Source organism: Erpetoichthys calabaricus, chromosome 1, assembly GCF_900747795.2.
Source record: "Erpetoichthys calabaricus chromosome 1, fErpCal1.3, whole genome shotgun sequence".
Lineage (NCBI taxonomy): Eukaryota > Metazoa > Chordata > Cladistia > Polypteriformes > Polypteridae > Erpetoichthys > Erpetoichthys calabaricus.
Window position 1 is genome coordinate 160,137,372 of NC_041394.2, and position 60,948 is coordinate 160,198,319.

A 60,948-nucleotide genomic window follows, 5' to 3' on the forward strand; every position below is an offset into this window, starting at 1 on the left:
GGCATGCTGTTGTTTTAATACTTCAGTATATTCCTTGATCAGTCTGTTTGTTAAATTTAATCTTTGTGCATTCTTTCTTTCAATTCAATTGACCAATCATTATTGATAATTGTAAATATTTCTTGAAATTGTTGCATAATTTATATCGAATATTTATTAATAAAATCTTGTTTTTGGTAGTGATAATACTGAGTGTTCTGTTAAGAGGTGCTGGTCCAATTACCTTGCGTATTAACACTGTTAGAACCGATAGATATGACCAGAGCCTCCACTCGTATCCACATGGTTACAAATGGTGTGCACTTTGCTAGTAATCCCACAAGATAAAAGAGCTTGGAAACTGAGCATCCTGATCAAGGCTTTGCTGTTCACTTACAAACTTACTCCAGAATAATATGGTTCTTACTTATCTTTTATTAGGAGTCACATTTTCAATAACACTTGCATTTTTAACTTAAAATACAGGTTTTACATATGGGAACAAAATTAAAAGAAAAGGATTGTATACGCCTGATAAATAGTCACAACTTTTGAAGCTCAGTATTCTAAAACCATGACTCACAGCTAGGACCTTGTTGTTCTAAGGTCTTGACATTATATATATATATATATATATATATATATATATATATATATATATATAGATATAGATATAGATATACAGTATATATATAGATAGATATATCTTCTCAAAAAATGAAAGGAACCCTTTTTAATGAGAGTACAGCATCAAGTCAGTGACACTTGTGGGCTATTGATCTGGTCAGTTAAGTAGCAGTGGGGCTTGTTCATCAGTTTCAGCTGCTTTGGGGCACTGGGGGGGGGCAACAATGAGATGACCCCCAAAACAGGAATGAATGGTTTAACAGGTGGAGGGAGGCCACTGACATTTTTCCCTCCTCATCTGTTTTGTCACTCATTTTGCATTTGGCTGCGGTCAGTGTTGCTACTGGTGGCATGAGGCCATACCTGGACCCTACAGAGCTGGCACAGGTAGTCCAACTTCTCTGGGATGGCACATCAACACGTGCCATTGCCAGAAGGTTTGCCGTGTCTCCCAGCACAGTCTCAAGGGCATGGAGGAGATTCCAGGAAACAGGCAAGCAGTTACTTCAGGAGAGCTGGACAGGGCCCCTCGTAGAAGGTCCTTAACCCATCAGCAGGACTCACCAGTTTCTGCTCCTTTGGCCAAGGAGGAACAGGATGAGCACTGCCAGAGCATATAAAATGACCACCAGCAGGCAGGCCACTAGTGTGAATGTCTCTGACCAAACAATCACAAACAGACTTGAGGAGGGTGGCCTGAAGGTGGCCCGACGTCCTCTAGTGAGCACCAGGGAGCTCGATTGGCATTTGCCATAGAATAACAGAATTGGCAGGTCTACCACTGGTGGGCACCCTGTGCGTTTCACAGATGAGAGCAGGTTCACCTTGAGCACATGTGACAGATGTGAAAGGGTCTGGAGAAGCCATGGAGAATGTTATTCTGCCTGTGGCGTAGTTCAGCATAACTGGTTTGGTGGTGGGTCAGTGATGGTCTATGGAGGCATATCCATGAAGGGACACACAGACCTCTACAGACTAGACAACAGTGGGCACCTTGACTGCCATTAGGTATCTGGATGAAATCCTTGGACCCATTGGCAGACCCTATGCTGGTGCAGTGGCTCCTGGGTTCCTCCTGGTGCACCACAACGGCCGGCCTCATGTGGTCAGAGAATGAAGGAATTGATCCCATTGACTGCCCCAAGAACACCTCTGGGTGGGACATTATGTTTCAGTCCATCCGATGCCACCAGGTTGCACCTCAGACTGTCCAGGAGCTCAGTGATGCCCTGGTCCAGATCTGGGAGGAGATCCCCCAGGACACCATCCTTCATCTCATTAGCAGCATGCCCAAACCCCCCCCCCCCCCCCCCCCCCCCCCACCCCCCCAATATTGTCAGGCATGCACACAAGCACATGGGGGCCATACAAATTACTGAGTGCTATTTGGAGTTACTGCAATGAAATTTCGGCAAAATGGACTCGCCTGCCTGCCGCATTGTTTTTTCCCTTTGATTTTCAGGATGTCTTTGAATTCAGTCCATAGCAGTAGAGACAGCCAGCAAGATTTTTTTTCCCATTAAGATCTCATGTGCTTTCAAAGTGTTCCTTTAATTTTTTTTATATACTATATATATATATATATATATAATACATACTATTGAAAACTACATTCATGTAAACCAGATTTTCAGTATAAACCAATGAGAAACGACAATATAAAAATGCCTTATCAGAAATATCATTGCCAAAATAAATTTCCAGCTGTTCAGATTGAATTATTTAATGGCTATGACTTGACAGCCTCAGTGCAGTGTGTGCTAAATGACCAGTTAAGTGGAGTCATTTACAGCTGTACAGGTTGTTATGTCAGGGCCATACTGGAGTATACAGACTCTGTGTGCTCTTAATATGCTGTTTGCTTGTGTAGTCATATAGGATTATGTCCAGCTCAAATATCTGTCATCTCTATCTTGTTACCAGTCGTGATGCTGATGCCCATCAGTGCCTGCTGCACAGTTGGACTCCTGACCTCCTCCAGTCTCAGAGACCCTAAAGACAGGCTGATGTGTTCAGCACACCACAAGGACCTGATGGAGTCAAATTGAGGATAAATGAGATATGAACAAACATCTGTCATGTTTTAATCTCTAAATGTAAGTAATATGTATTATAATAAACACATATTTGACGATCTTAAAGAGGTATTTAAAATCCCAAAAGTAATAAAGGTCCAATCAAGTCAAATAATTGAATACCCTTAATTAACAGGTTAACAGTCACAAAAACTGCAAAATTATTAGTCTTTTGAAGGCATAATATTTGCTCTTCACAGATCGTTTAACATAGTAAACTTCATTGTAAAAATAATTGAAAGGTGACTATTAGCACTATGAAAACTGTGTTTCTTACATTTAACATTGATAACATAGAGACAGCCAATGGATTCTTTAAAGTCACAATTTTATTGCCAGCTTTCTTAACGTTTTATATTCCCTGATACCTGAACGTGAGAGTGTCAAGTATGTGATTTGTAATAATCTGTAATCATAATACAGCTAAAAAACAAACTTAAATACGTGATTCACAGGCAAGAAACTCACTGGAGCTGCTGGTATATTGAGAACAGACATGAAGACCGAAGAATATTTCACTGACATCAGCAAACAAAGAACAGATTGTGATCTGCAGGCAAGAAGGGGCTACAATGGAATATTAGGAACTCTGACAGTTTATTCAACGTTTAAAATTGTAATACGTTCATAGCCTTTAAGGTCTTTAAGGTGACCCGTTAAATGTAGGCGGCTATTTCATTTGGACATTCGAGTAAACACCAACAGTCAAACATTTGTTTTAATCTGACTGACTTAATCAAGTAGAGCCCACACTTAAATCCACGTCAATCCATTAAAATTAGGCGGACACAAATTTGTATTGTTATGTTCATTTAAATATTCTTCAGACGTTGTTCAGTAACGATAAATATCTCATATGCAAACTTTTATTATTATTTTTTCAGAACCGCTACTTCATAAATGACTGTGGTAAAAATACACTGCAGTCTTAATAATGCACTCGACAAAGTGCTATAGTGTAAGATATTGACACTAGTAGACTATCGTCGGAGAGGTATTTTATGAATATACACTCCGTCTCTTACAGTCACTTTATCTTGGCCGTCCACCTTTAGAAATTATCTTACACGTCCACCTTTAGAAATTACACCCACCTTTCTTTTTACGTATCCAAAAGGCAATTGGCTAAAGTGGCCGATGAATGACAAATAACACCGATTAGCGATTTGTTGAATAAAACGGTGATTGACAGCGACGTTTAAATTTGCGATTGGCTGATCAGTGACTGACGTGCGCAAATTTAATATATGATTGGCTGAAGTCGAAAATGATATTAACGCCCATTTTACTCCGGTCTGCAGCAATATCTACTTGGATTTGAAGCCTCAGACATGCGTAGTACTACTGAGATTGCGTCATGACGGGCTTCAAACGGGGATTTGAAGTCTCAGACATGCGTAGTACTGAGCTCATGACGTGCCGCTGAAGTCTCAGACATGCGCACTGGGTTAACTGAGGCTTCGAAGCGTCGAGCAGATTCGAAGCCTCGGACATGCGCACTGGGTTAACTGAGGCTTCGAAGCGTCGAGCAGATTCGAAGCCTCGGACATGCGCACTGGGTTAACTGAGGCTTCGAAGCGTCGAGTAGATTCGAAGCCTCAGACATGAAGCCTCAGACATGCGTAGTACTACTGAGATTGCGTCATGACTGGCTTCGAACGGGGATTTGAAGCCTCAGACATGCGTAGTACTACTGAGATTGCGTCATGACGGGCTTCAAACGGGGATTTGAAGCCTCAGACATGCGTAGTACTGAGCTCATGACGGAGCTCTGAAGCCTCAGACAAGCGTAGTACTGAGCTCATGACGGAGCTCTGAAGCCTCAGACATGCGTAGTACAGAGATTGGATCATGATAGGGCTTCGAAGTCTCGAGCAGACATGGTTACTGAATCTTTGTGAAGCCTCAGCACACTCAAAGGCATTGACCTCTATATTTTGAGAGTCTATCTGACACTTAACTCTCTAGTTATATTTTGTAATTCGTATTGACATTACACCATTCAGGTATTTGCTGAGAAGTAATTATTGTTCTTGTGGTTTGCTGTGATTTCCTTTGTCTGATACATAGTGTCAAAGATATATTGTCATATATCAACTTTATATATATAAAAAGATTAGGTAAATCGTACAACCTTTTTATGGAACGCTTAATTTTGTTCAAAACCGTACGTCATATAGTATACATCTATAAATATAATTTTTTTGTCTTCATTATGAGAATACAACAATGATACTCTCGTGTCAATTAAACCAATTTAACGTGCATATGTCAAACAACATATTTCCACATCCGCCGCAGTAAGAACAGTAGTAGTAGTTCAGTTGTGCGAAGCTCGTTAATTATCCTGATTAGGTGGCTCAATGGTATTGCAACTGTCTCTCGGTAAAAACACCAGCGGTTCGCGTCGTCGATCCTCCACTTGTTAAAGGTTTTTTTCAATTCCTCCATTTAACAATATTTTCAGCTTGGACGGATAGCGAGCGAATCGAGCTGTCGAGGGAAGATTGGGCCGCCGTAGACGGGCAGGGGACACACGTCCCTAATTATATTGTGTATGTAAAGAGTTTCACTGTAAAACGTAATAAGCTTCATATTTGTGTGTTTGGAGACCCTGGTGTCGTACTGAATTTGTATTGTAGAAAAACAAACTACTGTGCAGCATGCCTAAATGTGTCTTTTCGTTTCTGATCGCTATACGGCACTACCAATTTAAGACAATTCGCTATAAACAGTTTCAGCCAATCAGCGCCTTCTAAACATGCAGAATGACAGTGTGAACCTTTATTGTAGCGGCGCAGCATCTTCGTTTCAGTCAGTCATTGTCCTGTTAGACTATTTACTGTTAAGTGCTGCTTGAGGTAGCGTTTATAGTACAACAGGTAGCCTACGTAGTTCTTAAATTGGTACTGAAATGCACACACAAGTCTCCTAAATTATTTATTGAAATGCCTACATTTACAGTGTCCGTTTTAGGAAATCGTAGTTTTTACTTGTTCCCGTTATTAGGAATTACAATTTCTCAGTGTCATATATTATTCGTTACTACTCGCGAGTCCCGCATCATTGAGATTCTGATTTATATTCGGTATAAGCAATTTTTTAAAAGGAGCATTAATTGAACTGACTATAGCAGACTTGTCATCTTCTTAAAATGACTTTATTGATTTGATGTTGACAATCATAAGGTCAAAAACCAAGGAGGCGAAGAGTTTGTACGGACTGTGCTGTTTCTTTTTTTTTGTGACATCGCGTCAGTAGAGAGTGCGTCAAATTAACAATGCATTCTGTCCTAAATGGCAGCGCATACGCTTTTTTATATTTCCTAAAGGCCAATGTGTCTCAGTTTGCTCATTAATATATTTTGACAGTGTATTTTAGTGAGAATGATTATAAACATATTACCCATGTTCATTTCCCATATAGATATGTAATGTTTGGTGAGAATAAATAAAAAGTAACAACACATATAATAGTTTTATTGCATTGTTTATGATTAACAAAATTCATAGTTTATCTGAAATGTTCTACTTATACAGTCGATTTATTCCACTTCTGAAGGTGTACATTGTCGGTATTCTCCATTGCAATTGCCCCAGAGTGTAAGGTGTGCCAGTGCAACTGAAGGGTGGCAGACGAGCTCACGTAATGGGTGACGAGGCACATCCTCACCCTGATGCCGAGGCTCTTGTCATGAATATTCCCATCTTGTGCTTTTTCTCGTTCCTGCCAGTTTACTATTATTATTGGACACGTATGTAGAGGGAATGTGTGTCTTATTTTATGTCTATGAAAGGAAGGATGGTAAAGCCTTGAATGACACTGAGTGTTGATACTTTGGGTGACACGACAGGTGAGGAGCAGGGAACGTTAAACGTGACAGTGACTGCGGGGGATTGTGGGACTGGAAGATGGTTTAAGAATACAGAAACGACAAAAGCTTAGTCTTTCAATAAATTTATTTACATCAATGATTTACTCCGTTGTGCTGCAGTTCGGAAGATTACTTATTTACCCCCCGGCGCAGCCTTTGATAAGATGCATTCAGAAGGAAAGGATGTTGCTGACAAAGTCAGGTGCTTTTTTGAAAGTTTGGCTCCAGATGTGCTTATCCAGCTGCTCCTTCTTGTCAGTACTTGAGTGATCTTTATGTTCACCTCTGGATGATTTCGCAAAGTTTCTTTACAACGTTTTTGTCTCATTAATGCAGAACTCCCGAAGCTTTCCTAAAATTGCAGAAGACAGTTGTGATTAGTTATGCAGCACACGCTTTTACTCACATTGCTTTTTGGAAATCAGTAATACAAATCAGCTACAGATCTGGGAATCACTGAATAGTAAAAACGTTTAATGAGAGTGTCTTGCGCATATACTGGTGTAATGACCACGTCGGCTTTAGTGAAGCGTTTCTTAGCCTCTCTGATATGATCGACATGGCGTAGAGTAGATTCTGGATTGTTATAATACGTGCTACCTTACGCAAAATATGCTCATTAATTTGTTACAGATTCTAGGTGGACACGATTCCACACCAAAGAAAAAGGTGCCCCATGTAAATCGTTCATAATGTCTCCAAAATATATTTGTTAACTTTCAGACAAGTACTACTTAACTGTTTTATACAAAATCCTTACTTCAACATATGCGAGCCTAAATTAGGATTTGATCTCGGGTTAGCGAACCTTATCGCAGTAGCAAGAACAACTGCTTTTACGCTTTGAGCCAAAGCGCTTTCACAGACTAGTGAATGACCAACTCGACTGCTGACTGCGCAGATATCAATGACGTCATTACGCAAGCGTGACTCAAAATCACGTGACGGGCGCATTTGAAGCAAAACTCGAAGCGGCGCTTCGATCTCCAGTGCTTCGAAAGCTCGACACAGTGTCGAAACCTGAGTATCGAGCGGCCCATCACTATCAATCATTCCATCTAGTGCTCCTGGTAGAATTGTTTGTACTTATAATTACAATTACCTCACTGAAAACTTGCACTAAGAGTTGTAATATTGCACCGCCTGAGCCACTTTATGAACCATTTGCACTATCTACACTATATGTACATGTATATTGTACTTATGCTTTCATATTGTATATTTTTCATTTTTTATCCTATTATTATTATCATTTTATAGGAAATTTGCATATTAAATTTCATTGTACCATACAATAACAATAAAGGATTGCAATTCAATTCAATGGAAGAGAGCACATATTTGCATGTGATGACGACTCACTTCTAAGTTGATTTAGATTTCCAGGCACTATCTTCTTGGAGCTCTTGATATCATTTTTAAAATGAAATGCATTCAAATAAGTATATTACATTATACAGATAAAATTTTAACTTAATTTAAATAATGTATACTGTTAATAATTAAACATGTGGGCACAGTGGCACAGCAGTAGTGACAAGCTGGCGCCCCATCCAGGGATTGGTCCTACCTCGCGTTCTATGCTAGCTGGGACTGGATGGAATAATTAAATATGTACTATGAAGATATTTCAATGTTCCTTAACAGGTTTGAAGAATCTGTGTTCAAACATACAAATGGTCTGACATTTATTAAAGAGCTTATTGTGTGGCAATTGGATACATGGAGAAAGAAGTTTGATATCTGACCCCTTCTTTTTTATTTCGGGCACTGTGCGACTTTTCTGAACTTCAACTTTCAAGTTTCTCTGCCATTCTGTATCACTTGTGTGACTTTTTCTTTTGTTGTTTATATCACTGCTTAAGCCAACAAATAGTACATTTTTCCTTGCCTCCACTTCGCATTCGCTGAAATTTTTTTTTCATGTGCTTTTGCCATTTTCTTCTGACCAAACACTGAACAGGGAAGGTGATATTTATATTCATTTGCATATTAAAATATGCAAAATTCTGGGAGGATTCAGGGTGTGGCGGCAGGAGCGTGCACGTGCATTACTTTTCACGTTTACCAGGATTTATGGAGCAGAAGTACATGGGAGATGACTTACGCACGGTTTTGTGCATCTGATTTTTTTGTGCGTATGCACATTTTCATTTTTGTCCGTATGCCATGTTTTAGTGTGAATTCTATGCACACCATTCTGCATGAGGCCCCAGGTCTTTTTTTAATTCTTTTTGCTACCTCCTCAATGTCTGCTATCCCTCCAATTTTAGTGTTTTCTGCAAATATGACAAGTTTACTAACTATACCTAAACCATTGTCAGTATTATAAAACACAAAATGTAATGCGCCAAGGACAGACCCCTGAGGGACTCCACTGATGACCTTGCTCCAAGTGGAGCATTCTCCTCTTATCTGTACTTTTTGTCTCCTGCCGGTCAGACAACTAGAGATCCAGTTTTGTAGGTTACCTCTGATGGTTCTAGTTCAAGAATTTATCTTTTGTGTGGGAATGTATCCAAAGCTTTTTGAAAGTGTAGGTAAATTATCTTATTTATTGTTGTTGTTGCTTCTTCAAACAATCCAAAGAATGGATTGAATGGACCTTCCTCTCATAAACTCACGCTTTAAAATATGATTTTCCTTCAGCTATGTTTCTAATTTATTTCTTATTATAGTTTAATATTTTTATGGTGTAAGACTACTGTAATTTGTCTATAATTACTAAGATTCATTTTGTCTCCCTTCTTGATGACTGGAGTCACATTTGCAACTTTCCAGTCCTCATGCAACTTCTATGTTCTGAAGTGATGTCTGAAATAGACCCAAGAAGGAATGGATTTCAAATCCCTTTTGGACTGTACTCTCACTCACTGGATGTTTCAGTGTCATTTCTTATCTTGTGTACCAGCAGCTCATTCACTCCATATTGTATTTTCTCAGTTACCCTTACTCAGTCCTCCGGTTTCTTGAAGATTATTTTAATTTTTGCAAATTGCTTTGGGTAAAAATAATTTAAGGATTTTTATTATTACAACAATAATTAGAAACTAAAAGAAGTAAGGGACAGTGCAGCTTTCAAGGCAGATGTGAACAAAAGTCGACCTCAAGGGGTTTCGCTGAAACACTATTTTCTAAAAGTTTGCATTAGGCGTCTACAGTGGAGTGTTCAGTGTTATCCACTAGATGGCAGCAAAGATCACAAAATAAACTTTTTTTTTTTTTGGACTAATGCTGGCTGTGGAACACTCAACAAATATCGGGTTTGGATATTGGGATTGCAGCCTTCCAACACTACCTGCAGTCGTTCTCACCTGCCAATCAGGTTAAGCAAATGTCATTTTGAAGCCACCTATGGAAACAAAAAATATAAAGCAGACTAAGCACTGAAGTTTGTAGCAAGATGCAGAGAAACATCAGTGTAAAGTATATTGTTAATAGTGCAACTTAGCAATGCATGCGGTTGGTTGGTTTAGGTTCCGACGGTTGTAAATGATCGAGTAAAGAGTGTACAAAGCGTTCATGCGTTTTCAGACATCATATAGTTGTAATGGCAGCAGAAGTACTGTCAATTCTATTGAGTGCAGCCAAATTCTCAGTTGCCTGTCTAACCAACATCCAGCACATTTACACTGCCTGGTGCCATGATAAACAAGAAGGCAATAAAATACAGAACTTCGTTTGATTTAATACACTTACTGATGCTTCCCTTTACCATTCTTTCCATACAACGTTTATGATACAATTTTTATTTTTCACTGCACATAATGTGCTAATGAGTATTTCATTCTGTCATTGAAATATTTAATTAATGCAATAAATTAAAAAAATAATCAGTCATTTGTGACCTTGGACATAATATTAGGACAATTTTAGTGTAAAAAGGGCAACAAAAAGAATCTTTCTATTATAAAAGAAAATCTTGAGATGAGACTTTTTCCAAGAGATTTTTTCAAGTCCTGCCCTCCTCTCAGCCATTTCCGCTTAACAGCCCATGCCCACGGTCCTCTCATCTCTCATTCATGTGAATGCTTTCATTATACACAATTCCTGCACTCTCCGCTCTTATAAATTTTTAAGTTTTCCTCACTTTAAGTTCCCAATAAAAAAAAGACTTATGTCCAAATCTTATTGATTAATTTCATCCCAAAGGGTTATCAACAGAAGAAATGAGTAAACAGGCAATCCTAGCTTGTAGATCAGTCACACGACAATGACATGCATAATTTGAACAGGTCACAAGAAAGGTAATGAAGTACATCTTCTGCAGATAACATTAAACACCAAACTAGATCTTGATATGCCATTCATATTAAAACATTTACAGTTTCCCGTTAGAATAGCTTTTGCGATGACAATTAACAAATCACAGGGACAAACATTCGAAAAAGTCTGTTTATTTATTAGATAGAAAGAAACGATATTCACTCAAGGGCAGTTATACATTGCGTTGTCATGATGTAAGTCCAAACATAGAATCAAAATTCAATGCAATATAGACGAAAAGTTAATTAAAAAAATTGTTTTTACTGAAGTTTTACAGTAAAAGTGTAAGTTTAAAAAGTATTTGCTTGTTAATTTCAAAGCCAAAAAGAATGAAAACATATAACGCAACGAATCCCTCTAACGCAATATGAACCATAATTTTCTTTCAATTTATTAGGTTTTAATATTTTTTACTATGGTTAATTACTCGCTGTAATGTAAAATAGTTACTTCTATTACGCATATATAACAATTCCCATGAAAATAACAATGTTTAAATTGTACATCCGCTTCCCATACACAAGCAGCATATCTGCGAAGTGGCTAGCGCATAGCATCAGCCCGGGGGTTGGCGAGCGAAGTGATCAGGGGGCTGAGCCCCCTAGTATTTATTTTAAAAAAACGGGAGGGGCAGTTCTCCACAGTGAGGTAAAGGTGGTCTTGCCTCTTGGGTGACGACCCACAAAACACAAACAAACAGAAATCAGAAAACAAGGTTACCCACGTGGAAACTAAATAGAGAAATAAAATTGCCAAAGAATAAATAAGTACACAATATAGACAGATAACAATGATAGCAATTAATGAACCAAAAAAGGCATAAAAAAGAAATTGAAACATAAATCAGGGGTCTCAAGTTTAACTGTAGTAAATTAAACCAACAAAGGGCTATGACTCTTAGCCATGACTGAAATTATTGGTTTTGTTAGCAAAAGTCTGAATGTTTTGGAAAGAAGCGAAACTCAACATTCATGGCATTTTCGAAAGAGATAATGCAAGTGTGACACACCAGGGGAGATCCGTGTGAGTGTCTGTGCCCAGCAGCTATTCTTGCTCATGCTTAGTGTGTGTGTGTGTGTGTGTGTAAGTCTCTCCACTCCACCTTTCATACAAGGCATTGAAGACATTTCTGGGATCTCTGATGCTCCACATCTGCTGGCCACTTCTTTACCTGGCGTTCCTAAAATCAGCCCTGCAGGCATGCAGTGGCTGCAGGTTTTTGTGCCAACTCTAATTACTTAGTTAGACATACTGCCACTAATAGAACTTGTAAATGCTTGTTGGTGCTTTCATTCTTCAATCATCGACTTGCCTTTTCATGAGGATGTAATTCAAATGATAAATGGGTTAAATCCATCCATCCATCCATCCATTTTCCAACCCGCTGAATCCAAACAGGGTCACGGGGGTCAGCTGGAGCCAATCCCAGCCAACACAGGGCACAAGGCAGGGAACCAATCCTGGGCAGGGTGCCAACCCACCGCAGTGGGTTAAATCAAATTAATTATTTGCAGCTCAGCATTTTTGTTTTCTTCCATTCCCTTCCAGATATTTGATTAATAAAGATACATCATACTGAACACACAGAGATACATTTAACAGTGAGTTAGATGGTGACCTGTTGGCTCCATTGTCACTTGTCAGCTGGTTAAGAAAGCAAGAAGTGATCAAAATACTGAATACAGCTGTTTAAGACTAAAAGTAGCCTGGAAGAGTTGGGTCATAACAGCAACTTAGCTAAAATGAAGTAACAGCATCCATAATAATTCAGTTAGAATTAAACAACTGTGGCTACTGCAGCCCCCCCAGGACCGAGCCGGAAAATGCCAGGTCTTGACCACTGCCAACTCACATAAGAGCACTACTTGAATTGTGCTCATTTGTTTGTTACACAAGTGCCACAGTGTTGCTGAGCTACGTAAGGCTGCATATAATCATTGCATTTTCCTCCTAGGGTGACTCAGTGGGTAGCACTGCTGCCTCGCAGTTAGGAGACCTGGGTTCACTTCCTGGGTCCTCCCCGTGTCTGCGTGGGTTTCCTCCGGGCGCTCCGGTTTCCTCCCACAGTCCAAAGACATGCAGGTTAGGTGCATTGGTGATTCTAAATTGTCCCTAGTGTGTGCTTGGTGTGTGGGTGCGTGCGTGTGTGCCCTGCGGTGGGCTGGCACCCTGCCCAGGGTTTGTTTCCTGCCTTCCACCCTGTGTTGGCTGGGATTGGCTCCAGCAGACCCCCCCATGCCCCTGTAGTTAGGATATAGCAGATTGGGTAATGGATGGATGGATTTTCCTCCTAGAATGTCACCGTTTGTGATTTCAAACAGCTAAACTAAACACATAATGCCCCATGTGAAGTCTCCCTTACATTATTAATTTTACACTTTAGATCAGATTCACACTACTGCAAAAAAGTTTCAAACTTCCACATTCCACAATGCGATTATTCAATTTAGTGTGACACCCCATGTAGTGGGAATTGGGGTCACCAGCCTACACTCTAGGTGTCTAGTATGCGGGACCGAGTGTGACAAGGATGATGGTGTAAGACAGGGAGACTCGGACACAAAAGGGTTGGGTTTTTGAAAAAGTAAGTGAAATTTTATTTACAGGTGCACAAAGAAAAACAAAAATAATGTCCTGCGGCAAATATACATCTATACACACAGTCCAATGCCTCAAAGGACACAAAACAGTTATAAATCGGAGCCCAAAAATGATGACTATTTACAGTATTTAAAGTGCTGACTGAAAATCCCAAACAAAAAGAAAAATGCACACAAATTAATAAAACCCATATATACACAAAAATAAAGCTGCCTTCCTCCACAGAAATCCCAGTCAGGAAGCTGTTCCTCCAAACGGTGTATAGTACAGCGCTTACTAAGACAAATACTCAAAATACAGAAAAAGAAAAAAATTGTATATACAAAAATAAACAGTGCACCATTAACCACAGCCCAATAAATACCTCCACCAAAGCTAATCCAGAGATATTTACATAAGAAGAAAAAATATTTACAAAAATCAATGCACAAGCTGAATTCAAGACAGTGTTCTACGAAGTACAGGTGCTGGTCATAAAATTAGAATATCATGACAAAATTGATTTATTTCAGTAATTCCAATCAAAAAGTGAAACTTGTATATTAGATTCATTCATTACACACAGACTGATGTATTTCAAATGTTTATTTCTTTTAATGTTGATGATTATAACTGACAACTAATGAAAGTCCCAAATTCAGTATCTCGGAAAATTAGAATATTGTGAAAAGGTTCAATATTGAAGACACCTGGTGCCACACTCTAATCAGCTAATTAACTCAAAACACCTGCAAAAGCCTTTAAATGGTCTCTCAGTCTAGTTCTGTAGGCTACACAAACATGGGGAAGACTGCTGACTTGACAATTGTCCAAAAGACGACCATTGACACCTTGCACAAGGAGGGCAAGACACAAAAGGTCATTGCTAAAGAGGCTGGCTGTTCACAGAGCTCTGTGTCCAAGCACATTAATAGAGAGGCGAAGGGAAGGACAAGATGTGGTAGAAAAAAAGTGTAGAAGCAATAGGGATAACCGCACCCTGGAGAGGATTGTGAAACAAAACCCATTCAAAAATGTGGGGGAGATTCACAAAGAGTGGACTGCAGCTGGAGACAGTGCTTCAAGAACCACCACGCACAGACGTATGCAAGACATGGGTTTCAGCTGTCGCATTCCTTGTGTCAAGCCACTCTTGAACAAGAGACAGCGTCAGAAGCGTCTTGCCTGGGCTAAAGACAAAAAGGACTGGACTGCTGCTTTCTGATGAAAGTAAATTTTGCATTTCCTTTGGAAATCAAGGTCCCAGAGTCTGGAGGAAGAGAGGAGAGGCACAGAATCCACGTTGCGTGAGGTCCAGTGTAAAGTTTCCACAGTCAGTGATGGTTTGGGGTGCCATGTCATCTGCTGGTGTTGGTCCATTGTGTTTTCTGAGGACCAAGGTCAACACAGCCGTCTACCAGGAAGTTTTAGAGCACTTCATGCTTCCTGTTGCTGACGAACTTTATGGAGATGCAGATTTCATTTTCCAACAAGACCTGGCACCTGCGCACAGTGCCAAAGCTACCAGTACCTGGTTTAAGGACCATGGTATCCCTGTTCTTGATTGGCCAGCAAACTCGCCTGACCTTAACACCATAGAAAATCTATGGGGTATTGTGAAGAGGAAGATGCAATACGCCAGACCCAACAATTCAGAAGAGATGAAGGTCACTATCAGAGCAACATGGGCTCTCATAACACCTGAGCAGTGCCACAGACTGATCGACTCCATGCCACGCCGCATTGCTGCAGTAATCCAGGCCAAAGGAGCCCCAACTAAATATTGAGTGCTGTACGTGCTCATACTTTTCATGTTCATACCTTTCAGTTGGCCAACATTTCTAAAAATCCTTTTTTTGCATTGGTCTTAATTGATATTCTAATTTTCAGAGATACTGAATTTGGGACTTTCATTAGTTGTCAGTTATAATCATCAACATTAAAAGAAATAAACATTTGAAATACATCAGTCTGTGTGTAATGAATGAATCTAATATACAAGTTTCACTTTTTGATAGAATTACTGAAATAAATCAACTTTGTCATGATATTCTAATTTTATGACCAGCACCTGTACCTTTCTCTCAGCAATATCTAGCCAGAAGACCCCCGTAGAGGCCGGAAATTCCCTTTTGTATTCGGACCAATTAAGTCATCGAACGTCATCCCTCCACGGGCACGTGATGATGTGAACGCGTGTACGAAGAGTGACGTCTCCCGCCCTGTACAATTTTTATAAAAGTGCGAGCAGCCGGTGCTCGCACGCATTGCTATGCCAGCATTTGAAATGCGTGCTGCGCTTTGCTCAAAACTGAAAGTGAGCCTTTTTTTAACCCCTTCCCTGAGCTACTAAACAATACAGGATCACATTTCTAGGTCACGGCAAGCCGATACTACGACGCTTCACGCTTTTTCTCTCTCTTCTAGTGTTATGAGGTCGCAGGAGGCACGCGCTCGAGTGGAGGACAGACAACGCCATCCGGGCCGGTCAATGGCGGCGCCTTCCCTCCACTCTACAAGAGACCCGCCGCAACACTTCCTAGAAGGTGCTCATATCGTTAGCGAAGACGTCCCTCTGCGCTTTGTAAATGGACAATTAGGCAAGCTTTTATTCTTTATACTTCTTGTCCTTTTTTATCCAAACAAATGCATCCATCATAACTCTGTAGAGGACAGAAAACTATTTTTTTTATTGCTGGTAATGCTAGTGAGGCACATTACCACATTTGGGCCTCTGACATTTTTTTTCCTTTGTAATACCACACATTTCACGGAAGGAAAGGACTGCAGTCTCACTTAATTGACTGCATGCAACTTCACCAAACCTGCCAAAGAAGCATGTAATTTGGAAATAAAAATACACAATTACTCCATTGCCTTCCAGAAGAGATGATGCTCTAGAACAGGGGTAGGCAACGTCGGTCCTGGAGTGCCACAGTATGTGCAGGTTTTTGTTCCAACTCAGTTCCTTAACGAGAACTCAATTATTGCTGATGAAGCACATATTGCTTAAGTGACATTTTAATGCTTCATTTTAATGGTCTCGGTTGTTAAGGTTCTCCAACCTTAATTGCTTATTTCAATCTTAAACTGCTGCATTCAGTGTTTTAATTGCTCCTTATTAGCAATAAGATGTAAAAGACAAAGCAGCCAGCAGTTCTCCAGCTAGCTTTTTTCCAATTACATCTGTGTGTGTTCATCATGTACGGTTTGATTTAATAAAACACTTAATAGAAAAATGTGACAGACTGAAAATGATCTGTTTTAGGCTTCAAATCATTTGGATGATATCCTTGGAAAGGAAAAAAATCTACGATATAAAAGCCTTACATTGCACAGACTAACAAGCCATAAAATTAAATAAGGTCTGAGATTGGCAATGATTGGTTTCTAATTAAGCAATTGGGTTGAATGAAAACCTGTAGCCACTGCGGCTCACCAGGACCGACATTGCCTACCCCTGTTTTACATCTTATTGCTAATAAGGAGCAATTAAAACACTGAATGCAGCAGTTTAAGATTGAAATAAGCAATTAAGGTTGGAGAACCTTAACAAGCGAGACCACTAAAATGAAGCATTAAAATGTCACTTAAGCAATATGTGCTTCATCAGCAATAATTGAGTTTTCGTTAAGGAACTGGGTTGGAACAAAAACCTGCACATACTGTGGCACTCCAGGACCGACGTTGCCTACCCCTGCTCTAGAACAGTGTTTTCCAAACTCGGTCCTGGGGAACCCCTGTGGCTGCAGGTTTTTGTTCCAACCGGATTCCTAATCGGTGACATCTGATAGCACTGATCTCATTTAATTAGCTGTTTTTTTTCTTTTATTCAACATTTAGAAAAGCACAGCAGCATGATTTTTACATTTATTAGACATTTAGAAATATTTCTGCTTTTGCAATAGATTTAAATGCCTCTCTTTTGTTGATTTCATTATACTTCGCCCTGTTTGTGCAGTTTTTCCCCCTTCGTTGTATCTTAATAATGACAATTTGAAATGAGCAGATCAGACACTCAGGCAAACACTGAATAATAAAAGGCTGCTACTACTTTAGATCCACTAATTAGTAAATAATGGATTAATTAAACAATTAGAAGACCTAGAAAAGTAGAATGAAAATCAAGATGAAAATACTGTTAAAAAGAAAAAAAATACGTTATTCCTATATAACTGCTTGGTACACTTTAATATATATATATATATATATATATATATATATATATATATATATATATATATATAATTTTTTTTTTTTAGCAAACTTAGTTTTCTAATTTCTATATTGTTCCCTAAACACAGAACTTGGTAAATATCAGTTCACTTAATTAGCCCAGAAGTTCAATTAAAAACAGAAGCTGGTTGGAACAAAGACCTGCAGACACAGAGGTTCCACAGGACAGAGTTTGGGAAACACTGCTCTAGAATAATGATGGGTTGAAGGATTCATTTTGTGCGGCTGTTTCGTTTAGCATGGTATCACAGCGGTACCGCTGCTGAGCAGTAAGGAAACCAGGGTTCACGTCCACAGTTCTCCCTGTGTCTGTCTGGGTTTCCTCATACCGTCCAAAGCAGGGGTCCTCAATCACGGTCCTGGAGGGCTGCAGTGGCTGCAGGTTTTCCTTCCAACTGGTTTCCTAATTAGAACTCGGGCCTTGCTGATAAGGAAACTTGGTATTGAAACTATATGCCTTGTTAGTGCTTTCATTCATCCAAGAGAAATTGTAATTGCGCTGTAGAGTTTCTTTACCTGAGAGCATTATCCATGTGTTTTGTGGACCAGAACAGAATTAAAATTAACACTCCTTCCAATTCCCCTTTCATTTATTTCTATACTTTTTTTTTTTTTTTTTTTTTTAACACAGACACTTTTAATGGTGCATATGCACAGGTTTTAAAGGCAGCACGTTGGCTGGAGAGCTGCTGGTTTACTGGTTATCTGCATTTTATTATTAACTAATGTCTGATTAACAAAACAGGCAACAATTAAAATTTTAAATACAGCAGCTAAAACTAAAATAGGCAATTAAGGGTTCTGAATTGTAACAGGCAAGAGAACTAAAATTAAGCCCAAAAACGTATTGCTTTAGTAGTAAATAAACAGGCTCTAATTTAAAAATTGGTTGAAGTGGAAACCTGCAGCCACTGCGGCCCTCCAGGACTGTAATTGAGGACCTCTGATCTACAATGTAATTAAATGTCTTTGATGAATGAAAGTGCTAACAAGCCATATAGTTAAACACCAAGTTTCCTTATTAGCAAGGCCTGAGGTCTAATTGGGAAACTGGCTGGAATGAAAACTGAAAACCTGTAGCTAGTGATGGGCGGAGTGAACCATCAAAACGTTTAAAGCAATTGTGTTGGAAATCGTATCGAAACTGCGAAGCAATTGACACTCACCTCTCTAGTGACACCTCCTGGTCATTTTCACTAACGTTACACAAACTCATGATCCACTTCAATGACGTCTGTTAAAACTCTTATTGCTTTTACTTTTTCGCTGCTACAGGCTGGCAACAAAGAGATGGGTTTGTCAGTGGCTTCTGGTGTTTGATGTCTAAAATATATACAGTGCATCCGGAAAGTATTCACAGCGCATCACTTTTTCCACATTTTGTTATGTTACAGCCTTATTCCAAAATGGATTAAATTCATTTTTTTCCTCAGAATTCTACACACAACACCCCATAATGACAACGTGAAAAAAGTTTACTTGAGATTTTTGCAAATTTATTACAAATAAAAAAATTGAGAAAGCACATGTACATAAGTATCCACAGCCTTTGCCATGAAGCTCAAAATTGAGCTCAGGTGCATCCTGTTTCCCCTGATCATCCTTGAGATGTTTCTGCAGCTTAATTGGAGTCCACCTGTGGTAAATTCAGTTGATTGGACATGATTTGGAAAAGCACACACCTGTCTATATAAGGTCCCACAGTTGACAGTTCATGTCAGAGCACAAACCAAGCATGAAGTCAAAGGAATTGTCTGTAGACCTCTGAGACAGGATTGTCTCGGAGCGCAAATCTGGGGAAGGTTATAGAAAAATTTCTGCTGCTTTGAAGGTCCCAATGAGCACAATGGTCTCCATCATCCGTAAGTGGAAGAAGTTTGAAACCACCAGGGCTCTTCCTAGAGCTGGCCGGCCATCTAAACTGAGCGATCGGGGGAGAAGGGCCTTAGTCAGGGGGTGACCAAGAATCCGATGGTCACTCTGTCAGAGCTCCAGAGGTCCTCTGTGGAGAGAGGAGAACCTTCCAGAAGGACAACCATCTCTGCAGCAATCCACCATTCAGGCCTGTATGGTAGAGTGGCCAGACGGAAGCCACTCCTTAGTAAAAGGCACATGGCAGCCCGCCTGGAGTTTGCCAAAAGGCACCTGAAGGACTCTCAGACCATGAGAAACAAAATTCTCTGGTCTGATGAGACAAAGATTGAAGTCTTTGGTGTGAATGCCAGGCATCATGTTTGGAGGAAACCAGGCACCGCTCATCACCAGGCCAATACCATCCCTACAGTGAAGCATGGTGGTGGCAGCATCATGCTGTGGGGATGTTTTTCAGTGGCAGGGACTGGGAGACTAGTCAGGATAAAGGGAAAGATGACTGCAGCAATGTACAGAGACATCCTGGATGAAAACCTGCTCCAGAGCGCTCTTGACCTCAGACTGGGGCAATGGTTCATCTTTTAGCAGGACAACGACTCTAAGCACACAGCCAAGATATGAAAGGAGTGGCTTCAGGACAACTCTGTGAATGTCCTTGAGTGGCCCAGCCAGAGCCCAGACTTGAATCCGATTGAACATCTCTGGAGAGATCTTAAAATGGCTGTGCACCGACGCTTCCCATCCAACCTGATGGAGCTTGAGAGGTGCTGCAAAGAGGAATGGGCGAAACTGGCCAAGGATAGGTGTGCCAAGCTTGTGGCATCATATTCAAAAAGACTTGAGGCTGTAATTGCTGCCAAAGGTGCACCGACAAAGTATTGAGCAAAGGCTGTGAATACTTATGTACATGGGATTTATCAGTTTTTTTATTTTTAATAAATTTGCAAAAACCTCAAGTAAACTTTTTTCACGTTGTCATTATGGGGTGTTGTGTGTAGAATTCTGAGGAAAAAAATGAATTTAATCCATTTTGGAATAAGGCTGTAACATAACAAAATGTGGAAAAAGTGATGCACTGTATACTGTATTCATATAACTAACGCCGACAGGCAGAAAGTACTATACGATAGCAAGAGTTAAAATAAGACGCCTCACTCTTGGATCCCTGGCTCTTTCAATGAATATTCACTTTTGCACTGTATCATTATTTTCACTCCTGTTATTAGTATTATAATTAACCCTCTTTTCTTGAGATCACATTTAATAGCCTTAAATGTTTTCTTTCTTCTGATGTAAATAAAATGGAGTAGACGGATAGTAAAGGTTTATCCCTGTACTTTGCCATGATATAGATAAGCACATTTGAGAAAGAAAAGGTGAAATCCTTAAATCACAGATGTTATTATTCGATCAAGTATTGAGATATTTCATTTATTAATACTTTACAATATTCTGTGGAGCACAAAAGTAAACAAGCTCACTATGAAGAAAAGACGGCGTCAGTGGCTCCACTGACTAAGGTGGTTGCTTCCCAAATTCTGACCATAGTGCAAGCCTGAGTTCGATTCGAATTAAAGACTTATCAGAATTAATAATAATGATAAAAACGATCAGGAGTGAAATCTTTATAACCAATTTGAACTAAATAATTTTGAGAGATACTGTGGAAGGGTCGCATGAGAGATCTGTTCAGGAATCATCCCCATTTAGAATCGCCATCAAAATGCGATGACTAATTGCATATAAGGCAGCTCACGTACTTACATTAATCCATCTTCTATTCATTGCCATTTGACGTCTATGAATCCCTCCATTGAATAAGGTGATAACAAACCTTTAACAAACATTTCCTAAAACACATATGATAGTTGTCCAGTCTGTATCATTCCTAAGCAATCTTCTAGTTAAAGAGGCGCAATCCCAGTCACTAACAAATTTACAGTGTAGCCCCACACCCCCCCCACAAGTAAGAACACATTCCACCTGATTAATATTTAAAAATGTAATATTAAATGGCTAAACCTACCATCAACAACTACAATAACAGTTGAAATCCTCACTCAAATAATTTGTTTTGTTATAAACATAAAACAAGATGCCCATTGATATATTGAATATACATGTTTGATATATCTTTACTAGGGGTATGTGCAACTTGGCCACCTATGGCAATCCAAACCCACTTCAATAGCTCGCCTTGCTCACTATCGGTCCACGGTGGAGTTTGCTGTTAAATGAAAAAAAAGAAAAACAGACTCTGTTGGGTAACAATTCACACTGTGTGGACGCGGGAACTGAACCCACTCATGCCTTATTATGGGGCACTAACGCTACCTCTGCACCACTACTGTTTTTTAGCAGAGTGGATGTATATAATGTATGTTCTTTTATGTATGTATGTAATGAAGACGAAAATAATTATATATAGATGTATACTATATGACGTATGTTCAGTGTTGCATGAAAATGTTGCACGAGGCAAAGAACAGATATTTATGAGAGTATTATAGTGAGAGAGGTGTCATCACCCATATTACTAAAGTTCATCATTGCAGCATTATGCATTCTACAAGTCGGCATTTGTATGATGTATAATTTATAGTTTTATTTTTTGCCACTAAGTCTTATTGGGCACAATCATTTAAAATGTATTGATCATCCACAAACATTCATTTTGCCTGGCAATTCTGTCGAGTTTTTGAACTCTGCCGATGCCATATGTAGCCTACTTCAAACGGGAGCTTGATGAATAATGATTCGAAGCACTGAGCAGACATGCGCACTGGGATTGCATCATGACACATGCTTTGAAGCACTGAGCAGACATACGCACTGGGATTGCATCGTGACACGCACTTTGAAGCACCGAGCAGACATGCGTACTGGGTTGACACGCGGTTCGAAGCATCGAGCAGACATGCGCACTGGGTTGACACGTGGTTCGAAGCCTCGAGCAGACATGCGCACTGGGATTGCATCATGAGCTTCAAAGCACCGAGCAGACATGCGTACTGGGATTGCATCATAACACGCAGTTCGGAGCACCAAGCAGATATGCGCACTGGGATTGCATTGTGACACGCGCTTGGAAACACTGAGCAGACATGCGTACTGGGTTGACATGCCGTTCAAAGCATCGAGCAGACATGCGCACTGGGATTGCATCATGAGCTTCGAAGCACTGAGAAAACGTGTACTGGGACTGCATCATGACACGCGGTTCAGAGCACCGAGCAGACATGAGCAGTTAAAGGAGGCTTTGTGAAGCCTCAACACACTCGAAGGCATTGACCTCTATGTTTTTGAGAGTCTATCTGACACTTAACTCTCTAGTTAAAGTTTTGTAATTCGTATTGATACTACAGCCTTCAGTTGATATAGTTAAGTGACGGCCTGAAATGACAATTCAGGTAGTTGATGAATATTCATTATTGTTATTGTGGATTGCTGTGATTTCCTTTGTCTGATAACACAGTGTCAAAGATATATTGTCATATATCAACTTTATATATATATATATATATATATATATATATAAATAGATTAGGTGATTCATGCAACCTTTTTATACAACGCTTAATTTTCTTCAAAACCATACTTCATATAGTATTCATCTATAAATATAATTTTTTCTGCGGTGGGTTGGCACCCTGCCCAGGATTGGTTCCCTGCCTTGTGCCTTGTGTTGGCTGGGATTGGCTCCAGCAGACCCCCGTGACCCTGTGTTCGGATTCAGCGGGTTGGAAAATGGATGGATGGATGGATATAATTTTTTCGTCTTCATTAGGAGAATACAACAATGATACTCTTGTGTCAATTAAACCAATTTAACATGTATATGTCAAACAACATATACAGTGGTGTGAAAAACTATTTGCCCCCTTCCTGATTTCTTATTCTTTTGCATGTTTGTCACACAAAATGTTTCTGATCATCAAACACATTTAACCATTAGTCAAATATAACACAAGTAAACACAAAATGCAGTTTTTAAATGATGGTTTTTATTATTTAGGGAGAAAAAAAATCCAAACCTACATGGCCCTGTGTGAAAAAGTAATTGCCCCCTTGTTAAAAAATAACCTAACTGCGGTGTATCACACCTGAGTTCAATGTCCGTAGCCACCCCCAGGCCTGATTACTGCCACACCTGTTTCAATCAAGAAATCACTTAAATAGGAGCTGCCTGACACAGAGAAGTAGACCAAAAGCACCTCAAAAGCTAGACATCATGCCAAGATCCAAAGAAATTCAGGAACAAATGAGAACAGAAGTAATTGAGATCTATCAGTCTGGTAAAGGTTATAAAGCCATTTCTAAAGCTTTGGGACTCCAGCGAACCACAGTGAGAGCCATTATCCACAAATGGCAAAAACATGGAACAGTGGTGAACCTTCCCAGGAGTGGCCGGCCGACCAAAATTACCCCAAGAGCGCAGAGACGACTCATCCGAGAGGTCACAAAAGACCCCAGGACAACGTCTAAAGAACTGCAGGCCTCACTTGCCTCAATTAAGGTCAGTGTTCACGACTCCACCATAAGAAAGAGACTGGGCAAAAAACGGCCTGCATGGCAGATTTCCAAGACGCAAACCACTGTTAAGCAAAAAGAACATTAGGGCTCGTCTCAATTTTGCTAAGAAACATCTCAATGATTGCCAAGACTTTTGGGAAAATACCTTGTGGACTGATGAGACAAAAGTTGAACTTTTTGGAAGGCAAATGTCCCATTACATCTGGCGTAAAAGGAACACAGCATTTCAGAAAAAGAACATCATACCAACAGTAAAATATGGTGGTGGTAGTGTGATGGTCTGGGGTTGTTTTGCTGCTTCAGGACCTGGAAGACTTGCTGTGATAGATGGAACCATGAATTCTACTGTCTACCAAAAAATCCTGAAGGAGAATGTCCGGCCATCTGTTCATCAACTCAAGCTAAAGCGATCTTGGGTGCTGCAACAGGACAATGACCCAAAACACACCAGCAAATCCACCTCTGAATGGCTGAAGAAAAACAAAATGAAGACTTTGGAGTGGCCTAGTCAAAGTCCTGACCTGAATCCAATTGAGATGCTATGGCATGACCTTAAAAAGGCGGTTCATGCTAGAAAACCCTCAAATAAAGCTGAATTACAACAATTTTGCAAAGATGAGTGGGCCAAAATTCCTCCAGAGCGCTGTAAAAGACTCATTGCAAGTTATCGCAAACGCTTGATTGCAGTTATTGCTGCTAAGGGTGGCCCAACCAGTTATTAGGTTCAGGGGGCAATTACTTTTTCACACAGGGCCATGTAGGTTTGGATTTTTTTTTCTCCCTAAATAATAAAAACCACCATTTACAAACTGCATTTTGTGTTTACTTGTGTTATATTTGACTAATGGTTAAATGTGTTTGATGATCAGAAACATTTTGTGTGACAAACATGCAAAAGAATAAGAAATCAGGAAGGGGGCAAATAGTTTTTCACACCACTGTATTGTCTACATCCGCTGCAGTAAGAACTGTAGTAGTAGTTCAGTTGTACAGAGCTCATTAATTATCCCGATTAGGTGGCTCAATGGTATTGCAACTGTCTCGCAGTAATAACACCAGGGGTTTGCGTCGTTGATCCTCCTCTTGTGAAAAGTTTTTTTTTCAATTCCTCCATTTAACAAAAATTTAGAACTTGGACGGATAGCGAGCGAATTGAGCTATCAAGAGAAGGTTGGGCCGCCGTAGTTGGTCAGGGGGGTACACATCCCTAATTATATTGTGTATGTAAAGAGTTTCACTGTAAAACGTAATAAGCTTCAGATTTGTGTGTTTGGAGACCCTGGTGTCGTACTGAATTTGTATTGTAGAAAAACAAACTACTGTCCAGCATGCTGAAATGTATCTTTTCTTTTCTGATCGCTATACGGCACTTCCAAATTGGGACAGTTCGCTGTAAACAGTTTCAGCCAATCAGCGCCTTCTAAACATGCAGAATGACAGTGTGAACCTTCATTGTCGGCGGCGCGGCCTCATCGTTTCAGTCAGTCATTGTCCTGTTAGACTATTTACTCTTAAGTGCTGCTTGGGCTACCGTTTATAGTACAACAGGTGGTCTACCTAGTTCTTAAATCGATATTGAAATGCACACACAAGCCTCCTAAATTATTTATTGAAATGCCTACATTTACAGTGTCCGTTTTAGGAAGTTGTAGTTTTTAGTTGTTCCCGTTATTAGGAATTATAATTTCTCAGTGTCACATATTATTCGTTACTATTCGCGAGTCCCACATCATTGAGATTCTGTTTTATATTTTGTATATGCAACCTTTTTAAAAGGTGTGTTAATTGAACTGACTATAGAAGACTTGTCATCTTCTTAAAATTACTTTATTTATTTGATATTGACAATTAATCATAAGGTCAAAAATCAAGGAGGATATGAGTTTACATGGACTGTGCTGTTTTTTTTTTCGTGACATGTTGTCAGTAGAGTGCCAGTCAGTGACGTTAACAATGCATTCTGTCCTAAACCAGTAAGCCCGCGATTCTCAAAAGAATCGCAAATCCAAGAATGGCAATCACTTTCTGTTCTCAAACACATTTGTACTAAAGCGGTTTGTTTGTTCGGGCGCCTTCGTTCATTGTGTTTATCCATACGGGCTAGTTTAATGACGTCCTTGCTTGTGGTTTTTCTGAAGCGCGTTGTAAGAGCCTCCGTGTATTGTTTTAATCCATGCGGTCTTGTCTTTGTTGTTCTGTGGTTGTGTCGTTAGGTAGATGTCGTGTACTGTTAGGAATCATAATCCAGCTCGAACGTAAACATCAACTATGTATTGTTGATTTAGCTTTCCTGCATTGATTAATGGATTAAACTGGTGTCTTACTGACAGTCTGTAGGAAAAATATTCTTTCATTGATACACGTGATCTTTTCTGTGCTTGATTTTTTTTATATCTGCAAATGCCAGCACTCCATCCTTCCTGGCCAGTTGGAAACAGAATGGGGTATGTCAAAGTATCAAGTTTAGGAAAACAAATGTCCACGCGTTGGAATTTAGGTTGGTTGGTTCCATCAGGACATAAATGCATGACAATATCGCGGTGAAACAGAGGCTCACCGTCTTTACTTTGAAACACAATTGCCACTTCATTAACGATGGGAACATTGTATCATCTCGGATCCTGTTCTTTGTCCTTTATTAGCACTAAGGCAATTTTAGTTGGTGCCATATCCTCCGCCTCGGCTTTTGTATTGGCTTCTTTTTCAACCTCATGTAGCATTTTTATAGAGTTAGCTAATGGGTGATTGTTTAGGACTTCAGCTACGTTTCTCATTATCAGCTCTGTGCATTGCTTGTTTTCAGGCAGGTTCATTCGTTGATAAACCGCGTCATGTAGATCTAACATGTAGATTTGTGCAAATTTGCGGTTGTGATTTGGCTCAGGGTGCACAGTTCCAATCCCATGCAATATTTGTCCACACACACAAATGACACTCATTAATCCCAATGAATTTTCATGAACAGTGGACTCATTATAGAATGCGTTCTCAGCTACCTGGCGGAATGGTTCAGCGTCTGTCTATTGTTCCTGTCTTTGGCTTTTTCTTCGTTGGAATACTGAACGTGTTAAACCTTTTAAACGACTTTGTAGCCTTTCTGCAGTTTCTTTTTGGATCCGTGCCTCTCTTGCATTTGGTGTTGCAGAAGCGCGTTTTAGGCGCCTTCGTTCATTGTTTTTATCCATACGGGCTCGTTTTTGTATTTGTAATCGTTGAGCTCTTTGTTTTTGGTGCCGTGACTCCTTTGCTTGTGCTGTTTCAGAGGCGCGTTGTAGGCGCCTTCGTTCAATGTTTTTATCCTTTCGGGCTCGTTTTTGTATTTCCGTTAGTTGAGCTGTTTCTTTTTGGAGCTATGACTTCTTTGCTTCTGGTGTTTGTGAAGCGCGTTGTAGGAGCCTCCGTTTATTGTTTTTATCCATGCGGTCTCGTTTTTGTTTCTCTGTGGCTGTGTCGTTAGGTACAACTCTTACTTTTAATACTGAATTTCCGTTATGGCACAGAGGATTAGAGCAGGTTTAGCTCACAGGTTGTGTTGTTTGGGCGCCACCTACTGACTCTGGGAAGCCGCTGGTTTTGACTCTGAGGCGCAGTGCGCATGCGGTGCGTCCGCCGTCAGTGCATAAATTAAACTGTGGTTTAGCAATATAGATGACAGCGCACACGCTTTTTTTATATTTCCTAATGGCCAGTGTGTCTCAGTTTGCTCTTTAATATATTTTGACAGTGTATTTTAATGAGAATGATTATAAACATATTACCCATGTTTATTTCCCATGTAGATATGTAACGTTTGGTGAGAATAAATAAAAAAGTAACAACACATATACAGTAATAGTTATGTTGCACTGTTTATGATTAACAAAGCTCATTGTTTATCTGAAATGTTCTACTTATACAGTCGATTTATTGCACTTCTGAAGGTGTACATTGTTGGTATTCTCCATTGCATTTGTCCCCGAGTGTAATGTGTGCCAGTGCAACTAAAGGGTGGCAGACGAGCTCACGTAATGGGTGACAAGGCACCTGCCAGTTTACTGTTATTATTGGACATGTATGTAGAGGAAATGTGTGTTTTATTTTATGTGTATGAAAGGAAAGACGGTTAAGTCTTGAATGAAACTCAGTGTTGATGCTTTGGGTAACAAGACAGGTTAAGGAGCAGGGAACGTTAAATGTGACAGAGACTACAGGGGATTGTGTAACTGGAAGATGGTTTAAGGATACAGAAACGACAAAAGCTTAGTCTTTCAATAATTCTATTTACATCAATGATTTACTCTGTTGTGCTGCAGTTCGGAAGATTACTTATTTATCCCCCACCGCAGCCTTTGATAAGATGCATTCACAAGGAAAGGATGTTGCTGACAAAGTCAGATGCTTTGTTGAAAGTTTGGCTCCAGATGTGCTTATCCAGCTGTTCATTCTTGTCAGTACTTGAGTGATCTTTATGTTCACCTCTGGATGAATTCGCAAACTTTCTTTACAACATTTTTGTCTCATTAACGCAGAAATCCCGAGGCTTTCCTAAAATTGCAGAAGACACTGTTGATGGCGCTGATTCTGTTTTTAAGACAGTTGTGATTAGTTATACAGCACACGCTTTTACTCACATTGCCTTTTGGAAATCAGTAATACATATCAGCTACTGATCTGGGAATCACTGAATAGTAAACACATTTAATGATCAGTATCTTGCGCATATACTGGTGTAATGACCACGTCGGCTTTAATGAAGCGTATCTTCTCTGATATGATCGACATGGGGTAGAATTACACAAATTATGCTCATCAGTTTGTTACAGATTCTAGGTGAACACGATTCCACACCAAGGGAAAAGGTGGCCCATGTAAATCGTTCATAATGTCTCCAAAATATATTTGTTAACTTACAGATAAGTACTACATAATTGTTTTTTACAAAATCCTCATTTTAACTTTAGGCAAGAACCTTACGCGAGCCCCAATTAGGATTTGAACTTGCATCAGCACACCTCGCCGCTGCAGCAGGGACACCAGCTTTTACACTTTGAGCCAAAGCAGTTCAGCAGACGCATGAGTTACGAAAATCGGCTACTGACTGCGCAGATATCAATGACGCCATTACACTAGCGTGCCTCAAAATCACATGATGGGCGCATTTGAAACAAGCCTCGAGCTCCAGTGCTTCGAAAAGCTCGACACAGTGTCGAAACCGGAGTATCGAGCGGCCCATCACTACCTGTAGCCACTGCGGCCCTCCAGGACTGTGATTGAGGACCCCTGGTCCAAACATATGCAGGTTAGGTGGACGAGTGGTGCTAAATTAGTCCTAGTGTGTGTGTGTGTGTGGGAAAGACACTGTCCAGGATAATGTGGATTTGGACTTTAGGTGAATGGCAATCTTACAACTGGAATACTGTGCATGAGGCTCACAATACAAAGTAAATAATGAGGCAAAGATGTCCATGTAAGTTATGCAAACAACTGCCCTTGATGGCAGTCAATCATTGGCTTTGGTGGGGCTAGGTGATCAGCGTCATACTTTTATACTACTATCGTGCTGCAATTCAACAGTGGACATACGCATGGTGGCAGAAGGGTGTTCTCCCCTGTTGGAAAACATCAAGGAGGACAGGAAACAAGGAATAGGTTAACCTTACGCCCTGCTTTGCCTGCACAAATTGGCTACTCTCCATGGATTGCTGGCAAGGCCACAGACCATAGATCCAGAAAGGTAACGGCTCCATTATGACAAGGGCCCTTAAACCATTCACAATTTGAACTGGGTGGACACTGAGCACCATGGACTGACATTGGATCATTTTTAGAAATGATTCTACCACGTACCTTTGTGTCTGATCTTCATTGAGTTCACAGTTGCAAAAGATGCAGTCAAGAAAGTAACAAAAGCGTTTTTCTGCAGCTTGTTCAGAGCATTCTGACTGGGTGGTAATAGGGTGTGAAAATCCAGTCACATTTTTTAAAAAACACATTTCCAATAGGGCAACATTTAACATGTGGCTGTATTGTTCCAGGAAGACTCTAGTGATGCCAACAGTGTACTCTGGTCTAGATCCATCTGCAATGAAGCACACATGGGACATTCATCTCAGTCCGCGCACGTCTCCCAGGGTGAGCTACTGCACAACGCTTGACCTGATCTGCCACAGGACACCATTTTGCACCTATCTGAGGTTCACACTACACTAAATAAGCATCAGTGCTGGCAATAAATGAACCCTTTGGGCAAATCCTTTAATAACATTGGATGTGTTGAAACATTAAAATGAGCAGCAACGGTAAATTACAGTGAACGACAGACCCTGAAGCAAAGTAAAACTGGACTTGACTAAAAAATGTCTGTGATGAAAGACTGGGTTTGTAGGAAAAGCAGGTACAGAAATATTCAGATCCCTTCACGTTTATGCATTTTTTTTTAAAAATTATTTCCCCCCCCAATCAAAAAACACTCTGTACCCCACAATGACAAAACAAAAACTGGATTTCATAAATTTCAGCAAACTTATTGAAATTAAAAAAAACAAGCATCACATTCGCAACAGTATTCAACTGATTGCAAATACGAAATGCAGACATCTGTCTATGCAAGGTTCTTACAGTTGGCAATGTGTATTCGAGCAAAAACCAATGCCTGCAGAGTTTAGAGACAAAATTATGTTGAAGCCCAAGTATGTGGAAGGACACAAGAATTTCCAAAAGCACAGTGGCCTCAATACTTAACTTGAATACGTTTCGAACAGCTACAACTCTTTCTAGATCTGGCAAACCAGCCAAACTGAGCAATCCATGGAGAAAGGCATTGGTAAGAGAGGTGATCAAGAACCCAGTGGCCATTCTGGCTGACCTCCATAGAACCAGAAGAACAACCAACACTGCAACACCCTGAGCAATCTGGGCTTTATGGTAGAGTGGCATGGCAGAATCTTCACTTTAGTAAAAGACCTACAGTATGAAAGCCCACTCGGAGTTTGCAAAAAAGGGTATATAAACAGACAGACTTTTCACACTGTGAAAAACAACATTATCTGGTCTAATGAAACAAATATTGAACTGTTTTGCCACAATTCTGACTGAAATGTCTGGAGAAACCCAGGCACTAGCCATCACCTGAACAATCCCACCATTCTCTGTCATTGCATCATGCTGTGTAGTTTTCAGTCACTAAGACTGGGAGACAAGTCAGGGTTGAGGGAAAGCTGAACAGAGCAAAGAGTTAGACTTAATGAAAACCTGCCTCAAAGCACTCCGGAACTCCATCCGAAAGGACCCTTTCCAACAGGAAACTGACCCTAGGCACAAAGTAAAGACAACACAGGAGCGGCCAAGAAACAACTCTGGGAATGTTCTTCAGTTGCACAGCCAGGCTCTGGCCATGAACAAAATGAAATATCTCTGGAGGTACCTGAATGTAGTTGTCCCCCGACAGCTTCTATCTAACCTGAGATAACTTGATATTCTGCAGAGAAGAATGGAAGAAAATCACCAAATCCAGGGGTGCAAAGCTTGTCGTGTCATACCGAAGAAGACTCCAGGCTGTAATTGCTGCTTCAAGATGCTTCAACTATGTATTGAGTACAGAGACTGAATACACAATTTTTTTGACTGCTTAAAAAAAAAAAAAAAAAAAAAAAAACTTGAAAAAATTCTAATATTCTGTTTTCCCTGGCTGAGGAACTGATTGCTGCTTGATGGCGGAATTTAAATGATTTTAGCATATGTGGTACATAAAATGTACAAAAAGTGAAGGGGTCTGAATATTTTCTGAATGTGCAGTAAATAAAATTCAAGTATCTCAAATACGAAAGAAAATCAAATTCAGCAAATTCAAAGTTGACTTTGTGTGAAAAACTACCACACAAACTTTGCTGGAACAGCAAAATGCAAAGAAAATTACATCATATGCAAAAAAAAAAAAATAGCCAAGATAAACTGGTGCTATATTTGCATTTATGTACAAATGAGAAAAACCATAACATATGCATCCAAAAAGAACATTTCTTTTAAATTGTCCTTTAAAATTTACGGATTCAAAACCGTATTTTAGTGGCTGCACAGTTTGCCCCATGAAATCATCAATGTTTCAACAGGAGTACACTAGTTGGACGTATCCTTTACGTATTTATGGTAGATTTTATGCAGCTTTGCAATTTCTTTCTCAGGTGGTTCATTCCAGTCATACCAAAAGTACCACGACGTGCTCTCATTCACTCCAGGTGCACTTGGAGTTTTGTTGACGGCACTATGCAGATTGGTATAGTTTTCAATCCTGAATTCCACAAAAGGAACTTGATAGGGAATTAGACCTAAAAAAACAAAAGCACAGAAGATGAAATTTCAAAACTAACCAACTCACAACAGAATTTTAAAATCTACTGCTGATCCCAGGGACTTTCATTTTCAGCATTAGTCTTTTGAGCCAAAAGATTTTTCTGAAACTTTAAATACCTGTTGTTTTTGTGTGCCAACCCTAAGACCACTGTAACACATTTGTTTGGTAGAATCTTCCTCCTAAAATTCATGTTACGATATTTACTTTAAATTACTGTCTTATCACCAGTTGCATGGTTTGGTGAAGTTTAGAGAAATTAAAATTAAGCATTAATATAAATAACTTCCCAAAAGCTAACAAAAATAACCTTCTCAACAGAATACTTGGACATATTTAAACAAATACTCCCTCCTAATTAAACAGTAAAATGCACAGGATGGCATGAAAAGGACCTGAAAGTCAAAATATTTAACAAGTGTATCTGTGTTTGGGGGTAGCATGAAACGCTGTAGCCAATTTCCATTGCAGGAGAATAAAAAAAGATGGGGTTGGTGGATTACATATTTAAAACTTTTATGTTTACATCTGGGATAGTGGGGAGATGGCATTCTATGGTTGTATTTTCATACAAGTAATCCATTTCATTTCTGATGAAAACTTTTCTTATTTTACATTGTTTTTCGTTAAGGCTTACTGCTCTTAAAATTAGAGAGATTAATTTATTTCCCTTGTGGACAGGAATAAGATTTGCAAATTGCCAGTAAATTTGTATCTCTTTCATGTGAAGTATTTGCTGGAAATGCTGTATATCTGCTAATAAGACAGAAACAAAAATGTTTTTCAGCATTACTGCAAAATTTCACCAGACTTTACTTTTGACTTTCAACCACCCAAATTCAAATTCCAATTTGAAGTATTTTGCATGGAGCAAACAAATCCTGTCCCTTACCCATGTGGGTGTCCTGCCTAATCCCAAAAGCTACACCTGTCAGGCCGCCTGACTAATGTGAACTGGTCCTGTATAAATGTGGCAGGGATGAACAGAATCCAGGTTAATGGACAGTCCTGTCCCTGTAATGCCGTAATTTCAATAAACAGGTTTGGATATTAAATTAAAGGCATAGAAATAGACTAACTGGCCTAGGTTATCCATACTGTGACCCTGCTTACTCCAAAGGATTATAAACCCCCCAGATGGTTATTTTCACCAGGAAACATTGCTGAATAGTCCTTTTATTCACTCACATTCTCTCTCTCACACACAGCCAGATGGGAATATCTCCCAACAAATTTGTAGAATGTGTTGGCTGATTTATATTATACCAAGATTTCTCTGATGCAGACAAGACAGCATACATACTGTATATATGTCCTCTGTACTTAATGTACAGTACACTTAAAAAGAAATGCATGCTTATTTATACTTTTCTTCTGTCCTATTACAATTTATAAAAGCACTCTCAGCCTTTCTCCTAATTACAATAAACGTATAAGAATAAATTGAACTGAAATACTGTAAAGAACAGAAGCATTTTGAAGTTAATATGACTCATTCAAAATGTCTAATAAGGATATTAATGAACCAACAACAATATGCAATGGAGAGATAAAAAAACCTATCTACTGCATCAGAAGCATAGACCATTTCAGTTTCATGATTTATGTTTTGCAGTGTTCTTGATTCTATGGTTTTCATAGTGTTCTATGAGGTATCACACAAGCACTAATGGTACTAGGATACTGTAATACTTTATTACATAAATATTATTTAAAGCAAAATTTAATTCCTTCATTCCTTTTTCCAAATACACCTTCCATGCAGAGGCATAAGGCAGGCATTTTATCAATAAAAAATATTTGGTGCAAGTATGCATTTATAGGGAGAAAAACAAAATGGAGCATTTCTGAATCACTTTTAGGAGATAAACATTGTTAAAGCAAAGAGATGTACTTTCATATAATTTGTATAGTTGTGGTCAAAGTTATTATCGTCCATGTACAGAATTTTAGGTAAATCAAGTATAATATAGCCGAAAAAAATGGACAGCCAAACACCTTTAGTCTATATACACACATATGTCTGATACAGAGTAGTACTGGATTTTAACGATTAAAAGTTATAAGTGTGGAAATGGGATAAAACTGTACACATGCCATGACACAATTATTGGCACCCTTTTGAATTATTCAAAATTAGTTTTACTGGAAAGAACTATATTCTCATGGCAGTGAATTTAGAATCACCTGCTAAAACGTACAGGCATTTTTATTTACTCCAATGTCACATAAATAACAAAGCTAAAATCTATACAATGTTTGCGAACACATACAGTGCATCCGGAAAGTATTCACAGTGCATCACTGTTTCCACTTTTTGTTATGTTACAGCCTTATTCCAAAATTGATTAAATTCATTTTTTTCCTCAGAATTCTACACACAACACCCCATACTGACAATGTGAAAAAGTTTACTTGAGGTTTTTGCAAATTTATTAAAAATAAAAAAAAACTGAGAAAGCACATGTACATAAGTATTCACAGCCTTTGCCATGAAGCTCAAAATTGAGCTCAGGTGCATCCTGTTTCCCCTGATCATCCTTGAGATGTTTCTGCAGCTTAACTGGAGACCACCTGTGGTAAATTCAGTTGATTGGACGTGATTTGGAAAGGCACACACCTGTCTATATAAGGTCCCACAGTTGACAGTTCATGTCAGAGCACAAACCAAGCATGAAGTCAAAGGAATTGTCTGTAGACCTCCGAGACAGGATTGTCTTGTGGCACAAATCTGGGGAAGGTTACAGAAAAATCTCTGCTGCTTTGAAGGTCCCAATGAGCACAGTGGCCTCCATCATCTGTAAGTGGAAGAAGTTCGAAACCACCAGGACTCTTCCTAGAGCTGGCCGGCCATCTAAACTGAGCGATCGGGGGAGAAGGGGCTTAGTCCGGGAGGTGACCGAGAACCCAAAGGTCACTCTGTCAGAGCTCCAGGGGTCCTCTGTGGAGAGAGGAGAACCTCCAGAAGGACAACCATCTCTGCAGCAATCCACCAATCAGGCCTGTATGGTAGAGTGGCCAGATGGAAGCCACTCCTTAGTAAAAGGCACATGGCAACCCGCCTGGAGTTTGCCAAAAGGCACCTGAAGGACTCTCAGACCATGAGAAAGAAAATTCTCTGGTCTGATGAGACAAAGATTGAACTCTTTGGTGTGAATGCCAGGCGTCACGTTTGGAGGAAACCAGGCACCGCTCATCAACAGGCCAATAACATCCCTACAGTGAAGCATTGTGGTGGTAGCATCATGCTGTGGGGATGTTTTTCAGCGGCAGGAACTGGGTGACTAGTCAGGATAAAGGGAAAGATGACTGCAGCAATGTACAGAGACATCCTGGATGAAAACCTGCTCCAGAGCACTCTTGACCTCAGACTGGAGCGACGGTTCATCTTTCAGCAGGACAACGACCCTAAGCACACAGCCAAGATATCAAAGGAGTTGCTTCAGGACAACTCTGTGAATGTCCTTGAGTGGCCCAGCCAGAGCCCAGACTTGAATCCGATTGAACATCTCTGGAGAGATCTTAAAATGGCTGTGCACCGACGCTTCCCATCCAACCTGATGGAGCTTGAGAGGTGCTGCAAAGAGGAATGGATGAAACTGGCCAAGGATAGGTGTGCCAAGCTTGTGGCATCATATTCAAAAAGACTTGAGGCTGTAATTGCTGCCAAAGGTGCATCGACAAAGTATTGAGCAAAGGCTGTGAATACTTATGTACATGTGATTCCTCAGTTTTTTATTTTTAATAAATTTGCAAAAACCTCAAGTAAACGTTTTTCACATTGTCATTATGGGGTGTTGTGTGTAGAATTCGGAGGAAAAAAAAAATTTTAATCCATTTTGGAATAAGGCTGTAACATAACAAAATGTGGAAAAAGTGATGCGCTGTGAATACTTTCTGGATGCACTGTATAATATATTCTTATAATCCATGCATTAAAGAATATATTAGGTGTGTCATATATAAAAGTTTGTATAAGAATAACTTTAGTAAAACACTTCAATATACTATATGGGCCAACATCCATGATCTACTGAGAACTGAATTATTTGTCACCTTGAGTTTAATATCCACCACCAAGGTCTACGGACTATAATAAGATACACCCAAATGGACTGAATAGATCTGAAAGTGTATAAAAAAAAAACCTAATTTTTTGACATGAGAGAAAATCAAAACAAACAAAAGCAACACACACATATACACAGTGATTTTCTTCAGTCTCTGAGCATCTTTTCTGCCCACTTTAGGAAAAATCATTCAATATGTGAATGGAATATGCTAGGGCACAAGTGAGCAAGCATGACAGACAATGAACACCTTCAACATGATTTAACCAGTAAATCATGGCTTTAAATCTTAAAAAGGTCAGTTCCATTCCTTGATCTTAACTGACAACAACCAAGCCAGCAGAGCAGCTGGAGATCAAACATAAAATTACAAAAGAAGTTACTCTCCAGAAATCTTGGAATTCTTGCTTCCAAAGTTCATAATTTTGTTGCTCCTGGATCTGTAAAGGACCTATTAGGACATGGTGTGTGAAGAAAAAAAATCGATCAAAGAACTGTTGATAAAACAGCATGTAAAACACTCTAAGAGCTTAAAACTTACCTGGACCATTCTGAAGTTTTAGCTCTACCATATGCTGCACACTAATCTAGGTATGGGTTGAAGGTCATGGGTATTCAAGCAGAACAATGACCATTAAAGAACATTAAAATAAAAGAGCAACAATAATCTTTGTCCAAAACCTACTAGAGAAACCAAAATCACCATTCAACTTCTTTGACGAAGAAGTTTCAGATGACTAATCTTTTTATAGGTTACAAAAATTATGCAAGAACAATGCAGCCAACCTACAGTTAAATACGGTGGAGATTTCAAAATGCAGTGGGGTTGCTTTGCTGCCTCTGGTGCTGGAGGTCTTAAACATATTAAAGGAATCATGACATAAGAGGCTTACTAAGCTATTATAGAGCATTATACGCTACCCAGTGTCAGAAAACTAGGTATGGGTTAAAGATCTTTGGTCTTCCAATGACCCAAAACACAAACAAATGGTAAAAAAAGGAACAAAAAAACTGGCTGTGTTAAACCTGCCAGCAATGAATACTGATCTTAGTCTAGTTTAAAACTAGAACTAGACATAGTGTCAATAGAAACTACCTGTAGAAAGATACAAGAAGTTTATAGAGGACTGGAAGAAGAATTTGGAAATGGTTGTACAACCAAGTATTAAAAAAAGGGTGCGTATAATACTATTCATATGGAGTAACGTCGCTGTCAAAAATAACTCTTAATAATTTAAGCCAAAATTACATTTCACACATGTCAATTACACTTCTAAAAATTATGAGTCCAATTCTCAAGTGTGAACAAACTGCCAAAAATATGTCATTGAATGCACAAAACATTTGCTATAGAGGAAGAAACAATCGATATTTGTTACTATGCATGTGCCACAAAGGTAGAAAGATGGAGTTATTTTTGAGAGCGATCATGCTTCATAACCGTCAAAATGAAATTAATTAAACAATGACAACATGCGATTAACAATAAAAAGTGAGAACATGAAATTAGCAAATTAATGGTGGTGCGTTTTAAACTTTACATAACGTCTTAGCCAAGCATCCAAATGTCTGTTATACGTGTAGAGGAGAGAGACATATTGTGGAAGGTTCCCAGTCTTCGGATTTCAGCACTCTGTCACAGATTTTGAGTTAATAATAAAATAACTGACTGACTGACTGACATAAAGGAATAAGGAACAAAAGGCATATTTTGTCACCTATATCATTATTTATACTTGTATTTCATGTTCTTATTATTTAATGTCACATTTCACAATACTTTTATTTTCATTTTTTTATTTATTTGCGTATTTGTTTATGCATTCATCCAATTTCTAAACCCATTTTTTCCTGAGCAGAGGCAGAGTCACAGGGAATGTGGAGCCTATCCTGGAAAGCATAAAGCACTTTTCTTTTCTGTTGTCTGTGCCAATTAGATATCACATAAATCTCACCCATCAGATTACAGTGTGCCAACTTTGCCAGTCTGTACGACCCATGTAACTATGTTGGGCTGACGGAAAACTCAACTGAAATTTTAAAAATGCATCCATCTCGTCACAAAGTTATTAAAATTAGGGTGGTCCAGTGCCATTTAGCCCTTAACAAATGGTATCTGAGCATCTCAACTGCAACATAAAAAAGGAATCTTGTCACAAAGCTTAAAATAAGAGTGGCAAAATACTGCACAACGCTCTACACCATTTGTTAAACATCAAAGTTAATCCTAGTCATTAAAAATGGGAATGTGACAAATTTGCTAGTCAGTTTGAACCAGGTACTCACATTGGTCTGTGCAAATCTCAGCTGCAACTTAACAAAGGCATCTGCATTTTTTCAAAAAAATGTGACAACTAGGGTGGTCCAACACCATTTAATGTTTTACAGTGCCCATTAATTATCACAGTTAATTTCCTTCATTGCCAAGTTTTCCCGTCAGTCTGACCCACATAACCCGCTCTGGGTCAGCAAAACTCGACTGCACTTTAACAAAGGTATTCAATTTTCTCTGAAAATTAGAGTGGGTCAACAGCATACAACCCTGTATAAAGCCAGTCAAATATCACATTGAAATCTGTTCATTAGATATATGGGAATATGACAAATTTGACTGTCCTTTTGACCCATATACCGAAAGTTCAACTGCAACTCAACAAAGGCATCTTTCTTTTCTCAAAACTAGTGTAGCCCAATTCCATTCACTAGATATGGGAATGTGCCAGCTTTGCCTGTCAATTTGACCCATGTACCTAACTCATATATAACAAAGGCATCTGCCTTGTCACAAAGCCATGAAAAATGAGGGCTGCCCAACATCACCCAACTCTTTACTGTGCCCATTAAACATCAGAGTACATCTTACTTATTGGATGGGACAGTGTGCCAAGTTTGTCATTGAGCTGGGCAAAACTGAACTAACATTTAACATTGGCACCTGTCTTGTCGCAAAACTTTGAAAATAACGTTAGTCCAACTTGATGCAACTCCTTTCTATCCGATCAAGAAGAAAACCTATTTCTATCTATCTATTTCTTTTTTTCAGATAGAGGGCCCATTATAGTGACACACGTTAATATCTTTTTATGCTGCAGAATATTTTGACTGGTTCTTAATGCTGAATAAGTAACTGCTTTGCACTGGTTGCGTGAATACGAAACTGCCTGGAAGCGAATACCTTCAGGCTCTCATGAAATGGTCACATTCTCCCCATATCTCTGTGGCCTTACGCCAGTCCTCCCGAAGACTCACATGTGAAATAAATAGAAGGTCCAATGACGTACCCCTGTGATGGATTAGCGTCACAGCCTGGACTGACAGCCCACGGACATTTACTAAACGCTACTAGGGAAAACTCCAGACCTCACAAACATGTAGTACCATGGCGGCAGCAAAACCGATGACCAAAGCTTTTGTTCGTATACATGGAGTAGGATCTCTGTCAAAAATAACTCAATTTTTCCACCTTTGTGGCACATGTGTAGTAACAAAAATCAATTGTTCTTCTTCAATAGAGAATGCCTCATGTATCCAATGATGTCTTTTTGACTGTTTGTTCATGCTTGAGAACTGTACTCATAATTTTCAGAAGCAAGATGATTTTTTAGAAGCATAATTTCCAGAAGCAAACAAAACATTAAGAAGCACAAGTGTAATTGACACGTGTGAAATATAAAATTTGATTCAAATTTAAAGTTATTTTTGACAATGATCTTACTCCATACATTTGGATTTTATTTTAACGTTTTTCTGTTAAAAAGACCACATGCAAGTTGAATAGAGATCTTTTTTATTGTGTGATTTTGACATCCTATTAAAATATTTTAATAATCAAAAATATGCCCATGTATTTCTGAAGATATTATTCTTGATATACGTAAAGTTCAAAGGTGAAATACAATATTGACAACCATCACTGTATATTCTTCTGGATAAACTTTAGGTGATTGGTAAAGGACAAAAAGGAAACTTACCATGACCTCTGGCTTTCTCAATTTCTTTTACTAAGGATTTCTGCTGTTTTCTGCATAATCCTATTATGGGGAAAAAAAAAAAAAAAAACACACATCAACAACTATCAAAAAATTACTAAGCAGGGATGCACCGAAACAGATACCATGTATCTGGATATCTGTAACTAGGACTTGAGTCCACCTAAGGTCAGCCATTTCTGTTACCTCAAGCTTTGAGGTCTCCTTCTAGAGATGCTTTCAGCTTTGAAAAGTTGAAAATGTATGTTCTTCTGTGTTAATACACAACACTAGTATAAGATGTCACTCAAAATACCACAATGATGTTTGGTAACATTTTCTATTACGTTTTAAGCAAATTATACAGGTTATTACAATTAAATTCACAAGCGTTTGCCTCATAAATAAAAATTTTAAAATTAAATAAAATAACTTAAAATAAAACATGTAAAAAATAAAATTCCAAATAGATGCATTAATAAAAAAATAAAATAAAAAAATATGTTCATGTCTAAGAAGAAATTCCAAAACATGAATGTGATAGCTAATTCATTAAAAGAAAAAAAAAAACTTAAACTTCAGCATTTAAACTTAGTGAACAGCCTTTTATACAAAATGCACCATCAAATAACTGAAGCAGGTGTACACTATTTTTTGTTTGAGGTGTCTAACAGCAAGTACAACACACTGCCAAATCAATGCAACTTACTCAAATTTATTTGAATCTTTAAAACACCCCCCTTTATATTTTCCTCATATCTTTATCATGGTGAAAAATCTTGTTGCAGTTGGCAAAATCCCAAAGCAACTTACTGCTTCCTGCTTACATAGTTATTTCCAGACACAAGTAAGGAGAGACACATTGTATTAATTATTATAGATATAAAACAGTATTATGGTAGATATTTTCTGCAGAAACAGAAATGAAAATTCTTCTTCTTCTTCTTCTTTCGGCTGCTCCCATTAGGGGTTGCCACAGCAGATCATCTTCTTCCATATCTTTCTGCCCTCTGCATCTTGTTCTGTTACACCCATCAACTGCATGTCCTCTCTCACCACATTCATAAAACTTCTCTTAGGCCTTCTTCTTTTTCCCTTCTCTGACAGCTCTATCCTTAGCATCCTTTTCCCAATATACCCAGCATCTCTCCTCTGCACATGTCCAAATCAACGCAATCTCGCCTCTCTGACTTTGTCTCCCAACCGTCCAACTAGGGCTGACCCTCTAATGTACTCATTTCTAATCCTATCCATCCTCGTCACACCCAGTGCAAATCTCAGCATCTTTAACTCTGCTACCTCCAGCTCTATCTCCTGCTTTCTGGTCAGTGCTACCATCTCCAACCCATATAACATAGCTGGTCTCACTACTGTCCTGTAGACCTTCCCAGAAAGAGAAATGAAAATTATTATAAAAGGAAAATGCAATCTCTCTTTTGCCATTTATTTTTCAAAGTCTACACGTAAGGATGCAGAAAAAATTTAAAATTCAATAACACCATTTGCAATTTCATTTTCCACACACATCAGTCATTTGTGAAATTTTTAAAAATAAAATTACTCTTTTGTCATTTCATTTTCCATACCTGTCTTAGTGTGTCATGATTAAAATAAAAATGCAATCCCCACATTAGATTTGCTTTTCTTCATGACATGTGTAATAACTGCTAAAATGAAAATTCAATATTTCCTTTGTATTTTCTTTTCCAGTAGGTTTGCTGTACATATGTGACAAAATTTAAAGAAAAACTCAAAATGGATAAATCAATCACAAAGTCCCTGTTCGGATATTCGTTTTCACCCTGAACAGCAATGAGGATGCAAAAATGAAAAGCCAAATGCAAACAGGCCCTGACCCCACCTGTTGCTCATTGAATTTACATTTTCCACTTTGCATTCCTTTACTGGTATTAAAATCTTTGGTCCCAGTTTTAGCAGAATTTTGATGTGACACTAGTGAGATGGCGAGCTCAAACACAGAGCAGCTCTTCTGCTGTCAAAGTCCACTTCCCTACAACTCCCGTTGTGAAATCTGGCATTTTTGAAACTCTTCTGAACTCTCCATTCCAACAGTTTCAGAGCATGTATTACATTGTAGTGTGATCAGTCTACAAGTGAGCCTTTAAGTTGCCTGCCCAGTGTAATCAGAGCAGGGATCTCATCCATAGCTTCAAGAACCGTTTTGTTCAAAATAAACCAAAGTTGTGAAAGTGAGCTGAGAGTTGTTACAGAGTAACCAATGCCGGGATGGGTGCCTTTATTGTGTTGAAATGTTGAAATGTTAAACGATTTCTGTACCAAAAAATAAATTGTCCTTAATACAAGAGTCATAACCATATTTCATATGTGTGGTCATAGGGGAATGATGGACTTGTAGCTTTGAATGCCTACCAGACAGCCTTGGTGTCACGATTACTCCTAAACAGCTATGTTTGATGTACTCCCAGATGGGCTTAAAGTGGAGAAGGACAAACCAACTATAATTGCCATTACCATACTACTAGTAAAAAGACCCATCTTTCTCAATTGCAAGAATCCCAGCCCACCTATTATAAGTCAGTGGTTTAGTGATACTATTTAAAATTGGAAAAAATGTATTCTTACTTAGAGGATCTGTCCAAAACTTTTTAAAAATACGACAAGATCGAATTAATCAAATCTTAGAATAAGCATTTATATTGGGGAAGAGAACATTCTCCATTTTGTTATTTTTAAAGGTTTGCTCATGCTGTTGCTCTCCATACTTCTCTCAGGTGGGGTTGAATTATGGTTTGTTAAGTTTGACATGATTGTATGGAATGTTCTTTTCCTCAAATAAAATCAAAAAATTAAAAGATTGGCCATTTGTAATAACACAGCAGAAGGGTTTTAATATTTGACTTTAATGCATTATCAAACTGAAAAGGTACTGTCTGAAGCGGTCAAAGTAAAGCACTTGGGCATGAGAGGAGTTTGGAGCAAACAGTTTGTCAATTCAGAAAAGATGTGTAGGATGCGTTTCAGGTTGTGATTAATAAGGATGATGAAAAGTTATCCTCATCCTAGTGGGTGCTGGAAGATTTGGCAGAGTTGTGTCCATTTCTGTGGCTGGGAAAAGGATCACTGCAGGGGTTAAAAACCTCACTAAACAGCAAGGCCACTAATCAGGTTACGATCTCTCTGAAAATGATGGAAGCACTTATATTGTTGCTTTAAAGGTGATGAAGGTGAGAACACTGCCTTGAGACTGACAGGCTGGAATAGTGCTTTATTTAAGCACAAGGGCGTACTTCAATGACCAGAGTATCCATAACCCCAGTTTGGCTGGGAACACCTGTGCATGTAAACTGAGACTACAGCTGAAAACTGAACATCAGATACACAAAGATATGCTTTGTAAACTAAGTAAATACCTCAAGGTAACTTGTATGAGATGCTACATTAGGTTGGGTTACAGGGATCACTACTATTATGTGTCATTAAGTGTTCGTGGAACAAAATAAACGTCATATTTGGCACAAAGTTTTAATATATTTAAAGTATGTAAAGATCACTGCAAAGTGCAAAATGTGTTAACACTTCTGTTCATAAACCTCACTTGACAGGAGGGTACCATCTTTGTTATTTGCAGAAGATGTTGTCCTCTTGCCCTCCATGTGATAGCAAGCATGTACTGGAACAGTTTAGAGTAGAATGTGGCACAGAAAGAATTAAAATCATGTGTTTTAAATCCAAGTTCATGGCATGATAGCCCAGAGGAAGACTTACCATTTTTTAGTTAGCTTAATGGCAGTGGAAATTTCCAAAAAGGAACTGGAAACCAGAAACTAAGATTAGTCTTTTCAACTTTGTCATTCTCTCAACTGTCACCAGGAAAAGTAGATGCAAAACGAGATGAAACAGTACTAAATGCATGCAAGTGATAAGACACAATGTTGCATTATTTTCTACCAAAAGAACAAGCAAAAGATTTAATTTTTCAAGAAAATTATACGTACCAGTTTTGGTTGTATCATGTACTACTCCTGTGTGACTGCTGATAAACTGATCTAAAAGCTTGATATTCTATATATAAAAAAAAAAACACCAAGAGAAAGCAGACTATATTATCAACTTTAAAATACTTTTAATATGCATGTTATAATTTTTTAAGATTTTTATACAAACAACTACTCTCATTCACTTAATACTGAAATGGCAGACCCATGAAATGCTGGAGGGATCATCTCTCTCCACTAGCATGAAGGCATCTGAAAGTCCCCCAGGAGCAACTGGAAGAAGTTGCTAGGGATTGGTTGGCCTCATATGTTCAGCTTGATGTTTTGCCACCACATCCCAAACCAGAAAAAGCATATTAATAATGACTCAGGGGTGGGGTTTGATTAGTCTTCAAATTTGTTGGGTTATAAATTGATCTGTTTGTATGGAATGATTACAATGAAAATTAATAAAATAAAAATATTAAAAAAAAAAAAAAATGATGATGAAACAGTAGTAATGGAATAAAACACTAAATACAGACTAGGTACTAAAACTCTTGAAATTAACATGCTGATTTATACCTGCAACAGCCACTAGTTTAATACAAAAAATGTTTAGAGTCTTTATAAGTATAATAAGTTTAAATATCATTTACTGAAACATAAAAATGCTGTTGAAAATTCTATTTTGATAAACACTCACTCTGTAGTCCACAATTATCTTTGGATCTCTGCATACAGGACAGGGGTTGCCACTGATTTTATTTCCTCTCTATAAAAAAAATCATTCAAAAACAGTAATAAGTAATGTTATTCAAAAAAAAAAAACAAAAAAAAAAAAAACAACAAACCAGCTCATAATGAAAATAACAAGGTTAAATTTAAAACAGGCAACTACAAATTTTACATATTATGTGGATACCATCTTTTTCCAAATGTTTGTTCTCAGAGTGAACATCAAAAATATGTTAAAACACAACAAAAATATATTTATGAACGGCCTTATAACTGTATGCCCTTGCAAGAGACACTATATAAAATATCAATTACATCTTTTAGGAACAGCTGCAACCTTCAAAAACATTAAAATCTGAATAGTAAAGCAGGGCTTACAACTCTGCCTTTCATATACAATAGCTGTTCTCTATAAACTGGTCTGAAAATGTAAAGATCTGGGCATGTATATGTATTTGTAGGTGGGCACTGCATTTTGAAATAGCCAGACCACCTGCAAGTACAGGGAGGGAACAAAACCTCATACATACTGCACTTGAATCATAGAGACTAACAGGCCACCACCTCAGCCCCTACTCACTACATAAGTATACAGTCCAATAACCTGTACAATCAATTCTAAATCTTACTTAGTGTGTCATGATGTACACAGACAGCATTTCATGTTTAAAAGCCAGAGGTGATGGATGAATCCTTTTTCTGAAGCCTGACAGAGTATGTCTGCTTAAAATACCACAGGCACTTTCAATTCACTAACAGGGCATGGTAACTGTACTGCTGTTCTGATAAACCAGATGCTTGATGCTGAGAACCTGGTAGTCACACTGTGTCAACACTGCATCTGGTACTATTACAGGGGGCACAAATAATCTACTCTTTGTGCCATGAGAAACCTTTATAATGTGTGCTTGTCAGGTGTTGGGGGAACTGTAAAAAGACAATTCATTTGTCATTTGCCTCAGTAAAGTCATTAGCCAGTAAAGTTCTGGAAGCAAGTTCTTTAGATGGATAAGAAAAAGAAACCTCAACAAAGTGACTGAAGAGTAGAAAAAGTAATAACAGATAATATAAAGCATTTTGGTGTCTACATTTTTGCTACTTTCATGTAGCTTATGCTTATTCCTCTCCCTGAAGTAGGACAAAGTTCTTCTAAACTTTGTAGTAGCACACAAGGTCTGTTACAACAGCAGATTTAACAGGGATGCAGGAATCCAGCTGCAAACCTCCAATCAGCATTCCTGAGAAAAAAGGCTTAACTCCAGCTCTTACAGTATCAGTCCAGCATCAGCCTATACTTCACCTGGCAGTAAAGTGTAAATCAGGTTTGAATTGACATTCCTGCAGACTCCTCGACACATGGAGGTGCCAAAGTTCAAACAAAAAGCTATAATTCAACTGACAACTTCAATGGACAAAATAACGCACCAATGAACAGGCACTAGTTCTTTAACTGAAAAGGATTTTAATCCAATCATCAGAGGTTATGCCTTCCTTACAAAGCCACATTAATCTTTGAAACTGCTTCAAGTTTTTGAAAACAAAAAGCTGATGAGATGTTCTATCTTTGGGGAGCTGAAAGTTGAGATCCATTCTGCCAAGGCACTCTCTGTGCCAGTGACTAAGCTCAGTCTAAGAAGCAGCCATTACCTCAAGAAGGAAACTTCAGCATCTAAACTCTTGTGCCAAAGAGTAACCCTTTTCCCTATGATGTTGCAGAGGACACAGCAAATAACCTAGCTGAGAAAATGACCCACACCATATACAAAGGACCACATGGCAAAGGGGAAGAATCAATTGAAACGAAAGAAGAGTCCTCCACTTCAACACAGTAACAGCAGCAACAAGTCCACACAACTTTGGACGTCACCTTTATAGGCTTGGTATCATAAAACTGTTTATCTGTACCAAGATTAATTAGAACTCTAAAGAGCCAGTAAACAGCCAGCTTCTTTGGAGCTGCATGTCTGTCTTCTATATTTATTATACAGTTATTATATTTCTATAATCCTTGGGTTTATCAACAAACTATTATTTTGTTCTTTAAAATAAGTGTGCATCAGTTACCTTGATACAAATCTAATGGCCAGAGACCTGCCTCCTACAACAGAGAAAGGTTAAAAAAAATAAAATAAAATAAGAGCCTTACCAAATTAATAAATTACTGGCATTGCTGAAGGCAAAACTGATAATAAACCAAAGTTAAAAAAATCTCTCCTTTTTCCTACATTACACTGCCATTCTTGGGGATGGGCAAGTTAAAATCACTCACTTCCGTACACAGTGGTACCTCTGGTCACGACCGTAATTCATTCCAAAACGTAATTTCCCCATAAGATTGTATGTAAATACAATTAATCCGTTCCAGACCGTATGAACTGTATGCAAATATATATATTTTTTAAGCACAAAAATAGTTAATTATACAATAGAAAGCACAGTGTGATAGTAAACTAAATGTAAAAACATTGAATAACACTAAGAAAACCTTGAACAACAGAAAAAACTAACATTGTAAGAGTTCGCGCTAGACCCTTGCAAACTGCTCGCTGTAAACACTTTTTTTTTTTTTTTTTTTTTATAAATGAGTTTTAAGCACAGGGGAAAAAAATTAAATGCCACTTCTCTTGCGAAACTTTTCAGGCCATCCTCTACTGGCTTTAAATTCCTCACCTGCGCCACTAGAAGAAGGATTTTTTTTCAGCAAATCGCCATGAATCTTCCTGGCTTTCTCACATATGATCGCCTCGCTTACGCTATCCCCTGCAAGTTGCTTCTCGTGCAACCACACTAGCAACAGTTTTTCCACCTCTTCCAGCACTTGAGGCCTCTGCATGGTTAATATTGTAACTCCTTTTGCAACATCAGCTGCTTTGTTTGGCCCTGTATACGCAAACAAAAGAAAATGGGAAACGGAGAATGGCGAATCATTGGCGCGTACGAACGCGCGTAGGGAAACTGGCCACCAGTGTTTTTGTTCGCCACCAGAGTGTGTGGTCATGAACAGATGCAAAATTTTGGCAAACTTTTTGATCGTAACCCAATTTGTACGTGTTCGGAAACGTTCGTGACCAGAGGTTCTACTGTACTGGATAAAACAGATTAATACTTTTTCACTGACATTAACTTTATACATCTGATTTAAAGCTAGTACAAACCTGCATATGTAAGCCTTTTCAAGTTTGTGCTATGATAACTAAATAGAATTTTTCCAATCTGGTGAATTTATTGATCTCTGAACTCCCACTTACTCTTTTCAAATAATTGGTACTGTACCATCATGCTTGCAAGTTTTATTTTTCTCTGGTCAATGTAAACTACTGAATTGAAGTTACACTGAAAATGTGTCTGTGTTAGTAAGAATAAATTTACACATCTAAAGATAAGTACAGGCTTTGACACAAGGGTCTCATAATACAGTTGCAAGAAAATGTTTGTGAAGCCATTGGAATTTCCTGTATTTCTGTGTCAGAAGAACAATTTTTGTAATTAAAGCAATTAAAACTGCTTGTGTGTTTTAAGTTTAAGAAGATTTTGGTTGTTGTGTACCTTAGTTGATATGAGTAATTAATACAAAAATCCATGTAATTTCAAAGGGTTCCCAGTCTTTGTCTTGAAATTGTATAGCTATGATTCACTTATTAACAAATACACAGTAAATCGGCCAAGAACTAAAAATAATTCATAAATTACAGAAAACAACCTTTCTACTCATACTCACAATACAAGTTTTACGTGTCTTCTGGGGTGGGATTCCACCCTTATGGTTTCTCCGATAATCAGCCCAAATTGGACGGTTACCATATTTTTCTGTATATTCTAAAAGAAAAAATTTTTTTTTAAAAATTAAAAAAAATAAGAAAACATACTCTTTTTGCAAACACTTGACATATTCCTTTCAAAAATCAAATTTAATTATTTGCTCTATTTTGGTTACTCAGAGAGCAATATATATTTTTTTAATTATAGATACTTTGACAATAAAAATATCTCTCTATTATAATAAAGAAATCTTGGTTCGAAATGTGATCTTCTCGGAAGACACTTTGACATCCCGCGAGAGACACTTTTAACGTCACGCGAGACAAGGCAGTGAGACAAAAGGACAGCTGCTGTACATGCTTTTAAATGATCGACGTGCAGTGCGACAAGCAGAACCCACTGCTCAGCAGCAGCATCAGAAAGTCAGCAGCTGATCTGTTCGCATCTCCTTAGCGCGCTTTTAGCCCCCCCAAATCCCCCCGCCTTCACAATGCGCGCGGCAGAGATGCAAAGTGGCTGGAGCGTAGCAAGCCCCTTGAGGGGGTGGGCGAGCAGGGGGCATAGCCCCCTAGTTTATTTAATACTTAAAATCCTTAAGGAAACCAAAATGTTGTTTCTCTTGAGAAATTTAAGCACATATCATTGGTGTTTGATGCCAGGGGGAAAATGACACAAGAATGACGCAGGACAAGACTACAGATCTACATACCAGTGTCTGAATGGTGCCACCAGCTAGGGATGAGTAGCTCTGTAGGTGTAATTTGTGTGGCCAGAACTCACCTCCAACCTATACTGTATACAGCACATACGGCCCCAAGTTAGGAGAACAGAGTTGATTATTCAGGCACAACACAGACCACTGCATTGGTTGGGGGCATAGTTAGAGCTAGATATTAGCATGGTGTTTATGTAGCTAATAAATTATATATAAATGTATTTCATCTAAGTCCAGACTTTGTTAATCCATATTACTAACCGAGAATGGTAAACCGGATATGGAAGCAGGTACATGCCCGTGGACGCAGGAGACATAGTGCGCAGGCGCCACACAAAGCCCCCCTCCCCAGAGTGAAACAGGAGAGACTACGAACGTGTGCAGGCGCCACACAAAGCCCCTCCCCCGCCCCAGAGTGAAACGGGAGAGACCACAAACGTGCGCAGGCGCCACACAAAGCCCCCCCCGCCCCAGAGTGAAACGGGAGAGACTACGAACGACACGCAGACGCCACACAAAGCCCCCCGCCCCAGAGTGAAACGGGAGAGAAGTAATATGGAAGCAGGTACATGCCCATGGACGCAGGAGACATAGTAAAACAAGAGGAGTCAACGCCCCGCCCCAGAGTAAAACGGGACACACTACGGAGTCAACAAAGGTTCACACATCAAACCCGAGATAGTACGGACACGCGTCTGAAACCGCGGAAGCAAAACTGTCTCGGCTCCAAAACCAAACAGCTCAACAACTAACACAGCTACAACAATGAGCCCGCATGGACAGATATAATGAACGTAGACGCCTACAATGCGCGTCTCAAACTGCGGAGGCAAAGCAGGCACGGGTTCAAAACGAAAGAGCTCGAGTGACCGAGATACAAAAATATTAACAGTGGGGGGCCCCAGAGTGACACGGGCGAACGCTCCGTATTAAACATACATCATCCTCACACGTCCAAGCTATACAGCATAGGTGAATCACATTACAGTGATGCATTATTGACAGTACAGTAAAGATCACAAGATCGCAAACAAATGGAAATTATTACTCGAAAAAGGGAAAATATAATCACCACAGACCAGGTGTCATTGAAACAAAAGCAGGATAAAGCGAGGTCAGAAATAAAAGACCGAGTAGAAAACAAAGTAAAACGTCATACAGAGGTTAAAAAGGGGGTCAAACACATGGAGAGCAGGTTGGAGATAATGAAAACTGGAATTCAAAAGCTTCAAAAAAAACGTAGGCACGAAACACAAGCAGAGCAAGATACAGAATATGAAAGCAGAAAACAACGACAGTGTCAAAACAAAGAAAGTAAACATTGCTTTAGCGCAAAGAAAGAGAAATTATTACTCGGAGAAATAACGAAATGTCGAATAGAGATCGAATATATGGACACAGGTGATATGTTAGAAGTATGTAAATATTGTAAGGCTTTGAAGTTTAAGTCAAGAGAATTTCAAAAACGAAGTTTACCTCACATGCATTTATCGGTTACTTTGCAAAAAACATTATTAACTACTGATGATGTGGACTGTTTTGTCTGTGCTGAAATTCTAAACAGAGAAACCTATCCTGAATGATTGGTACAAAGTCATTAAACACATCTCACGGACCTCATTTAATAGATTCAGCACACTGGGACTCGAAAGATTCCAAATATTGTTTTTACAGAGGTTCAGAAATAAAAGTGAAACTAATGAAATAGCAACAATTCAAAGAAACAAAACTCTTAAACGTGTGTATCTGGAAAAACAAAAACGGGGGTTGGCAAGCGAAGCAAGCAGGGGGCGAAGCCAACCTAGTTTGTAATAAATAATAAAATTAAATTAAAAATATTACATGTTGAAAGATGGACTGCAAGGTGACACATTGGTTAGCACTGCTAACTCACAGCAAAAGGAAACTTTGTCTATGTAAGGCTTCTTTCATATTCCATTTATAGTTCCAAATCCTAAAGATGTGTGTGTTGGTTTAACTGGTTAAACTACATTAACCCCCTATAAGCAAGTGTAGTGAGCATGCCAAAAGACATGCTGGAATCTTGTTCACGGCTTCCCTCTACTTTGCAAGTGATAGGCTTCAGCACCACATCTCTGAACTTGATTAACATTTCTGTATTGTTTATGAATGTGCATATACTCATTTCACAGAAATTAGGAGGAGTGCCTTTTGCTCTGTTAATAATAATTTAACATGGCCGTTTAACCTTTTGCATTACAATGGCCTTGTACAAAAAATAATAGTTAAAAATTCAGGTGCAAACTAATTTTCAAGCTTAAGAGGATGTAAAAGAGATTCAATCTTGTCCAGCAGTTTTGCTTTTTTTTATTTTACATAAAGTATTTAGCTTAAACTGACCTAATTTTCAGCTAAAGACTTTGCCATTGAGAACATGTAATTTATAACTCATCGTCACAAATGTTGAATAAATCCTGATGTTTCTGTACTTCTTCATATCAATTGAAACCTATTAGATAAGCAAACATCTGTTGAAAATAAACATTATCTAAATTCTTCCACTAGTACCTGTAAGTGGGCTGGTTCCCAATTTATATCCACAATGTTTTTTTTTCTCAAAGTCCCTGGATAAACCCTGGAAACAAACATAGTTTGCTTGGTTCCTGCTTAGTACATGGAGCATGTAGATACTGGAGAAGCACAGTAACATCTTAGTTATCTGAAAGTTACAAGTTTCTCACAGTTGAAACTTGGAGATTAAATTGAATAATTACATTAATTTTGACTATTACAATGCTGCACTATTAATGGTGAAATATTCTGAACACAGTGTCAATCAAGTCTGTCCCATTTCCCCCCCACCAAGCAAAACATACTAATGCTTTAAAAAAATGTATTAAATACCTTCACTTTCAAAGTATTCCCAGGGCTTCTCCTTGTAACGCTCAGTATTGTCAAAAGGACTTTTGTCAGCTGATGTGCAAAATAAGCTTGAAATGGGCTTAACAAGATGCAAACTCTTATGCCAAGTCTGGAAAGGAAGCTGAAAAAAAAAAAAAAAACCACATATAAAGATTAGAAATCTTAACTATATATTTCCAAATACAGTGGGGCAAAAAAGTATTTAGTCAGCCACCAATTGTGCAAGTTCTCCCACTTAAAAAGATGAGAGAGGCCTGTAATTTTCATCATAGGTATACCTCAACTATGAGAGACAAAATGAGAAAAAAAAAATCCAGAAAATCACATTGTCTGATTTTAAAGAATTTATTTGCAAATTATGGTGGAAAATAAGTATTTGGTCACCTACAAACAAGCAAGATTTCTGGCTCTCACAGACCTGTAACTTTTTCTGTAAGAGGCTCCTCTGCCCTCCACTCGTTACCTGTATTAATGGCACCTATTTGAACTTGTTATCAATATAAAAGACACCTGTCCACAACCTCAAACAGTCACACTCCAAACTCCACTATGACCAAGACCAAAGAGCTGTCAAAGGACACCAGAAACAAAATTGTAGACCTGCACCAGGCTGGGAAGACTGAATCTGCAATAGGTAAGCAGCTTGGTGTGAAGAAATCAACTGTGGGAGCAATTATTAGAAAATGGAAGACATACAAGACCACTGATAATCTCCCTCGATCTGGGACTCCACACAAGATCTCACCCCGTGGGGTCAAAATTATCACAAGAACGGTGAGCAAAAATCCCAGAACCACACGGGGGTACCTAGTGAATGACCTGCAGAGAGCTCGGACCAAAGTAACAAAGGCTACCATCAGTAACACACTACGCCGCTAGGGACTCAAATTCTGCAGTGCCAGACGTGTCCCCCTGCTTAAGCCAGTACATGTGCAGGCCCGTCTGAAGTTTGTTAGAGAGCATTTGGATGATCCAGAAGAGGATTGGGAGAATGTCATATGGTCAGATGAAACCAAAATAGAACTTTTTGGTAAAAACTCTACTCGTCGTGTTTGGAGGAGAAAGAATGCTGAGTTGCATCCAAAGAACACCATACCTACTGTAAAGCATGGGGGTGGAAACATCATGCTTTGGGGCTGTTTTTCTGCAAAGGGACCAGGACGACTGATCGTGTAAAGGAAAGAATGAATGGGGCCATGTATTGTCAGATTTTGAGTGAAAACCTCCTTCCATCAGCAAGGGCATTGAAGATGAAACATGGCTGGGTCTTTCAGCATGACAATGATCCCAAACACACCGCCCGGGTAACGAAGGAGTGGCTTCGTAAGAAGCATTTCAAGGTCCTGGAGTGGCCTAGCCAGTCTCCAGATCTCAACCCCATAGAAAATCTTTGGAGGGAGTTGAAAGTCAGTGTTGCCCAGCGACAGCCCCAAAACATCACTGCTCTAGAGGAGATCTGCATGGAGGAATGGGCCAAAATACCAGCAACAGTGTGTGAAAACCTTGTGAAGACTTACAGAAAACGTATGACCTCTGTCATTGCCAACAAAGGGTATATAACAAAGTATTGAGATGAACTTTTGTTATTGACCAAATACTTTTTTTCCACCATAATTTGCAAATAAATTCTTTAAAATCAGACAATGTGATTTTCTGGATTTTTTTTTCTCATTTTGTCTCTAATAGTTGAGGTATACCTATGATGAAAATTACAGGCCTCTCTCATCTTTTTAAGTGGGAGAACTTGCACAATTGGTGGCTGACAATACTTTTTGCCCCACTGTATATTTGACTAAATACTGTGCAGTTTACCATAAACATAATCAGTAACATATATAAATACATTTTACAAAACAAAAATGTAAGAATTTCTTAATTTTACACATACAAAATATAATGTATATTTATTACATTCTGCAAAAAGCTTGAACCATGCATCTAAATGTAATACAGACAAATATGTAGTGAGCAATAAAATTATATAATGCCATGCAAATTATTTCAAAATAAAATTAACCTCCTTTCATTGTCAGTCTTGCTAAGATTAAGGTCAGGGAAAAACACTTAAGATCTGTATAGTTTAGAAGACCAACATCTATTACACCAAGAAATGTAGCTTGAGAAAAACCTAAATTATTTAACAGGACACAAGAAGTAGGGTGTTAAAATAACCACCAAATACTCATTGACCAGTTTTCTAACCTGCTTCATCTAATTCAGTCTGACAGAAAGCTAGCATCTGTCCCAATGGCACTGGTTGCAATGTGGAAGATGACCCTGGACTGGGTACCACCATCATCAAACTGCACACTCAAGTATGCAGTTACACTCATTCATACAGGCCCTATTTAGAACTGCCAATAAGAATGTTTTTGTATATTGGTGAAAAACCAAAGTACCCACTACCAACAGGAAAACCCCATGTACCTACAGGAAGAACATATCAATCCCACATAAAGAGTCATGTAGATTTGGGATTAGTACAGGTGTAAAATGATTTCATATAAAAATAGTACCATCTAATTAGAATAATCCTCTACACCTTAAAATATTCGGTAAAGGGGCAGTGAGGAATAACAAATGCAATATTACATCATTTTTCACTACATAATATCACCAAAACACTGGCAAGTATTAAGTTGCCAGTTGCAAGAAAACAACTTAAAGCACCGCTAAAAGTTTTACTGTATTCTTTTATACAAGTAATACCATTATCAATTTGTTTCATAAACCTTTAAATAATCATACCCTTAGCCCAAAAAAGAGGCGATGATGCCATTTGCTTGTATATTGTTAGGTGTAGATGTCAAACAAATTTGCACATATAAAGCCATGCACATGTCTACCAAGCAGATCTGTGAGTAGCTGCACTGTACATTTATTTGTTCCGTAAATTTTACCATTCAGAGGAAAAGGACCTTTAACATTATGGTGAACAAATTTGGATCCCGAATGAAGATTACAGTTATTTTACAGCGACCGTCAAGACTCAGCAGAACTGGGATTAGAACATATAACCGTGAGACAAAACGATCAGACTTAAACTCAAGTTTAAGTTTGACTTAAAGTCAAGTACAAAAAGTGTACACCGCGTATCCTTCGGGTATTTAAAAAGACCGCTTCAGTTATCCTTGTGACACTGTTACTGCATTATGTTGCCCCAGGGCAGATGACACAAAAAATTCTCCGGTTACTTTCCATACTTATAACTATAAAAAGCGGTATAGTTTTACCTGTTCTGCACGAAAGATGTTGAATAAGACACCAGACGAAACAGTCGACCCCAGTCTTAACACGCTATGCAAGCGAGCCGCCATTTTGACATCCTAAGATAGGGTAAAGGTCAAATAAACCACGTGATTATAGTTGCTCTAGACTATTTTGACGTATCGCGAGAAGAAGAAGAAGCTTTGCCAGGAAATATATGTGGGTGTCACTAAGCACAAATCGAGTAGGTATTGCAGATCTTATAGTGACCGTGGGTTTTTTTTTTTTTTTTTTTTGCAAAAAGGACACCAAGACGCATTGATAGACACTTTCGGCTTTTCTGGTGCTCTCCTCGACAGGGAATTGTTTCAGGACCGTAAATTGCCACGCCCTCTTAAGTTATCTCCTTTTTTAATTGTCCTTAGGTACTGTAGTTGCATATTCCAGACCCTTGCACTAGGAAAACTAGCCATTGCATCTTTATGGAGAGAACGGCTTAAAAACGAGACTAGTTAATAACCTCGATCTGGGGACTGTCGGAGTGAAGTTTGCACATTCTACACACTGCGTGTGTGTGTGTGTGTGTGTGTGTGTGTGTGTGTGTGTGTTTGTGTTTGTGTTTGTTTTTCCTCTGGGCGCATTCACTTTACACATTTCAAAGAGAGACAACGCATAACTACCGGAATAAGTTCCATCATGATTCTGAAATGGTTTATGTGGCATTATTTATGGATGAATATTAATAGAACGAAGTGCTACGTGTTTCCATCTGTTTGAAAATTGTGTTTTGGTTCGAGAGAAAAAAAACTTCATTCCAGCTAGTGCGTCGTTCCCAAAATTCCGATAACAATTCTTGGCTTTACAGTATTGTATCCCAACCATCACGGTTTATGGTTTTACGTTAGTTGTTTGAGAACACCGTCAAGATTTACAAATTAATCCTCGTTAAAACTGCCCCCCTTTGCAGCAGTATACTCCCTGAAACATTTGCAAATTGATTATTCAATTGGTGTGAGGATAACTCTTTTTCTGTAGTCACGTACTTTCTCACAAAGACTTATAATGAGGAATAACTGAATATGAGTTGTAAAAATACAACATTGTTTTTCATTAAATAGCATAAATGTATTATATGGGTTAAAGATGTCCCTAATGACAAGAAACAGTTATTATGAATCCTAGTTATGTTTAATTATCACTCGTTTTAAGAGGAATTGCACATGTAAGTTAAACAGTAAATTTGCCAAACAATATTTTTATATGGCACCTTTCACGGAGGTCCCCATTTCAAGACATTTACAAGAAAACTAGGATACAATTTAAAGTAACTAATAATGTAAATAAAATGCAACAAAGTGCATGATTGTATAGCTTATCTATTTCACATTAGGAAGACAGGCTTTGAGACAAGTTAGATATACTTACTAATCGTGGCACTGCCATGGGTTTTTGATTAGCACATGCAAGTAAGAACTTCACTGTACTGTGTTCATGTCACAATATTGACACTGATTATTTACAAAGAAATGAACTTTGAAGGCTCTATATAAATAGTCATGAACTGAGATAGCACTTAGAGATAAAAATAACACAAAATGAAATTGAGATATATTTTGGGATGAGGAAAGAGGTTGAAGCACAAAGACAAAACCTATGCAGACAACAGTGAATGAGCTTAGGTTTTGAACATAGTCCCCTGAATGTTGATGACAAGTGAGTGTTTTGTTAGCACTTTACTACTTTCAATTTGTCAGTTTAGTACTGCTACTGTTATTTGGAATGATGCTAATCAATTTTGGATTAATTTGTTGATGCTGTTTAAAAAAGATGCCCTGTGGTGGCTTGGTTCATTCTAACCTTGCACCCAGTGGTGCTGAAATCAGCTCTAGTCTCCCATTCCTGAACTGTATAATTAAGGCATAAAACGAATGATCAAAGTGGATGACATTAAACTAAACATACTCATATAATTAATGATTAACTATATGCATAATTTTAGAGATGCATCATTCATAAAATGCTTTAAATATCGTTTGCCTATTAATCTATTAACACGAAACATTATTATAACAAACATGAAACCATCAACTGTTATTGAAAAAAATCCAGTAGCATTCACCATAAATTTCAATATTTTTTCAGTTGCAAATGCAAGCAGTACTTTTAAATGTTTGTGACTGTCATTTATGTACGCAATACATGTTAATTTCAATAGAAATCTAATCAGTTCCAATAGCTTCTTCAGTATGACAGCTGCAAAACCGGTGAAAAAAACGGTCCGTACTCAATACAACGCAAAACGTGCAATTATAGTGATCAATATTAAATCTATGTCTAAGACACTTTCCTGATGGATGTGAATCGTTAAATATTTTAAAGTGAACCTCTTCAGCTTTTGAAAGTAAATGTGACTATAAGAAATTAGTTACTTAATATCTTTATGACGGATTGGCTAAAAATATAACAAAGGGAGTTTGAATAAAACAGCATAGAATACTTAAAATGTGCGACGTCATCCTGGCTCCAGGGGCCATTCGAATCAATGATTTGCACTGGTGTGTTTTGATTGGAAAGAAAATATATATTCCTTAATCGCTGAATATGAAGGCATCAACAACTTACAACGTAGCAGGGCGTTTTAAAACCCAGAGCAACATGTTAGTCTTAATAGCGGTTTGAAACAGTTTACCAGTTATTATTTATGCATGAGATCACGTATATTTAATTTACGAGTTCATGAGAACCTGCCTTGAATCACCCTGTTAGCAAATCCATTATCGCCATTGGGGCCATAAAAATAATCATAATATCTGCATTAAACTGAATGTGCTGTACTCGGGAAGCTGAAACCTATCCAAGAAACATCGCGCGCAATACATGAACAAACCCTACCGTAGTAATCTTTCTATCGCTGAAAAGGACACGGGGAATACGCCCACTTTCAGTAATACCTCCCCACATAACGTAACCAATTGTGTGCCCAGCTTCAACACGCCTCTCTCAATTCGTCTAGTGACTGGTCGTATAAAAATGATAGGCGAGTTCTACAACCGAAGAAAAAACAATGCGCGGTGCTTCTCAAACGTTCATTTGATAATTTGTATTTATTATATTGATAGTTTAAAACTGTCAGTAATGTAACGAATGGAAAAGCATAATCACATTTTTGGGCAGTGTCACATAAAGTATGTATAACCTACGTATTTGGAGTACGCCTCCCATCCATCTGCTAATCTCATAACAAGAGCGGTGCTGAGTTAGGCCACGTGGGGTCAAATAACGTCCACAATTAAATTCAGGAGTGCTTTATTAACACGAGAGATGGTGGACAGAGTTACACGTACTTTAGCAGGTAAAGCGAAAGTTATGACGCCGCATAACCGATTAGCTCGGAAAGGCTGTTAACGTTTTTGAAGGTGACACAACACCGAGAACGACAACAATTGTTCACTGCACAAGCTTTTAGCTTCCACTGAAACTTATACTGTAGCCGCTTAGGTCATAAAAAGGTCTCGCTCTCTAACCCGCTTACTCCGAATCATGGTATCGCAGGTCTCAGTCACACAAACATGAACCGATTTGAAATCGCCTATTAACCAACATTTTTCGTCACTTATAAGTGTAAAATGCTAAGTTTCCCCATAGGACAAATAGGAAAACGTTCAACATCCGAGCCTAGGATACGAACCTGCTGTGCCACGGTGCCAGGTCCGTATTCAGTAAATTTATCCGTAGATAAGTTACATTTTTAAAGCTTGTATTGCTTTAGATGTCTAGAACATAATAAAGTAAACATAAATACATTGATAAAGGTAGTTCATTTTTTAAAAGAAAAAAAGTAACAATGAAGGCTAAGTGCAATTGATTTGTATAATAAAACATACCTTTTTGTTATAATGTAGACCTTTTCAAAGTTTGTGCTTTAAAGCCAGTAAATGCATTCATGAATAACCATGACTATATTAACTCCAAGTACAACCACAATGAAAAAGAGAAAAAAATATATTTCTTGTGTCTATGGTCATTATTAAAAATTGGCATCTTTGTAATGGCACTGCTGCCTCGCAGTAAAGAGACCTGGGTTCGCTATGGCAAGCCAAATTATCATTTAGAGATTTCTTGAAAACATTTGGGTGCACCGGTTTCCTCCCACAGTCCAAAGACATGCAGGTTAGGTGCATTGGCGATCCTAAATTGTCCCTGGTGTGTGTGCGCGTGTGCCCTGCGGTAGGCTGGCGCCCTGCCCGGGATTTGTTCCTGCCTTGCACCATGAGTTGACTGGGATTTGCTCCAGCAGTCCCTCGTGACCCTGTGTTAGGATATAGAGGGTTGGAAAATGACTGACTGACTGTAATTCTGCCAAAGACTCATCTTGTAATAAGAAATGTTATCTACTCTATAAAATAATAATAATAATGCATTTTATTTATATAGCACCTTTCCCATGCTCAAGGCACTTCACCCTCTACATAACTGAAACCTGCTAAACAATATCTACTGTACCTTTTAGGGTAATTTGGCATTTATTATTGACAAACGTAATCTTGTTTTATCATTAGCATTAAGTACAAAGTTCAGGTTACTGTGATATACAGTAGCTTCTTCACAAATAGACAAAGCAGTTTTCAATGAAACATCACTTAATACTTTGGCATTGTTGTATTACATGCATTTATTTTAATGAAGGTCTGCTAAACTAATGTGTAGTTATGATAACTTAAAATGGCCCAGGAACAGTGAATGTGGGTGTCTGCACTCTTGTGAAGCTAAAGTGTCAGCACTACTTTAGGAACTATTAAAGGTAACAGTTTTGTAGCAGTACAGTGCAAAAAAAAAGAATGTTCTTCCAATTTGTTATATTCAACATAATTTATTTTTATGTATAGCTTTTCAATTCATACAGTTCTCACACATACTTACATTAAATTATTTTATGTTTTATATATTTTCAATATCATTTTATATATTTTATTTATATTTATTTTTATATATTTATATTGTATGTGGGACATATGAAGTACTAAGTATCTATCTATCTATCTATCTATCTATCTATCTATCTATCTATCTATCACATTAAATACATGATAAAACAAAACACATTGCAGTTATTAATAAACATAAATTATAAGTCTATTCATCATAAATTACAAGTCTATTAACATTATAATTGCAATATGACCAGTGCATGGTGGAGGAGAGGACACTTCTGGGGGTTCAGTGTTAGTTGAAAAAATATCTCATAAGATGCAGATTAAATTCAAGTGAATCCCAAAGCTCTCAA

At 38.5% G+C, this 60,948-nt stretch overlaps 1 protein-coding gene across 4 annotated transcripts; it reads right to left on the reverse strand.

Annotated features, from left to right (window-relative positions):
• Nucleotides 1–30,257: 30,257 nt before the first annotated feature.
• On the reverse strand, nt 30,258–57,185 carry mrps18b (mitochondrial ribosomal protein S18B). Of its 4 annotated transcripts, XM_028808063.2 has the most exons (8): nt 55,691–55,847; nt 52,440–52,578; nt 48,819–48,916; nt 45,069–45,137; nt 44,384–44,450; nt 40,410–40,469; nt 32,488–32,550; nt 32,201–32,345 (listed from the first exon to the last, which is right to left on the reverse strand). In XM_028808063.2, exons 1-7 carry the CDS (start codon nt 55,772–55,774, stop codon nt 32,510–32,512), a joined length of 558 nt encoding a protein of 185 aa, XP_028663896.1. In that variant the 5' UTR covers nt 55,775–55,847; the 3' UTR covers nt 32,201–32,345; nt 32,488–32,509. The 4 variants fall into 4 exon arrangements, with proteins under 4 accessions (XP_028663888.1, XP_028663879.1, XP_051776657.1 ...); XM_028808055.2 differs by lacking the exons at nt 32,488–32,550; nt 55,691–55,847 and adding an exon at nt 57,090–57,185 and having other exon boundaries at nt 30,258–32,345; XM_028808046.2 differs by lacking the exon at nt 32,488–32,550 and having other exon boundaries at nt 30,258–32,345.
• Nucleotides 57,186–60,948: the final 3,763 nt, after the last annotated feature.

What these genes read in the sequence shown, in the direction of transcription:
- mrps18b (XM_028808046.2), bottom strand. Translation starts at nt 55,774, where the DNA reads ATGGCGGCTCGCTTGCATAGCGTGTTAAGACTGGGGTCGACTGTTTCG. An exon ending in ACATCTTTCGTGCAGAACAG is followed by an intron (nt 52,579 to 55,690) that starts GTAAAACTATAC and finishes TTTTTTTTTCAG; the next exon opens with CTTCCTTTCCAGACTTGGCA. An exon ending in GGAATACTTTGAAAGTGAAG is followed by an intron (nt 48,917 to 52,439) that starts GTATTTAATACA and finishes TTTTTCTTTTAG; the next exon opens with AATATACAGAAAAATATGGT.